The sequence below is a fragment of the Dermacentor silvarum genome, chromosome 4 (assembly GCF_013339745.2).
Source record: "Dermacentor silvarum isolate Dsil-2018 chromosome 4, BIME_Dsil_1.4, whole genome shotgun sequence".
Taxonomy (NCBI): domain Eukaryota; kingdom Metazoa; phylum Arthropoda; class Arachnida; order Ixodida; family Ixodidae; genus Dermacentor; species Dermacentor silvarum.
The window spans coordinates 107,345,614-107,417,702 of record NC_051157.2 but is presented as its reverse complement, the minus strand read 5'-3'; the positions used below and the strand labels follow the sequence as shown (position 1 = coordinate 107,417,702).

Below are 72,089 nucleotides of genomic sequence, written 5' to 3'. Positions count from 1 at the left end.
GCCCACGTTCGTGTCTATAGGACGACGCCACGCTTTATGAACTAGCAGCGGCATCGGCATGCCTGTCGGCGCTGTTCTTCCGAATAACCACGCCGGAGACCGGTAGATCGGTAGGTCTGCCCCAATTTTACGTTTCTCGGATGATTCCTTTTTGTCATTCGCCGGAAGATACGGAGGTCCTTTTCCGGAAACCGGGATTCGGTAACCGTTTCCTTTTCCTTCAGCTGTCGGGAACATGATTTACGCGCGGAGGTCGACACCAGCAAGCCGGTTGCCGCAACAACTACCGCTTTTGGAGCTGAATTCACGAAGGTTTTTGTTCGTAAGAACTTTTTCTGGTTGGTCTGCGGCCTTCGCTAATGATATATGTTTGCTGTCCCTATTGGACTGTTCTTGTTCTTACGAAGTTTACTAGCGTAAGAACCTTTTGTGGATACGGGTCCTGGATTCCTTCCGGCATCGTGGCGCGACCGACTTTTATGCGCACGCAACCCAACCGGTCACTCGAACAGAGCCAACTAGTGCATAAACTCCAAGCACTGACTAGTGTGCCATCGTGGTTCCTGTGAATGAGCTACTGACGCCGTACGCTGCGCATGCTCTGTTAGTCGTTCTGGGCGCGAAAGTTAAGGTAATGTAAGTTTGTAAGTTTCTTTCTTTTCTTTCATTCACGGCGTTAGAAACAAAAATACATCTTGAAATAGCAGTTTCTTCTGGACTTCTCAGGTACAACAATTGTTCGAACATTTTTCAGCTATGACCACATTCATTCATGTTTACCTATCCTGGTGTAAACGACGACTTGAATAAGGCAATCACGCCATTGTAATCTACTGAAGGTTTCAGATGAACGAACTTCCAAGGAACTGCAAAGCTCAGTAATGCAAACCTTGATTGCCGACACTGCCCTCCAAACGCTGACTCATTTCACTTTTCTGTCCTCTGTCGTTTACGTTAAGAAATGTCCGTTCTATCTTCGCAGAGACAAGACGCACATGAGCTTTTAGTGGCCCTCGTTCTGTGAACCGCGTGCTGGCTCTGAATTGTGATGGTGTTGACTCGCTTTCTAGCCGCCGCTGTAGATAAACCTTATACGAGTTATTAACTTCGTGTCCTGTTTGTCCCTGTGGAAACAAATGGTGATGAGGATGTTCGTCATCTACGCATCGATCGCCCAATTAAGACACGCTGTACATAGAGAGCAGTTGGAGCAATCATTACACACGCAAATGATCCCCGCATATTGTTCACACTCGTAAAAGTGTTCGGCCTCCACCATCGAAAGCAGCGCAGCAAAAAGCATTGAACGCACTTGGATAATTTTTTTTCACCTACACACATACTTAACTGGTAATACGTGCTGCGCTAGGCTATAGAGGTGTGTAACTGCAACCCGCTTAATTATTTTTTTTCTGCGCTTGTTTATTATATGTGTCATATTCATCTTTGTGCGTCTTGCGTGACGACTCCCGCTTTTGACTGTTTGCCTGCGTGTACGTTATGTGTATGACTCGGTTTCGCGCACTTTCCATACAAACATTTTTAAGAGGGTACGAATCACCAATAAGACGTCGCCAAACAGTGTTCATTACTAAGCCTAGTATGTTTTTCGATGTACATTGGCCTCGATTTCATATACCTCACGTTATTTTTGTTCAAGGTCTTCTTGATCCGGTAAAGGTTAGAATCGGAGAGGTAAAACCCATTTAATTGCGACGGGAAAAATTCTCTTCAGGTACAACTTGACGATATTTTTTCAAGTAATGCAAAACACCGGCCTTACGGAATGTTAAGAGGCGCTCTACAGGATTATTTAGTGAAATCACAAACAAATGTGGTCATAGCGACTGATGCCACGCAGAATGAATAAATATGTGGTGTTGGTATATTCAGCCCTATTCTCGACTGGTCATTTTCCCTGCAGCTTCCAGGCTTTGTAACAATCATTTATGCTGAATTTTTATCGGTAATACTGGCACAGCATAAATTAAGCCCATGAATAGATTGTGTAATCGTTGTAACAGATTATTTGTCCTTGTGTACTTCCCTTACAGCACCTAATGAATCTCGGGTGTTGCGAGTGTTTAAACCATTAGTACCTCAACACTTGACCAATATCCATTTAGTCTGGGTACCTGCATGGGTATACAGGCCTATTTCTAAATGAAACGAGACATGCATTGGCGAAGGCGTCGACAGCTGGCCCAGCCATTCAGCTCCTCCATACATCACCCCTGATCATAGATGCAATATTTCGGGGGCTAATGATGCTGCGAGAATTATCTGTACCATCTTTAACAAATTCCGCGGATTTTAAACACTTATTGCACCCCCTGGAAAAGTAATCTATTTCAATCGAGAAAAAATGAAGTAACTATTAGTTTGTATTTGTTTGTATAAAATTTGTATTTACACAGAGCTGGTCTGGCACCCTCACCGATTTGTCATATGTGTAGAGAAAATGAGACCATAAAATTTTTTTTTCATTTCTTGTCGACGATTTACTAGCCTAAGAAAACGAACCCTAGAAACACCATTACGCCTACTTGTATTAGATTTAACTGTTCCAAATATCCTATCTTTGGGTGCCTCTACACTTGGGCACAGCGAAGGGAAGGTGGCGCTGCCTTTCAAGACTTTCTTTTAGGTTCCATGAGATCTAAACTCTGAATACAAAATTCTTAAGCCTCCTTTTCTTTTACCCAAATATAAATTGAATTTATCTATTTTTATGGTTATGGTAAAATTTTCATAATTACAAAATCACGCTAGTTTCAATCTCTATCTTACGATTCTAACTTAGCCAGTATAAAATTTTGCGCTATATTGCGCATTTTATTTCGACCTACCGGTCCTTATATGTGCCATTATATATATATATATATATATATATATATATATATATATATTATATGTGCCAGTATATACCAAGGATCTACATCTACATCTCCCTCACCGATCTGTGCGCCTTTTCATTTCGGACTGCATAGTGGTTTCGTGTACGTGTTCGAAACTCAGTATGTACGCGTATGCGTCCGAACTCAGTTTAGTGTGTGGTGAAACTAGTTCTCGCCTTTTGTATTTTTATGTTCGGGTGAGTGTATATAGGACTATATGCGGACTTGATTTATTCTCTTTAGAAACGTCCACCATTTAGTTTGCGAACTTGTGACTTTTCTTCTCATAAATGGCAAAGGAGTACCCTTTATCTCTTTTTTTTTATGTCTACATATCTTTCATTTTTATTTCAGTAAAAAAACACTACCACCAGAAAACGATCACGTGCATTGCAGGCTAATCGTGTAGGTTGATGCAGAGCAGCGTGGCGGCAAATCGGGCCTGCGGCTTTTCCGTCCATTGTCGTTCGCGCTGTTACCATGATTAAAAATATACGAGGAATACGAAATAAGTTCATTCCGTCTGCAAGTATGATGTACACAATGCGCAAATGAAGCAAAATTAATATCTCCATACAATCGTACCTTTCCACTAGGCTGACATATGTCTGGAAGTAGCTAGAAGCCGGCGCGCTTCTCAGCCAAGACACGTAAATGTCTTCCAGTGCTCGTTAATTCATTATTTTTTCCTTCCTTGGTCATAGCAAGCAGAATCAGGGGCCATATTCACAGTACCTCTCCTTCGTACGTACTGCGCGCGATTGGCCATGTCCACTGCGAGCTTCTCGTTATAGCGGTGATCGTTATCGTGACTGGCAGGCGTCCGAACGCCACCCGCCAGTCAGGAAATGAGCTTATAGAGGAGACGTTCTGCGAATGCGGACTCTCAAGCTCCTCGTAGGGCGGGACATTTACGATGTTCGTGTCAGCTAGGGTACTCCCCTTCCTTTCCTATCAAACAATACACCAACCACAGCTCTCCAAAGGAGCACAAGTTGCTCTCGTGTGCACTCTCTATAAACATTTTACTCCCTTTTGCACTAATCTTTTTTCCCCAATGATAACTGTCATCAGTCTTGCGTGTACTTCGTCTATTTAACACTCTGCGCTCGATGCCTGCATGTCAGAAACACTATAGAACGGGCATTCAACTCTCTCTCTTTCTCTATCTCCCTCTCTCTATCTCTCAGAAGGACAGAGTATAAGGAACATTTCACTCTCTCGTCCCTTACAAAGTGAACAATGCATTTTACTCCATTCGACGTTTCGTGAGAGTAAAACAATGCTTTTAAGAGTAACTCGGCTACTTAACTCCTGAGATACTCCCCCCTCCCCATATAATTTTTAGAGTGTATGTCGCACTGATGGTATGTACATGTTGTTCGTTTCGTGAAAGTTCCGGCGTCATATAAGTATATGAAATACACGCAACAGGACGATTATTGTATGGGAGCAAGATATACCCCAAAAGTTGACAGTTTTACTTAGAGTGCATGCGCTATCTTCTGGTGCATAAAGGGTGTAACGGCTTTCCGACTATGCACTGGTACACGTTCCACTTCTGCTCGGCGGTCGCGTGCGCGGCGATACCGCACACAACTGAAAGCGTCAAATGCAAACAGCCACCGACAAGTGGTCGAAAATAACCTTGCCCAAGCTGCCACGTCACGCGGATTGCTCTTGGCAAAGTCCGCGTACGAGGTCGGGGCGATGTTATCTTCCTTCTCTGTCCTTTCTCATCATACACATGCACTGTCCGTAACGGTATAGCGGTTCGAGCGTGCGTGCGTGCGTACGTACAACAGCGCTCTCCTACGCTTCTATCCATACACGCTTGATATCGTTTGCACACAAGTTCCATTACGTAAGCGGACTACATTTGAAAAGATGTTTCATTTAGTGAGTCGAGCCTATGAGGGAGAAACTTCCTTGAGCGTCGCCTCTCATCCTGTATATCCCTCTTAAAGACTGTGACACATTAAACAGACTCCATCAATACAGACTGTGACAGTGTCGTTCAACGTGTTTCATTAAATGGAACATCTTAATCTTGTTCCACAGAGGCTCCATTTAGTGTAACTTATATGCAACGAGATTAGGAGCGTATAGACGACGTGATGTGCTAGAGCTTAGTTTGACGAAGGCTGATTTAGTGAAGCGCATGCGATAACTGTGCGTGTGCCAGCAAGTGGATATATTCTGCACAGCTAGTCTGCAAGACGTAATACGGATAAAATGCATTCTTTCGCGCCGACGTGGCTATTTTAATGAGAAGGCAAGCTTCTCGGTGGTGCCCGTCTGGCAACCCTTAGCACTGGATCAATACAATTAATCGAACAATTACTTTACTCCTCTCTCACAGCCGCTAAACCAAAAACGTTGAAAAAGTCAGTATCGAGTATTAATCGCTGTCATTGGCATTTTCGCTACCAATCACTGCCTGCATTAATGGCACAAATATACCGATTCGTTTTATTCGTTTAAAGTTTAAACAAGCAGACACGCAAGGAAAGAGCCAGAAGTATAATACCGAAAATCTTTATTTCAGAAGGATTCTTAAAGATATATATTTTGGGGAAAAACAATAACTGGTAGTTTGCTTAACCGCAGTACTGATCAAAAATTCACTGCAATAATTCAAAATTTTAAGTTTAAGAGGTGTGTGGTTCGTTCTTAACTACAGAGATACTATCACTTTAATGCACCCCCCCCCCCCCCCCCCCGGATAACTCGGTTCCTACCATTTTCAACTTTGTCCTCTGTGTGATACACTTCAAAGCAAGGAATAGAGCAGTAATCCACGCCGAAGTTGTTGCACCAGGTCCTGGTTTCCTTTCGAGTGCTTCTCTTCCGATTTCCCGAGGATTATTTTTGAGCACACAAAGCGTCTCCTTCTTGGCTTCTGACTTTTAGCAGTTGGCGGAATGCACTCGGGAACGCAGATGAGGATTTGCATTTCTTTCTGTGAGGTTCAGGTCAGGAGTTCTCATCATCAGAGCGTCTACAAGACAATGATGTCACGTTGTAAATATGGTTGCCAGTACGAAAACGCGCTGCTCAGTCGAGTCGCCTGTCGCGCAGCATGGGAAAGAACAGATACAGAAAAATCATCCGAACATATGCGCGGTGAAGCCGAACTTCTATTTGCAGGTTTTTGTTCGGAAGGGCCCAGCTTGTCCTCGGTAGGAGTGATACAAATTTCAACGACGAGCCTGGCTTGTGATTGGTAGTGTAAGTGTTAGAGCTCACAAAAGGTAGGTAGTGTAAGTGATTGGTAGGGTAAGTGTTAGAGCTCACAAAATTAGAACACACTTAAATGCACTCAGTGAAGTGCGCAGCACAACCACTCACTACAGCTCTTTCATTTCGAGGAAAAAAAAAAAAGGAAACATATACAGGCCCAAGTACATAGCACCTGCCCGAGGGGACCATTTCGTGCGCTCTGATTACAATTCATATACACTCAACCAAGTAATCCATCAGAAAGTCCTTCAGACTCTAGTGTCCATGCTGATAAGATTACTGCGTTAGTATCATTTGCCGGAACAAAAGAAGCCATAGTGGGGAAAACGTAGCGATTTTCACTTTTACCCAAAGCTCCATTTAGGCATCACAGTGGAGGAAAATAAGAGGGCGGGGGATTACGCACAGCAATGCGAACTATAAGTATAGGAGCCCATACAGAACCCTATGTACAACAAAACACATGATGATGATGATGATGATGATGATGATGATGATGATGATGATGATGATGATGATGATGTGTTTTGTCGCACAAGGGCCAAGTACGGCCAAATAGCGCCAAACAGCAATACAGAAAAAAGGAAAGGCACAGCTAAAGTTAGTAGTAATAAACAATAGTAATATATATTTTTCCGTGTAGGAGGAGGAGGAGGAGGAAAATAAAAAGTGAAGGAAGCGGTTAGGAGCTTTTGAAAACGAAAATGGCATCGCGCAACAGTACAAAGACGCTGTTCCAATGTACACAGCAGTCGCTACGCTATATCGAAAGAAAAACATCAGCCACAGTCGGAGCCAAAAATAAAACAAAAAAAAAATACAAGCATAAACAGCTACTTCAAAAGCCTCATTATCAAGTATGCATATTGTAGCGGGCAGTCAACTCAACTTCTCCTTTTCTCGCGCTTCGTCAGTGGCCCGAGCGACGGTCCGCATATATGTTTGCTCTTCTTTAAGATAATTTCGGTGTGGTCTCAAGCTATCGGGCTTTTAGAAGTGCCCGTATCAAATTTCCGCTCCCGGAACCATCGGCACCATGGATCACCGATTCCTAAAAAAAGGACAGATATGGCCTAGTTGGTACTGCGTTCGTTACATTACGTAAAGCGGAAGCAGGACACGCAAGATGGCAGGCAAGCGCCGTGTCTTCCTCGTCTTGCCTGTCGTGTTTCGCGCCCCGTTTGCGCTACACATCACGTATAATGGTCCAAATAAATCATGGCCTCAGCGGGTATACCTCTTCGCGCCGCCTCCACAGGTTGTTACGCAAGGGGACAGGGAGGAGCGGCATCCAGACTAGCTTATAGGATGCAATAGCGTATTACTGTATGGATAAAATATATTTTGTACTATGTATTTGTATATGCTAAATTAAGATAAGAAGTATTAAAATGCTCGTGTGATAAGGCTGACAAATTACGATGTATCGGTTATCTTACAGAAAACAACGTCTTATTGCCATGTTCACATATCCAAGCGTTGAAGATATTCAAGAAGTCAGCCATTATTTATAAAATACTGCGCAAAAAAAGAACGACTGGACACAATCCATTCAACTGCAACGATCATCACATACTATCACTTCCTTTGTCTTCCTGCTAAGATTATATGTGCATAATTCGGAATCCGGAGCGTAAAAATGTTTGTCATCCTTGCGGCTGTCAAACTCTATGTATAAAAACGGGGAAAATTTCAACATTGATAAAACATTTATTGCTCAGGATCATTTTAATCATTCAAAGGTAAATGCAAGAGGCACTTGGTGCAAAATATGATTGCATTTGCACTCGCATAATGCACGGGCACATAGGGGACCCATATGTAGCATTTCTAATCTCTCCAGCGTTTCCCGCACAGTGGAGTATACACTTGTCGTTTGCGCATCCTTTTCGATATGTGGGCTCATGAGATATGTATAAAGTATGCGTCACCATGTAACAATTCTGTATCTCTTTAAGCCCATTTCTGTCACTTTTCTTTGCTGTGAATTACATTGATTCGCTCGATTTATGTAATGACATGCGAAACGTTGGCACCTTTCGTCCCCGGCTTTTTCACAACATTTGATTGTCCGATGAACATAGAGATATGACATGAAGAAATGAGCCAACGAGAGCATGGCAAGCCCTTTGCCTTCGCGCCCCTGAATCGATAAGCACTGAGGCACATTATTATAATTGTGTCGTGTACCTAGTCGTTTTAAGTACTTCAAAATATTCTGTAGATAGCTCCTGCTACTATATTACAACTTATTTCGTTCCCCCTGAACTGTTATCAGCTATTCCAAAACTGCATACTCGCGTTTTCACTCTGTATGTACGGAATCTCTCCCGGAGTGTTAATTGCTAAATTCTCCGGCATTTCTGTAAACGGGGGCCCGAGACTCCGTCAGGTCATTGCTTGATTTCGCGTCCCGACATTTTTTATCATGCCTGCGTAAAGAAGTAAATAAATGCTGTGCACACTGCAGCCGCGGTTTTTTCAGCGAGGAGGCAAAATTTACGCGCAATTTCCCTCCATGTAAACCGAGCACCACTGTTGCATTGTCTTGTCGCAGACCTCTTTCTGAAGGAAAGTGCACTCAGGCTATCGAGTGGACAACATTGCCATGTTGAACAAGGTGGTCATGATAGTCGCGCCCATACACCACTTTCTCTCTCTCTCTCTCTTTTTCTGGAAGGAAAACTTGCCGGTGTGAAGAGTGGAAAAACTCCAGGACAGTTGCGACGAGCGTTCATTGTATAACATGTGTCTCAAGTGTCGGCGCTATCTTATATGTCGCATTCGAAACAAATGATGAGATAATGCGTAACGGCTGTGGCTGTCAGGGAATGTTGCTTTGATTAACATGATCTGCGCATCTTGAGAACAGAGCCGCGCGCAATTAGAGGCAGCGCTTTCGTTTATGCTGAAGCGTACAACACCGCCACACAATATGTACCTTCCTAGATACTTACGTGCATCTATATTTGTACCTCGTACCTCGGGAATGTTAGCCATCGCCTCTCATAGGCATGGCGGAGGAGTCGAACAACCGCTAACGTAACTTTAAGGATGTACACTAAGTTGCGCGGATTAGTAAAACACTCTTCTGAAATAGCAAAGCAGCCACTGTCACAGTATATGCTTCGTAGACTGGAAAGGACAACACAAAACGGGCGGCGATGCCGCCCCGAAGTTCTCGAACCAGTTCGTCATGACTCCAGGGATTTCGACAGCGTCTGGTCTGTCTAGCTGATAATTTATCGATAAATAGGGATCGCGTTGCATTCCGAATGAGCCAGAGGTTCAACCTATGGCAAATTTCTAGCACCCGTATTCACGCAAAACATATTACGCTATAGAACTGTCTGTAAGAGAATATTTCAGCCAATTCTGGTGCTGGACATGTCATTAGCGAAGGCAAGCCACCCAGTGGCAACGAGCTCTTACGAAAGAAAAGTTTTTGTGAATCCGGTCGCTCAACTTTACCAGCTCAAAAATGGCCCGAATTCGAAAAAGTACTTTGAAATCCACGACGTCACGTACATACCGGTGTTCAGGTTATTGATATGAATAGTTTATCGTGAGTCTAACCCTCAGCCATAACCATCTCGGCGATTCAGATCGAAAGCACTTAATTTCACCCTGCGAGCAATGCCATTTGCTAGCTGCTGCGCTCGCGCACTGCGACACGTTCTAACATAGATATCATTATTGAGTGAAGTCTGCACGCCACGGCCAACAATGTGACAAAGTAAACATTAGGCACGCGCCTTGGAGTTGTCAGCGTCCCGTTTGCCAGGCGATAAGCAGTGAGAAAGCAACGGTAGTTCATAGCAGTCGACGCCAACATTGGAAAAATACTGACCAGTCCGCTGGACTTTAAGTTTGTCGCCTGCCAAATCATGGGCCTCTCGACGCGAGTGCCAAGATAGGCACCGCCTACCCGAAGGATCGAGTTGCTTGTGCAAGGCACACTGGTCTCTGGAATATCACAACTCTTTCAAGCAATCGGAACATCTGGAGTGCTCTCCGTTGATTAGGTTGCTGTCTCGTTGCTTCGAGCCAGTGTTTGCGTAAGCGTCGCAAAGAGGCTCAGTTGGCGCACGTGGCGACAACGTCGAGAAACCAGCGGACAGGTTACGTCCGCAAGAACTACACGCGAAAGTTGAAAGTACTGCGATGTGCCATCCGCCTCTCGCGAACACGTCCACTGTTCGCCGACTTCTCGGTTCCGTTATCACTGTTAGCCTGTTTGCTTTAACTGTTGGTCCGCGTGCGAGCGTCCGCTCATTTCGCCTAGTGGATCACTCATGCCGATAACACGAACAGTTATCTATTAAATTTATTTTTATCCCATGCAAAAAAGAGACGTCTTTATGAGGCACTAGCTATGTGTTCCTGGCCACGGTGTCACACATCTGTGCTGGGTGTTTCATTTTAGCTGCACCAAATTTTAAAAAATTGCATGTGGCAGATAGCACAATTATAATCTTTGATCTAAACTACTCGATGAGGCGGCCATTACTTTCATGAGAAATCAAAACGCTTAGCGTAATTAACATAATTACCCTAGTTGACTTTTTAATTAATTATTTTACGGCACATCTTTCAATCTAAGAATTATAGCCGCTGCGTTCGCAAGGCGTATCCACTTATAACGAATTCTCAGGACTGAACCAGTTTCGAGATATTAATTTTCAAAGTGTCCGACGAAATGCATGGGTGTTCCAGTTAACTGTTTGAGGAAAACGCCATTTTGTGCATTGAATCACAATAGGGGACCCGTACAACAGGACGCGCCCAATGTTTGTTCTATCACAGCTTTCGGTTCGCATCTTAGCTACAGCACGCAGTTCAGGCGAACTGCGGTCACCGGAACTGTCACCGTCACAAGTGAAATGTCACCGGAAGGGTAGAAGTTCACTAGAGCTGCCGCACTTCAGCTTAGTGTGGACAGCTGGGCTAGTTGGTTGTGATTAGCATAATGAAACATCATTTCAGCGCACAATTAAACATGGACGAGAAGAGAAAGACAACAGGAACGCCGGTCTTCGAGGAAGGGTTTGCACACATAAAAGGAGGGGAGACAGGGCCCAATGTATTAGAAAGTATATCGATAAGTGTGGACTGCTGGGCAACTTAAATGCGTGGGAAATCCTGGCAACGGAATTTCGAATATCCTCTATTTTTCTGCACTGTATGCATGGCACATCATTGGGACGGTAGAAAATTTGTTCTCGCATGGTAAAGCCGCGTTGAAACTTTGTATAAGTAGTGGCACTGCTGTAGATTTATTGGTACAGTCGTCTGTATAGTGCGCGTACTTACTCGCGGGATCCATCAGTGCTTAGCGCTATGTATTACTCAAAATTAAATTCTGTCGTTTTACTTGCCAGAAGCGGGATCTCGTTACGGGGCTCACGCCGTAGTGGGTGACTCCGAATCAATTTTGACCACCTGGGCTTCTTTAACGTGCGCCCAATGTACGGTACACGATCGTTTTTTTTTTTTCGTTTTTTTTTTTTTTTTTTTTTTTTTTTTTTGCATTCGCCTCCCATCGGAATGCGGCCGCCGCCGCCACTACCGGGGTCAAACCGCTACCGGGCGACTTCGAGCTCTGCAGCACAACGCCATGCCACTAAGCTGCCGCGGCGGGCTATGTATTATTGAAGAAGAAATAACTGAACGAAAAGCCGTCATGCATTGCGCATGTATGCAACCACCCAAAGCGTTGTCTTTTTTTTTTTTTTTTATGCCCAGTGCGAGACCAAAGCAGGAAGCGAGATAGACCGGAGATAAAGGGCGCTGATAAAGGACATTGGGCACGCGTGAGTTCGAGCGGCGCCGATTAAAGCTATCGGGGTACGCGAAACGACACGCGGCACGCGCCACGACGCGAGCCCGTAATCGCGTCCCGAGTACAGAGGGAGAGGAGGACGTCCGGTGGTGAGAGAAAGAGGGAAATGCAACGACGGCACGCGACCGCCGGCGCACCCGCGACCGATAGCATTGTTTCTATCGAGCAGCTGTCACCTCGTCATTAGCTGAGGGAAGAATACAAGAACGGAACCAAGTGCGTGCGCGCACACATACGCACGCACGTACGCACGCACATACACACACGCACGCACTTGTAGAACAAGGGGAAAACGAGGTAGTCGAAGTTGTTCGGACAAGAAGGCTGGAAGGAAAGGGTCAGAGAAAGGGGATAAAGCATACGGACGCAACAACGTGTCAATAATGAAAGGGAAACAATCTGTCGCTGCAGTTGCGTGCTGCGCAACAGGATCTGTGGACGCCACCCACAGCAGTCGGGCAAGTGGGAAACTAAAAACGCTGCGTCACCCAACCACCAAACGTGTTCCTCCTTGGGATTCACTGAGGTGACTGTTTGGGCATGTTGGTGAGACATGAAAGAACTTTATGCGCACAAGACGAGAACAGAGAAGAGGTGCGTGTGTCTTAGCCTCTTCTCTGTCATCGTCTTGTGCGCGTAAAGTCCTTTCCTCCTTGGAGGCAGGGCTCGAATCCTGAGGCAACGACGACAAAACTTGTCGTTCGTACGTGTCTTTTGCCATTGATCGGCCGCATTCGTTAATAACGTGTCTGACGTCGTCAATGGCTAAAATTTTCTCTTACGAATATATCTGGCCTGAGAGTTTTTCTGAATACGCGCCCAGTTTCGGTGTTGCCCACGCATGTTTTGGTCACACCCGGTAGTGCTTAGCGCATTATCGCTAACGCTCACGCAGTGAGCAACTTGCCGACGAGCAGACGTTAAGTTTTGCCGTCGAAACGACATTTTTATTTAATGTAGTATAGTATGTCGCAGTTACTGCATTTTATAGCAATTATATGGACACTCCAAGCGCATTCCTGAGGTCGCCGTCGTCGTCGCCATGAGGTTCCGTATATAAAGTCCAACGGCGATAAACTTGTCGCCTCGCGCCGTATGCTGCACGTGCGAGCGAAAGCGCGCGAGGGGCGCGCGCTTTCACGGAACGCGAACGCACGGCGAAGAGCAAACGACGACGTCTCCGGTCGTGCGAAAGGCCGTGGGGGGATAGGAAGGAGGGAGGTGAGGCGATGTTTAGCTGCGGCACTAAATGCGTATCTTGCGACCGGGCGCAAGGGCAACTGCCGACTGAATCTCCCACGCGAATGAGGGAAAGCGGAAAGGCAGCACGGGAGGGAGGGTACTCGGCTTCTACTCCGCCAGGAACTGCGTACTTTGTGCGGCTGCGGGCTGTGGCGCGCACCGTATCTTGAAAGCGATCTCCACACGGCTCTTACCTTTGTATGGGCTGTGATTTCACCGCTCAGTGTCCGTTGAAGCGATAGACCACACGAACCTTCGGTCACTGCTCCAGCCGCGCTTGCTCACGCCAGCGTTTTGACAGCGCTTGTCTGCGGTCATCGAGTGTGATATAATCATGTTTGCTTGTGCGCGCTGACACCATGCATGCTTGTTAATTCAGTTATAAGCGAATGTATCCAAGTTTATGCAGCCCATAAAACTATACTATCCTTACTCCGTATAATCTACTAGTAAATTTGCTATCGCAAATGATGCTTCGCCTTTCGGGCGAAACTGCGACTTTTTTCTAAGAAGTCGTTTCCTAACTGATAAACGCATAAGATCGGCATTTGTTCAACTTCATGGATTACATTAGATTGCATTCGGATGTTTACGTTCCAAAACCACGATTTGATTATGAGGCACGCCGCAGTGGGAGACTCCGGCTTAATTTTGACCACCTGGGGTTCTTTAATGTGCACCGTATGCACGGGCGTTCTTGCATTTCACCACCCATCGAAATGCGGCCGCCGCGGCCGGGATTCGATCCCGCGCCCTCATGGCTTAGTAGCACCACGCCAAAGCCACTACACCACCAAGGCGGATTGCCCCATGGATGCTGGCACTGTAAAATCTACAACCCGGCGTAATAGGCCGTCGTTGTAAACGTAATTAAGAGAAAAAAAAAAGTCGATCTGGGAAGGCCATGTAATGTGTAGGGCAGATAACCAATGGACCATTATAGTTACAAAATGGGTGCCAAGACAAGGGAAGCGCAGTCGAGGACGCCACAAAACTAGGTGGGGTGATGAAATAGAAATTTGCAGGCAGAAATTGGAATCAGCTAGCGCAAGACCGGGGTAACTGGAGATCGCAGGGAGAGGCCTTCGCACTGCAGTGGACATAAAAATAGACAATGGTGATGATGATGTAAACGTAATCAGCAGATATTTGAAAACCTTCAATGCAAACGGAACTTCAGCGATATGACGCAGCGTTACAAAGCCACCTGATGATACGAACCAATGGCAAAATACGACAAAGGTACGCGTATTTTGGTTACGATTGAGTAACACAAGGGCTATATGATGGATCCGGATAAAATTTCATCACTTGAGATTCTTGAAACTGCGCCAAAAGGTTGGCACGTATGTTTTGCCATTCCACCCAATACAATTGAGGCCGCCTCGGCCAGGAGTCAAACGCGCGCACTGAGTAGCATAATGCAACAGCCACTGAGCTACCGTGGCATTAGGAATTTCGAACCAACGGCACCAGTTAGTTATCTGAAACGTTATAATTACACGCATCCATCACACAGTTCAATTCAACCTGCCATTATTACGTAAAAGAAAAGTATTTCTTCGTGAATTGCCAGAAGCACTGAACGCAACGTATTATTTGTGCCAATGTTTGTGCGGCATTGCCATTCGAATGGGTAGCTTATATTCATAAGCGCTCTGGCATCACTATCGTCGAGCATGAGGCCGCGAGTTTGTTTGCATGCTTTATCGGCACGCACCGGACAGCGTGCAACTTGCACGCCGCCATTAGTCCTTGGTCTGTGTTCCACAGCAAGGTCGCAGAACGGGCGGACAGGTGTCATGAACTGCCGTGTTTTTCGGCGTGCATTCCGCAGTCTATACATGCGTACATTGAAGTCCACTGGTTCATACCATAGATGACATCATCTGTCATAACATAATCTGTGTACGTGTGTATGTGCGTGCGTGCGTGCGTGCGTGCGTGCGTGCGTGCGTGCGTGCGTGCGTGCGTGCGTGCGTGCGTGCGTGCGTGCGTGCGTGCGTGCGTGCTGTGTGTGTGCTGTGTGGTGTGTGTGGTGTGTGTGTGTGTGTGTGTGTGTGTGTGTGTGTGTGTGTGTGCGTGTGTGTGTGTGTGTGTGTGTGTGTGTGTGTGTGTGTGTGTGTGTGTGTGTGTGTGTGTGTGTGTGTGTGTGTGTGTGTGTGTGTGTGTGTGTGTGTGTGTGTGATTATGTAGTCACACTGACTGGCTCTGTGGTTGCAATGATGCGTGGTGCTTGTAGACGAGCCAACCGTGACTCGCACGAGTCAACATCGAAACGAGGAAGGAATTGCTTCCGAAGAGATGTATCCGTCGCGAGCCGTTTCAGTTGCTCGAGAATCTTTACAGCACATATAAAACAGTTTTTTTTTTTTTCTTGGAGGGGGGGGGGGGGGTGGGGAGGGTTGCACGGCTATCACGCTAGCCATGGTGGCGTGGTTCATTTCCTCGTTACAGAGCAATGGCCTCCGAACTAAAGTCACAACTCACTGGTTGGGCGAGTCGGCTGCGACATTCACAGAACTGTAAACGTCGCGCTCCTGGACTTTGTACATGACACCGACTTACAGCCGGTGTTTTAATCCCTATTTCCCTTTCTCTAGGCTTGCGGGTCCTTCCTATTAGAAACAAACAACAAAAACAACAACAACGTAGTGTTACTCGTAACTTCTAATTCGCAGATGCACAAAGATACGAAAATGTGCACCTTAAATACAAACTCTGTGCACGGTAAGTTTTTAGTTCGTTTTTTTTTTTTTTTTTACTTTTTCCGGCATTAGCTGGCACTGTTTCCTTAGATACCGAAAACCATTACGCTTATTTTTGACGGTCTGTAGTTCTTCTTGGTCGCCTTTACTCCCATCAATGTAACATCTATCGCAGTAAAGTTCACGGAAGAAATTTATAGGTAACTTTGGCATCAGGAATATGCATAACATGTATAGAATAAATAACACAAAGCATGACCCACATTTAAGCACTAATATTTCAGTTCAGTTGGATTTTGTTTGTTTCCTTAAAGGCTCCCAGCAGAGATTATCACATAATCGGTGTGGAACAGGGTTGTCTTATACGTAAAAGTGATACATAACAATGTTTAGTGATACACAACTAATGGTAGCAAAAGCTTTAGTTATATATAGTATTCATACATAATATTGACTCATTGTTAAGTTAAAAGTGTTAATCAAGACAATGCAAACATTTTTATGGTCCAGTGATGGCAACAATGTCCGGGAGAACGCTGTTCCAGAAAGTAGTAGCTCGAAAAAAAGAAAGAATGATGCTATACGACGGTATCAATAAAGTTGTTACCACAATAAAGTTGTTACCAACCAAAACCAATACGACGGTATCTGCGCGCAAACTACGAGAGAGGGAGAGAGCGAAATAAACTTTCATTTTCTGAAGCGGTGATCCGAGTCAAGACCCGGTTCACCCTAGGTGGGAGGATTCCTTATTCCAGGCTTGGGCTGCCTCCTTGTCCCGGGCGACAAGACTGCGTCGGTCGTCCAGGTCGTCAGAGAGAAGCTTCGCCTCCCACGTTTCAGGGGTGGTATTGAAGTGCGCTGAGTTGGGGTGCTCTTCTTCAGCCTCTATGGGGCGTCCTTGTTTGGAGTCGTCTTGTTGAGCTTGTGAGCTGGGGTCTGGGGACGTGTCACGCAGTGGGCAGTCCAGGACCATGTGTTGCAGGGTGTCTGGGACGTCACAGTGGGTGCATGTGTACGAGTACTGCGTAGGATAGAGTCTGTGCATGATTATTTCATGTACATAGGTGTTTGTCCGTAGACGGCAGAGGATGACTCCTTCCTCTTTGCTCAGCTTCTTGAGTGGTGATGGGTACGTTCTTCTGCTGAGTCGATGGTATTGCAGAAGCTCCGAGTACTTGAGGGCGATGTCATCAACGTTGGTGGCCGGCCTGGTGTGGGATGGCAAGAAAGCCCGGCTGGCATGCTCGCGGGCGGCGGCGTGTGCCGCCTCATTTCCTGTCATGCCCTGATGGCCTAGAATCCAGTTGATGTGGCTGTCGGTGAGCGGGGCGCGTGCGATATCATTTGGAAGTATCTTGAGTGCGGTTTCTGATATGCGTCCTTTTCGATTGTTGCGAGCTGCTGCTTGGAAATGAGTGAGGATTACGGCTACTTCAGGGCAAGTTGTTATCGTCTCAGCGATTTCCGTTTTCTCTGCAGTCTTTGCGGCTCTTGCCCGGGTGGTGACAGCTGCGAGTTCTTTGCCTAGCGATCTGTGAGGCTTAGGGCAAAGGCGTTTCGTTTAATATACCGGGCAGCATCAGTGTACCTCGTATCAGGGTTTGTCGCGTATTTCTTGCTGAGTGCGCGGATTCTGCTTTTCCGACGCTCCTTATGGTAAGTCGGATGCATATTGTGCGGTATGCGCGCAACGCTGATACACTCCCGGAGGGCGGGTGGGACTCTTGCTTTCTGGTCTGTTTCGGCAATGTAGCTTTCGCTGTAGTTGAGGTAGCGCAAAACTTTACGTCCGGTGGGTGTGAGCTTGAGCCGCTCTATAGTTGGATAATTTTATGAGCCTCGGAGAGCTCTTCCCACGTATTGTGAATGCTGAGCTTGAGGAGATATTCCGTTGATGCCGTGGGTAGGAGGGTCAAGGCTACTTTGATTGCCTTTCGAATAATGACATTCAGTTTCGTCATTTCAGCCGGCTTGAATGTCAGGTAGGGAGCTGTTCAAGTTGGGCTGTCGATGATTCCGGGGTGATCTTGCGCAAAACGTGGCCGAGTCTCAAAGCATAACCTCGCAAGAACTTGCCCAAACCGAGATAAAGCTAGGTAGCATCTCCAGCTTCGCTGTTTGCCCAGTCTTCGCACCACTAGTGTGAAGCTGCCCCTAATTTTTTTTTCTTGAATTCATATTGCTATCGATGCTTGCTTAAAGAAAGTGTAAAAACTAGCGTTGTCGTCATCGCGTTATCTACATGTTAATCGCCCCGTTCTTGCCTTTAGACTAGAAGATTCTTCAACTATATAAAAACGCCCTTACGTATTCATGAACTGTACGGATTTAGTTTGCTCTATATACAAAACCTTTGAGGGACATTTTCTCGTGCTTGCAGAACATAGAATCTTTCTAGCAGCTAGTTTAGGATAGGAATAAACTTTATATGTCCAACGGTTATGGCTGTTCGTGCCCGGGACTAGGCTGCCGGGGGTCCATCGCCGTTTAGATGCCTGGTATGTTTCCATCGTTGTCTCTTTATACATTTAAAACGGTTATTACATACTTGCATATGTGCTTCGTTAATACTGTGGATTGAAAGGTTTACCGCCTTCGATTACGCTCTACGTTCTATCCAACTATAAACGTTGGTTCTTTCGTACTGTATATTATGATTGTATATCTATTTCTTAATATGCAGATCCGTAATGCATGTTGGAATCTACGGGAAGAAATCTCAGCGTTCAGTGTATAGTGTTTTGTATCCCACCCACCTTATCCATTGCCCTGAGAGTATACTGGAGTACGGGTTGTCGTGGTGACCAGAGTGTGGGTTCTTCAATACTGCATGTTACTAGCGCAAACATTGAGCGAGAGAGAGACGAAAGGGAGAGGCGGGAGGGTCAGAGTGTGTGTGTGTGTGTGTGTGTGTGTGGGGGGGGGGGGGGGGGTATTGCCTGCCCCCGGGCCGCTCGTCCGGTGCATCCGCGTACACGCGGACTCGATTGTTTTCGTTGCGTACTCTCGGGGAGGCCACAAGCGTCGAGTGGGCGCGCCGTATACAGGGGGTCTGCAATCACCCGCTGATGATGCGGCCGCCTTGTGTGCTGACAGATGGGGAAAAGTGATAGCGAGTCGCGCGCCGAGGATGATATTGTGAGACGAGCGATAGCGGCGCACCTATATTAACCGGTTTACCACGCTCCGCCGACACATCGAGAACATTCAATGTGAGAAGCTCGGCGTCGGACAACATAAAACCTAGTCCGCCAATTCTTCAGTTTTATGTTTCGCCCAGCTACCTTCATCGAAAGCGGCTGCAGCATTAACTTGATCAGTTAACGTCGTGTGAAACCGTTGAATCTTTGTTTATTCTTCGAGAAGTTCTTGCTGTCTTTGAGTGTGAGTCGAGAAGTAACGGCAAGCGGAAATAGCATCGCAGGCAGTAGGAGAGTACTTTGTTGCTGGGCGAGTAGTTCGTAGGAAAAGTGAAGTGCAGTGCGACGTGCAGTGGCTGGAAGTGAAAAGTGCCTTTCGTTAAACTCTGGTAAGTGAGCGACCGAATTTGCATCTCTCGTTTGTTTAGTTCAATTTAGTTGTTAGGCTCACATGGGGGTTGCGGCGACGCAGCCGTCATCAAATAATTTTCCGAGTGATCGTAACACAGACTACCCTTTTTTTAAGAACCCGGAACGCTATCTCCTTACCTGAGTGACCATATTTACAGGTCAAACACGCGTCGTAAATCTCAGTGACTGTACCCCTGCTAATATTTATTTCCGGGTCTCCAGCGAAGGCGGAAGTGCTCAGAAATTGCACTCCGCGTAGCGGATGTGGAACGCTGACTCCTTGTTTTACCTTAATTAAGCTTTCTCTTCTCGTCATAGTTAGCGGTATTCTCAACTGAGACAATGTTTTCGCAGAAATAATGCCTAGTGGAGTTTCCAGTTCAACTCAATACAAGGATTATGCTGATGACGAAAGAAGTGGGGTCATTGCATCATATCGTAAACTGTTAGCGATGAGCAGTAACTCACGTACGTATCTCTCCACTACCTGCTTTTCGTCGCCACACGTGTCCTCGGCGACTATAGAACCTAAAAGAGTATATTAATGTATGAAACTCTCAGCATACAAAAATATTAGGATAACTGCATCAGTTGTTTTTTTGTTTTTGTTTTTTTTTTTTTCATTTGGTATCTGGAAGAGGACAGCATATTATCTTAGTTAAGGGTGCGCTTTTTTTTTTTTTTTTTGTCCACAGTTCCATTGCTTCAGTAACCCTCAGTTGTAATCCTGACCTCTTTCCAATCGCTATTATTTATTATGTAAACATTTTACCACTGAAATAAATTATGCAATCATTACTCATTTCTCTCAGAGTCATTTGCCATCTTAAAACATGCAGCCCGTGCTGCTAGCATACGTTGGAGCTCATCGCTAAGTGTCATTTGCAAAGCACTCTGACGCGGCGTCACGTCTGCATCTAGGCCCTCAAGCACTATATCTCATCCTACTTAAACTCGGTGTTTGCCCAGCGCACACGGCATTCGGCTTCTGAATACGGACGGAGTCGTAGGTCCAATTACCAACCGTAGCGATAGCGTTGCGATGGAGGCGTGGTGCAAGAGCACGCCCTGGTCTGCGGTTTTGTTGGATGTTAAATAATTCCGATTGGTCTACATTAAACTATAGCCTCTGTAGGCCAGGTGCAATTCTGAAATATCAACCCCGTCATCCAGCCAATTCCTTATTACCTAAAGCACAAAAGTGGGGGAGGAAAATGCTTCTATAGTACGCCAAGCGTTTTTCAGTACTTGAGCCGTACTTGTTCAGCAGGTTCATACTAGATTTCGGTAAATAATTTTCTTTATCTAAGCCAAGAAATGTCAGCTGTTTTACCTAAGCCTGCGGCGATCACGGTAACCTTGCGGTTGTCAAGAAAACAACACCGAGAGGCTGGTCTGTCTGCGACGTTGTCTTCACCGCACTCACAACGGCACGGAGGCGAAGCAAAGGTGCAGACGACTTCGAGAGACCGTCGGATTATACGGCCGTCAACGGAACGCTCGCACGAGCGTTCTCTAACTGCAGCGATCAATGCAGGGTGTCACGGCCAATCTATAAATATCATGTATTATATTTACACCCCCTGCGTATCACAAGCTCTATTACTTGACGCCACTACACGCCAAAAACCGCATTATGTCCGTGTCACAGTCAATGCTGGCGACGCCCATGGACCGAAATCCGCGCTTGCGATCCCCACTTGCCGCTTTTTCACCTCTGATTCCCTCTTTATTCATTTCCGCGACAGCTTTTACAGCGTCGGTAGTATATGGGGTTTGTTGGACGGAGTTTCCAAAGAGAGTTCACCGTGAAACATAACCACTCTTTCTGGAACTTCATGCTGGAGAAGATAGGGTTTAGGGGGGGGGGGGGGGGGGGGGGGGGGGGGGTGATCATGTGTAACTCATTTTTCTATGTCATAGGAAAAGCTAACTCCAAAAAAATTATAAGAGATACCTGCACATGATCTGCACTGGGATGCTGCAGTCACGCGCGAAGCTTAAGCAATCTGTCTACATCTGCAGTAATCAAACAGAGGAAACATAACCAGAAGCTGTAGCGAGTGGAACCGGGGTGATATTGTGAACATTGTCAAATTCCCCCATATCATGAACACTTCGGCAACGGCGGCATTTTCAGCCAACCAGAGGCGTCGTAACAGCCCTGCGGGCCAATCAGATCTGGCAAGATGGCGAATTCGCCAATTAGGCGGAAGCTGGCAATGTCCTGAACGTCCTGAACAGCACCCCCGGAGGCGCGGTACCGGATAGACATTGCGAAGAAAAGCAAAGCGGCTCAAGTACTTACGACAATGGTGAAACGCATACTGTCGAATTCGTAAGCATCTGCATAGTGGCTCCATCATGATCAATTTCAAGCACTATGGGTCTTATTACTGCCGCAGACGCAGTGCGAAACTCGTAAACATTGTGCGAGAAACTAACAGGCGAGCTTTGTTTAAAACGCCGGACAGGCGGTTTAAAGATTACTTTCGGAGGCACGGAAATTCCGACGAGACGGCAACGCGAAAGACGTAGACACCCGGAAGATTCTTCAGGAAACGTGAGCAACAAACCATTACCAAACATCGCCCGAGTGCTCCTGCTTCTAGCGGTTTCGTCGATGCAACCGCGCGACAAATATAGCGCGTGCATTTTCTCAGTTGTATACGCGTAAGGTGCGCCTTTGTACAGCACTGTCTATCCTTGATCGGAACGCCTGACTAACAAAAAAGTCAATTTTTTAACCTAATCGACTCTTGAACAGCCGTAAGAGATTGAGTGACATGAAACATTAAACAAGCAACCTTGCACAAGGAATGAGTCCGCACACGTTCACGCCACATCTCAGCTATAAATGACAGTGGAATACTAAGTGTGTATTGTATTTAAGAGTGGACCACATTGTACGTTGAGCTTCCGCTTCAACATCGAGTGACCAGCTTAGACTGAACTGAGAGGAAGGTGGCATATTCACTGAACCGCAAGCAACTGCATCTGCGGCTGATGCAATCGCATTGTACTAGCGCGGCATTGCGGAGAAACCTCGCACTTTTTTTTTTTTTTTTGAGCTTAAACAAAAGCACACAGTTCACCGTGCACCGCCTGGAGTGAGTTCGAGGCCGCGGGACACTGCACTCGTCCCCATTACATCTGACGTGCACCTCGAAAAAAAAACAAAAGCCTTGCCGATTGCACTCTGTTCCGACGCAGCGATTGCCCTGAGTAAAGAGCTTATCGCGATGCACTGGGCTCACACCTTTGAACGAACCAGGCAGTTCATTTGCGCATATCCGCCTATCTCCAATGAAAACAAGGACATCGCGCTCTGAAAAAAATATATATATATATATATATATATATATATATATATATATATATATATATATATATATATATACGCGCGCATTTTTTTTTCCTCCGGTGTTTTCTTATACTGCACGCAAGCGTATCGCCAGCGGCGCGTGACTGTGTATTCGCTCTCAAAAGCTTGGTTCTGCAGATAACCGCCGCGTCCGTCATCTATTGATCGCTCATCGATCACAACGTGCTACTCTCAGGTGAGCAGATCAGGCGACTTGATCACGCGAACGGACCAGAGTAAGTGTGGCAGTAAACTCTAGTCCCATTTTAAAGCGGAGCTTTCTTTGTGCACCCTGCAAGACTTTCCTGACGTTGGCTGCTGGGTGCTGCTGCCGTCTTGCCCAATGGCTTATACTTGAAAAACAAAAAGTTTGATTACGTGCCCAGTGGTGGTATCGAACCTCTGTGCCCCAGCAAGGCAGTCCGATGCTCTAACCATTAGGCCACATACATTCGTTTCTTCAATGTACCATTTTTCCAGTACATCCAGTATTAATCCAGTACATTAGTAATCCAGTACAGTAGCACGTATACTTCTATCGTGCCAACGCCGACTATAGTTCTTCGAGATGATCGCCGCATGTGTCACATGACGTATATAGGACGGTTGCGTGAGAGCGCATGCGCGCGCTATAGCTACCTTTGCGCCAAAGAAGCAGAAATGAAATGAGCAAATTCCTAGCATTTGATTAACCACTTCTCATGCATTCGAGCATGTCTATTTGATCTGCATAATGTCTTTAATTTATGCATTACTGGCACATTCGTCGACGAAAACGAAGGTAGACGGGATCGGAACTGTTTCTGATACATGGCTCAATTAATAATGGTTAAGCTATTTCCTCAGCTAAATGAGTACCCAAGATAGGTCAGTACATGGAACGCTAACCCCAAAGTCATTTTACAAATACAAAAAAGGACTATACAGCAGTTCTTAAATGTCTGTAATGACATATGCCTCTCCTGGAGATGTCGTTTCGTCGCAACATAAAAGCATGCGCCGTCTCGTCTGAAATTACTGTATGTTTTCATCTAGTGTTTTTTATTATTATTATTATTATTATTATTATTATTATTATTATTATTATTATTATTATTATTATTATTATTATTATTATTATTATTATTATTATTATTATTATTATTATTTAAATGATAATCAAGGCGGGGAATTTCTAAGGGTCTGTCCTGGCTTTACTTTTTTTTTGCCTTCAGATATCTTGAGTTTCTGACGCTGTTGTCTCGCAAGATAGGGGCCTGTATTGCCTACTGGGCTACGGCCCTCCTATAAGGAGTAATGCTGCCCTCTAACACTAGCGCCCGAGAGAGTGTTGTATGCTGGTTGTTATGTTTGATTGTCCTCGAAAGTTGTTTCATGGCCACTATGGGGAATGTGTCAAATTAAGCTGAATTACAAAGCGAATTACAAAGTGAATTACAAAGTGAAGTGATCAGAGTGCACCTGACTATTCATAAGCGCGGTTAGAGGCCCGTTGTACGTGAAACTGATTCAATTGCCCTGGCTTCTTGCAGAGCAAGAGGGTTCCTGCGGCGCCATGGACCTCGCGCATGCGCTGTGGCAGCTGGTCGCTGCTTCCATCCTGCTTTTCCTGGTTCACTGGTACATGTGAGTAACATGCGTCGACACTCACTAATAACAGCTCGCCGTCTTATCCCCAGGAAAACCGAAGGAGGACGAAAATGGGTTGGAGCGTGTTTAGCGGACACTCTCGAACCAGTAACTGCTAGTTACCGATCATTTTAAAAGAAAGAAAAAAAACGTGGTCGGTGTTTTTACCAGTGTTCCTAGGCTATAGTCACAAAGACGTTTGTTGCACAGTGTTTGATTTTTTAACTGAAACAAGACGATTACCCTGCTAATTATTGTAGATTTATTCTACCTATCAGATCAGTATTCATTTCACTGAAGTTGGTTTCTCCAAATTCTTTATTCACACTTTATTTATTCTCTCCTTGATTGTAACCTCATTTAATATCCAGCCTTCAGTTAGACTGACTAGTCGCTAGCATACTAGTCTAGTTATTCCAAAATCTTTGGTTTTTCGTTTTTTGTTTTCTTTTACTCTGCGTTTGTCATTTTCAAACAAGAATTTTCTTTAGCTACCCACTGCCGCCTGATTCTTGGCCTATCCTCCTTAGTAGGTACGAGTCATGATAGAGGTTTATCATCATCATCATCATCATCATCATCATCATCATCATCAGAATTAACATACAGGGCCGAAACCCGGAGGCTAACGAGGACATTTAAAAGGAAGCTGAGAATCGTGCAAAAACTGACAGAAAGCATAATGCTAGACGTAACGGTAAGAGATAAAAGGGTGGCAGTATAAATAAAGGGCCGAACACGAGGCTAGCTGATAATTCGATTCAGAAGTAGGAGTAGTGGTGTTGGGCAGCACACGTTATGCATACAGTATAGATAAACGGTAGTCTATCTAGAGTGACAGAACAATGCCAAGGGAAAGTGAAGCGCAGTCGAGGTCGTGAAGGGATATTAGGCGATGTGTTAAGATCGGAAAATTCGTGGACACAGCTTGTTGTCGACTGACGCAATACGGGCGAAATGGCTCTCAAAGAGCTCTTCGTCCTTCGGTGATTACAACCGTGACAATGACGGTCATCATCACCATAACGAAGTAGTACTTCACCGCATGTGACATACACCGCTGCAACTGATTCACCCAAAACTTCTCGTCCCTGCTCTGACACAGGAAGAGGAAACAGCACTTCTGCTACTTCAAGGACCTCGGCATTCCGGGACCAGAGCCAAGCATCATCACCGGCAACATGAGCGAACTGCAAAAAAAGGTAGGCATACGAATAGGCGCCTCGTCCACACGTGGCGTGTATCTCGTTGTGTATGAACGTGCCTTTGATTACAACCAGCAGCTCAAGCATGGAAACATAAATTAGAGCAGTGAAGATTCCAATGAGATTGAAGGTAGAGTTAATTAACAATGACCGAGCCAAGGAAGCCTCAGGCTGAAGTCAACGCTTCGACAAGAGCGCTTGTCTCAATAAAGGCGGCAACAATCTTTCTTGACAGCGTTAACGCAGCGCTTACTCTCCAAGGGGCGAGAATGATAACCGGCTACTCAAATCGCACTAACTAACCGGCCGCACTGCTTACTAAGCCGATGTAGTAACATGCCGCAGTAACATACATAACCAGGTAACTCAAGCAGGCTAGGTGACCATTTGTCACCGCCCCGTTTCAAAGGGTATGCCAATAAATCATCATCATCATCATCTACAAAAGAGTATAAGTGGGTGATATAGCTGGCAGTGTTGAAAAGGAGAGATTAGTTATGATAGTGAAGGGGGCGAAGAGGGCGCTGCAGCTTTTTCATGACGCAGTCGAGATGAATGAAAAGAAAGGATGAACTCTAACGTGTAACCAGGACGTGTCAATCTGGTGAGTTCAGGTTTCCCAAAAATGCAGAGGTGGGTCTCGGACAGCGGAAAAACGAGTTACTAAAAAATTGTTGCATTAGTATTTTATTGTTGAGTGAGCCCCCTTCTAATCGCCACTCACTTAGGCATAGGCTACGGAGCCGTCTCTCCCTAAACAGAATTCATTCATTCATTCCTTTCATTTCATTCATTCATTCATTTTAAAGAAAATTGAAGGAAGTGGAGGCGGCGGTCGTAAGTGTTTCGTCTTTACACGTACACGGACACCTTAGCTGTCCTGCGGCAGTAAGAGCAGAAAGCAATGAAAGGGGGGGGGGGGGGGGGGGGGTAGCAGTAGTAGTAGTAGTAGTAGTAGTAGTAGTAGTAGTAGTAGTAGTAGTAGTAGTAGTAGTAGTAGTAGTAGTAGTAGTAGTAGTAAACAACAATATTTCACAAAAGTGTCGGTTTCCTACGAGTAGATGGCTGTCAGGCCGTGCCTGGTCGCCACCTCCTCAGCGCTTTTGACGGCCCAAAGCTGGGCGTCCAGGCTTGTAGTCATTAGGGGAGGGTCCTTGCTGCATCCCCAGATGATGTGGTCTAGAGTGGCGGTCTGTGTCTTGCGGAGGGGGTGGGGGGTTGATGAGAAAACAAGGATTCGTACAAGTTCTTACAGAACTGTGCCGAAATGTTCCGCGAGTCGTTTCTTTTTTCAACGATCCGAGTACGCGATGTTCGCGGCTTGTGCGGAAAATGCTGACTCTACCCTGGCTTGTACACTGCGACATTGCCTTCGTGAAATTGCACGAAGTACCCTCATTCACCGTTGCTCTCTATTCACACCAAAACGTTTTGTCGCCACTATTGCAGACACCTACAGTGGCCTACAGGGAATGGATAGAGAAGTACGGTAAAGTAGTAGGGTGAGTACACGGTCGCTTTTTACCCTTAAGAATGTTTGATAACGTTTTGCTGTTCTTTATGAGCAGACATAAATCGCTTCGTATCTATCTAACCATAAATTTAACATTTATGCCACGACGATATCTTTGATCAAACATTGTTTCTTCGGGCAGGTACTTCAATGGCTACCGTCCTGTTCTGCTCGTCGCTGACCTCGACTTGCTCAAGATGATTCAAGTGAAGGACTTTCAAGATTTCATTGACAGAAGTGTATGTATTAGGTTATTTTTTTTTTAGGTACCTGGATGTGCTCGCCTACAGTAATCCTTAGTTCCCATCGAAGAAAGGCCCCTTCTAGATGCTCTTCGACGTTCGACATCTTTGAAATGCGCTGCGTCTTCTCCAGCTTTCAACTCACTGAAGTAGCCTAATTATGTTCCCGTTTTTCTTGCCATCAATGCGAAACGGTTTATAACGAGCAACAAGACGACTTGTCGAACGTATATGCGCACGTAAGTGAAAAGTAGAAGCTAGCTTCACTGCTGCTAATTACACATAATTAAGGTGTAGCTGACACATGTTACGTTAAAGTCACGCATAATGTCACGCAAAAGCCACAGTGCATAGATAACAAACCAGGCAGAATAATTGGTGAATGCGTATAATCAAATTGTACACCAGTGTCAAATCGGCGTCATATTTAATAAATTCTGACGGCGAGGCTATGATTAAACCACTGCTACATAGTACAGGATGTATCTGACTTTATACCCAGCCGGGATGAACGTTTTTCGTAATAACTTCCGAGTTAATTTTGAAAGGGTTTGAAAGCGATGCCGCATCATAATGCACAACAGCGGTTTCACGAGAAACAGTTTCTTCCATATCTCGTAATTTGACGCTTATCCGTTTTTTTTTTTTTCTCCTTCTCCCGTCAGCTTCTCTTCCAATCCAAGAGGCCCCCGAGTCCCCACAACAAGTCTCTGATCCAACTAACGGGCAAGCGCTGGAAGGAAGTCCGCAGCATACTCACCCCCTCTTTCACCACCAACAAGCTCAAGATGGTGAGCCAAAGTGCACGTACGCTCCGGGCATGCTCACGGTAGCCACCAACACGTATAATTTTAACTACCCTGATACAAATTAGCCTGATTTAATTACCAGTCAAGCGTGGCGCGACCGACGAGTAAGAAGAAGGAAGATATGAATCGAGCTTAGTCGCAACTTAAATTTGATTCGAGCAAACACGTGCAGTGAAATAAAGGCAACACTGACTGTGCAGGTTCTAAAGATGCAGCCAAAGTGGACAGGTCCGTACTGGTAAATGTCGACAAAATCAAAACAAAAATAAAGCTGCACAAAAATACGTTACAAACAGGACACGCTGTATCCTTAATTCGTAATAGATCAGCACCAACTCGGCCGAATGTCAACTGTATACAGCAGCCTAATTTACTCTCATTTACTGACGCGTCAACCATAATAGTTGTCGAGTGTAGTAAAACGTTGAAATAATTGCGCAGTGCCTTTATATATATATTTTTTTTTCGGACCGGGAATGTAAGTCTTTGAAATCTTCTGCCCACGGCGTCCAATTAACTCGTAAGGGCTAACAATAAAAAAATAAACTACACAAGAACAAGCTCATCAAAAACATTTTTGCAGAGTGCAAACCTTCGTATAACCTTTTTTTTTTTTCAAAAATGAGCCCGGCTTCACTGATGAGTTCGTTCAACTGAAATATTCGCTATGCGGAAATTCATTTAACTGAAATCTATAGGATCCATAGGAAAACCGCCGGGCATTTTCTAAAAGTTCGTTATTTTGAAATATTCGTTAAATCGACGTTTCTACAACTGAGAATTTACTGTATTCGGCTCCCTCCTACAGCTGCCGTGCATGTTTCGAATTTACGCCGTGATCACCAAGTGTTCAAATAAATATTTGCTAATAAGAGTTGCACAACAAGATTGCAGAAGTAAAAACGTCGATGCTGAACTGCATACCTTCATAAACACCTTCCGTCAAAGCCACCTTCTTTGCAATAAATAAACTCGTGGAGAGTAGCCCACTCCATTAGTTCGCTTCATTTCAGAGTCAACAGTTATTATATATTATTAAAAGTAATAATGATACTTCGGAATGGTTACCAGCAGGGCTACAGGACAACATAAATGATGCTCAGCCGGCTTTACACCAAGTACAGTCTATCGATCCATACGTGGTTGCACCGGCTGAGCCTTGATCAGTGAGGACGGTGCAGGAGCTTGTAGACCCTTTTCACGGTGATCCCGTGGGCGCCGCCATGTTTTATCACGTGGTGAAGCCTCCATTGCTTGCCTCAGCTGCCTCCGTTTCCTCCGTGTTTACAATGGATGGGCATTACGCTGGTGTGGCAAAGTAAACCTCTGTTTTAGATGATATCGTAGACGGTGACTGTGTGGACGACACGTACGAAGCTTTGGCCACAGTTTGAGAGGACATGCAAGCCTTTCGGAGCTCATTGCGTCTTGTCCAAACGGTGCGAGCAGCGTATACGGTGCTTGTACTAGAATCGGGGCTAGAAACGTATTCCAAGTTGTCCAAACTTTCCGCTTGTGAATTGAATCAGGATCAGTAGTGTTTCGCTCTTTGTTCTTTATTTGGCTAACACTTTGAAGCACCGGCTTGTCATGTTTCTGACACAGTAAAATTCTTCGGAACGGTAACTACCTGATTGTTTATTTTCAACCTAATCGATTACGGGTGTGCTCAGTTGCGATAGAATTCTTCTTGCTGTATTTTTTAATAGCTTGTAGCTCAGACGTATTATCAATGGTCACTCGCTTACACTCTGGACCGTCACTAAACGTTAAGCTTCAAATATTCATGTGTTGTCGGTGTAGTCCCCGTCACCCATGTTTCGGCACATGATTCAAGTGTGCACCCATTCACTTATTCTTGATACGTTGGCTATACAGTAGGCGTAAGTTTGCGTGTGAGTTGTGGTATAACGTGCGAAAAGCTTACTATGCTACTCCCTATGTTGTGTAACGAGCGGGACTCACTCTTGCCGACGTTCCGTGGTTGAAGTTATTTCTTTGGAGGTTAGCAATACAACGCTGGCGGATGAGTGAATTTTTATCCCCGAGGAAAGCCGTGCATCGCGAAGGACAGGCAAAACAGGCAGTCCTTATGCAGCAGCAGTCCGTGGACTTGGTCACACATATTTATTCCATTCTTAATATGCAAGTCACTATTTTTGCAGTCAACCACTGCACACGTCTTCACTCTACCATTCCACATTTTGCAGCAGAAATGGAGCACAGTGCGTTAGCGAAAACAGAGTTGCATTTCCGACAGCTGACCACACAGTAGCAAGGCAGAAGCGATGATGGTTTCGTATTCGCTCGCTTTCCGCTGAGGCAACGTCAGGCGTGCCGCCGAAGCGCCATCTCGTTCCTCTAGAGCAAACTTCTCCGCGAAAGGGCTATATACTACGCGTTTATGAGCGCTATGTTGATGCGCCCAAAGGAACAAATCCAACTAGTGTCTAATGTTGTACCACTTATGTGATAAATACATGTGCCTCGCACATGAAGGGGACCGACAGCAAGAAATTCGAGCAACAGAGCAGTAGTGTCGAAGTTCCTCAGAACGCCTGCCTGGTTATCCTATAGAACACATAAACGTGATTAAGCATTCCACAATGTTCTCAGCGGACGATGGCCATGTGCTTCTCGCAGCGAAACACTCGTGTTCGTGCAGCAAACACATGTTTTCAGCACTCCCTACAACTGTAAACAGCCAATATTAAAAGTGACTCTGAGTGACACGTACTTATTTGCGCTTTGCAGTTGGCTCCTGGCGTGGTGTGCAGCGTACGGGAGTTCGAGGACAAGATCGCGGAGTACGCACGCTCCGGCGAGGAGTTCGAGATCGGCGACCTGTACCAGGCGATGACGTTGGACGTGATCTGCCGCAGCGCCATGGGTATCGAGTACAACATCCAGAAGAACCCCAAGCACAGCCTGCTGGTCTGCAGCCGCATGCTCTTCAACTGCACCTTCTCCTGGGTCGCCGTGCTGCTCGGTGAGCACGATTTGGCACGTACAGGCCAGCAGAGCTGACGAACTAGGCGGAGCTAGCCAAGCTGTGATGATGCTTTACGTGCTCGCCGTTGTGAAATCTCACTAGCGGAGACATCGTACAGGAAGAAAACTAGGCCAAGTTGTTACAGATACACGAGGCATATGGAAACACAGGAAAAGATAAAGCAGTGACAAGGGCGATTAACTCTAGACCCCGTCTCTATGGTACTCATGGAGTCAACGTAACGCGCCAAACGTATTTGGAAGCTCTCCTGTGCTACCGTGGCGGAAGAGACGTCTATGTAGGTATAAAATGCCACTGTGTTTTCAAAATTGCTCTTCCCGCCCCTAGATACGTCCGCTGACGCTGCTGATTACGTATGCGTTGGGATTCTAAGCGGTTGTAAGCATTGTAAGCATTAACCAGTCAGGCAGTCAGACAGTCAAGATAAGCAAGAGACGTTTAGAGAATTGGTGAACAAAAAAGCAAGGAAGAAATTGAGAGGACCGGATCCGTTACACGCTTAGGTAACTTACAAGTTAAACATAGATATTTTAAGGAAGTGACAAAATATTAAGATGATGTAGGCAAATGACTAGATTTATAAAACAATTAAATTAAGTTATGGGGTTTTACGTGCCAAAACCACGATCTGATTATGAGGCACGCTGTAGTGGGGGACTCCGGAAATTTCGACCACCTGGGGTTCTTTAACGTGCACCTAAATCTAAGTACACGGGTGTTTTCGCATTTCGCCCCCATCGAAATGCGGCCGCCGTGGCCGGGATTCGATCCCGCGACCTCGTGCTTGTATAGTTATCTGATTAGTTCAAGCAGGCTAAGTGACTGTTTCTCACCACCCATTTCAAAGAGGATGCCGATAGGTCATCGCCGTCTTCGGCATTCCGCTATTACAGTAAAGATTTGGCGAGCATAAGTTCGGGTAAAGATATCAATGTTTTGCTGTTGTTGAGAGCGGTAGGGTTATGTTAGCATGCTCCGTTCTACAATCACATAGTTTTCCTGTTAACACGGCTATGTCCAAGCGTTTGGCTGAAGTAGTCTGCAAATCTGAATGTTCTGCGGACATGTGTGTACAAATGCACTCCCGTTGTTTACGCCTGTTGCTTACCGACTTAGATTTGTAATGTGTGATCATCATACTAAAGAAACCAAATGAACAGGTGTGGCGGCAAACGGGCTTGACGCCTCGTGCGGAACTGATGGCACGAACGGATCCTTCTGAGATAAAGTGACACCTTATGGCTTTTGTTTGTCTGTGTCAACGCCCAACAGAGTACCAGCGCAATTACATAGAATTCAGCTAATCGTTATTCCGTTCTTTTGTGCACCATTCAGCCTCCTTTCCCGAGCTGGACTTCATACTGAACTACCTCAACAATTGGAGGCTCGCCAGCATCAACAACGGCGTTCACCCCTTCGAGGAAGTGCAGGAGAAGTGCGGAAACATCGTCAGGCAGCGCCAGGTCGACAACTCGGTAAACACTCTCCCATAAATTTGTGACCACTGGGAATATTTCCGTTCACTCCTGCACAGTTCTCACGTGTCATTCACTTACATTTACGGGCAGGTCCTTACCATGCAGCTCCAGGGTGTACTTGAACACGTTGCACCGTTTATGCACCCCTATAATAACGGAACAGGACAGGACTTATACGTATAGTTCGATGCATTGACCTCCATCTAAGTTTCCACGCTGCTTCGCTGACATGCCTGGTGGCAACAAATTTGTAGCACATCTCAGTTTGTACCATCCCGTGCTAAGCAACAAAATACAAGCGCCGCATACATGTATCCCGAAGTGTTGACTGAATCCCGGCTCGGCTGTCCGCGGTTCCGCTGTCGTAGGGTAGGGAATCGATTGACCATTATTATTCTGTTTCCTCTCTCGGCTTGATATGAGTCTATCGTGACGCGACTTCAATCAGTGGTTCATCCGGTCGCTTCGGTGCAGGCCCCGCAAAAGGACCTGCTGCAGCTGATGATCGAAGCCAAGTCATCCAACGTGGACGTCGGAAGCGTCACCTCAGACCAGCTCACGGCCGCCGACGACAACGAACACGAACTCAAGCAGAGCGCACGTAAGTCGCTATAGTGACTTCAATGAGTTGTCAGTTCGCGCTTGTTCACGTGTCGTGTGTGTCCTCTCCGTGAGTTCCTGGCGAGTCAGTAGCGCGTTTCGATTCAGCGTGTACAAAGAACAAGCCCCTCTCTACCTGAGCCGACAAAACAACATGATAACTGAAAAGAATCGCATCGACATAACCAAATCGTCAGTGGCAGGTTACCCTACAAAGAAAGTTGACGCAAGACACGAAAAATGCCTTTGAGCTGTCGACTCCGTTACAGTCTGGTGCCGTCCCGTCCTTTAGTAGACAAGAAAGGAAAGGCTCCACTGTCAACAACGAGGAAAGGCCTTCAAGTTACACATACGCTTCGGCATCTCCCCATGCCGAAAGACCGCCGATCCGAGTCGCAGGGCGCCGCAACAATCTCCAGCAATGATTGCCCTGTATCTTACGTGGGGGAGACTCAAAACCTACCCGAACGACGTGCGGCTGCACAGAAACGATTTCCGTAGCGTGGACAGCCAGCGCCGTGCCGTCGCCGAACACTGCCAGACGTTGGATCACAGTATCGATACTGACGGCGCCGTCGTCCTTAAGAATGACAGGAGCCTACGGAAGCGCATGTACACTTTTAGTCGTGGTACCTCCAAGCCGTCACCGGGGCAATGAACCGCCCTGTAGAAGCTTTGCCCCCAGCCTACATGCAGGGACTACGCCGGGGCCACAAATTGCTGCAAATCGGGCTAGTCCGGATTGGATTCATAGTAACAAACCAAACTCAGCGCTAAGACAACGAATTGAGTGCACGACACGAGCACCGCGTGTCGCGCACTCCTTTCTTTCTCATTTGTCTTATCGCTGAGCTTTGGTAGTTACCACGAGTACAAAACGGTACGGCAGCTTCCTGACGCCACCCCTGAAGAAGGAGTCGGAGTGACTCCGAAACGTTGGGTTAATTTCTAATAAACCTTCTTTAGTTTGGTGATTGCTTAGTTTGTCGAATTTTAAGTGTTCCCCTATACCATAATGATTCTAGACGAATGTTCACACCGTCGTCCGTCACTCCTGTTAGAATTTATTGACCTACGCAGGCAACAGCGTAGGAGTTCTTCCATTCATTTATTTTCCAATAATCACTTAACTGATGAGATGACAGAGTGGTACAGAGTCGGGTTGGTTCTCTTTCTCGTGTGCAGCGCCCTCGCCGAACGGCACCTCGTACACGAGCAAGACGGTACTGGACGACGACGACATCACGCAGAACGCCTTCATCGTCCTCATCGCAGGGTGAGTGAGTCTCGCAGAGGTTGCGTATTTTATCCAACGTCTACTCCCGACGTCTACTCTAGGTTACTGCATTGTTAATAATGCGAAGCGTTCTTTGCCTCATATTTTTTGGCACATTGCGGTAGGTAGGTTTCTGTCTCGTCCCCGCTTTCATAAAAAGCCAAAAAAAAACCGTAAGCGACCTCCCTAATCTTTGACTTAGGTGTCTCTTAGTGGCCCTCGTACCTCGGCGTTGGTGTTCTGTGCATTGGTGTACGGTAATCAGTGATTTCTAATTAATTATAACTATTCCAGACACTTCAGTAACTCAACTTGTAACTAACCTTATGCTCTGATATCATATCTATAATAAAACCCATGAATTTTGTACTGTACTATTTGTTTTCTTTTTTTTTCTTAATTTCGTCCCCGGTCGTCTCAGGAGGGGAACCGGAAGTACTGCGCAAGAACCAAGAGTGTCACTCAATGCTCGTGTTACTAATAATGCGTAATCGATGGTTAAATCGAGCCTCTGCCATCGAGCACGACAGCCCAGTTCTCTAACCACTAGGCCACGATCGCACGCATACTTCTCTCGTTCCAAAGGCGGCTGGCTCTTTGAAACACTCGGCGCGTGCGGTACGCGCCACTTTCTCGTCTTTCCCTGTGACAACTGGCGCTTTGAGCCACCGTGTTAGACTGCACTATATCCGGGACCGGCCCACTGTCATCCGTACTTTCCTCGCAGTAGTTTACTCTACGTACAAACTGTCCGACGTTGTACCAACTTCATGGTGGGCCAAGTTAACCATGTTTTATCAATTATGCGCTGGAGTACAAATGCCATCGTCGTTTTAACATGCACCACGTGACATAGTCAGAGGTACGTAAGATTGTATAACACGCAGTTGCTGATGACGTCACCATCCGTGTTTCTCTCGCTAAACGCCCGTGCACTAACCACGTACAATCCAACAGTCGTCATGTCGTAACCTCCCGTCGGACGGCCGGCGTAGAAATGCCCTTGCTGCCATACGAACGTCTTCGACGTGGTCGGTGTCGTGCTGCTGTCCACAAGCACATGTAGGCTCCCGATGCCACCTACTCAACTACTAAATTTACGCAAGCACGTTGGTTCACCTGGTAACGGTTTTCGGTACCCCCAAACGATGGTGGATAGCCAGGAACCTGCAAAATGCTTCGCATAACATCGATCCCAACAGTGCGTGGAACCGGCAGAATTTTGTACCAGCATTACAGTCAAACACCTTTATAACGAAGTGTTTGGGGCTTTCAAAATCACTCGTTATACAGGTCACTTCGTTGTAATGGTTGCGCACCACACCAGCCGGGACAGAGCCGAGACACAATTATTACTTCGTTATATAGGTCATTTCGGTGTAGAGGTGTTCGTTGTAGAGGCATGAAATTTTGACATGGATATTTGACGTGGGAAGTTTGATCGCCGGCGATACAACAACGTGACAGATTGTTAACAGGAAATACGAAACATAGGCGATTCTGGAATACAGTCACTTGGAGTATTGTGATTTACTGGCGCTGTGGGTTTGGTTGAGCCAGTGTGTTTGCCGCAGTTGAAGACATGGAAGTAAACGCGCCGCTCTATAGTAGGGAGGGATTACTCCGTTTTGCGGCGATTACGGTGAGCCCCGCCGCTACGATAAGCTGGCTGGTTGCGCGTATAAGACCAAGTACAGTAGCGCAATTGATTGTCTTTATCACTTTCCCTGCTTCTTATCAGGTACGAGACAACGAGCAACACGCTCACGCTCGTCTCCCACATGCTGGTCAACTACCCCGAGGTGCAAGAGAAGGTGCGACAGGAACTGCTCGCTGCGCTGGGACCGGACGTGAGTCATTTGCGCACGCTTGCACTGCGACTTGCGATATAGCATACATTGCCGACTGGGTGTGGTTCGCGTGAAATACTACGGCATTTCCCAACTGTTGGCCAGCTTTTGTCGATGCGACTGACCTTGCATCGCCGATAAGCGGTGCGGAGAAACCACGAATAACAGTCTTGCACGTTCAGGCTATAGCGATAAGATAGTGATCCGTCTTTCGTTTTATGTGTCTGTCCGCGTGCGAATGTAGTAGCCCTTCCCGAATTCTCCTCGTTCTTGTAAAGAGCTTAACAAACCATTGTGCAAATAACGTGTACATTGTAAGCGAGTACAGTCATACCACAGACGGGAAGAAGCATTTGCTTCTTTTTTCGCTGGGTCCAAACTTGTGACCAAACCGTCGCATGGTCACCGTGTTCATCTATTGCCACTTATTATCGTGACCACAATTAAACGCTAGCGTTGCGTCACGCCGGCTAGCAGCAATATTATAGGACGCACTTGCTATTTGGCGGCCAAGATGAAGAGAAAGGGTGCGCAAAAAATCAGGGAGGTAAACCAGGAGTATAGTTCTGGTTGGCTAACCTGTGCCGAGTGAGGAAGGGGTACTGGGATATGTAGATAGCGGAGAGGAGAGGCCTACAAAGAACGTAGAAGGCGCGCGCAATCCGGGCGCGTTCTCAAAGTCAGCCAGGCAGGCTCGTATAGACTTCAGGAACTGAAGGAAACGGGTCGTGCACCGTCTTGCGACGCGATGGCAGGACGCATCTTGGCCGCCGTCACCTTCGAAGTGCGATGTTCTCCGTTTTCGAACTTTAGAAAAGGTGGCTGATCATTAGCGTCGGGTGCAAATCAATATCAGATTATTTCGTGAAGTCGCGCGGACTGCGCTAAATCGAAAGCGCTTAAAACAGGCCATGAGAATAACATCACGTTTATTAATTGTCTTGGCAAACTGAGGAAGAGCAGCTGGTACAACCACCTGACGAAGGCCCACCCTCCCATGCATGTCCAGCCTCCGGTATGCCAAGATAATGTGCTGGCAAACTGAAATTAACCGATCAATATTTATTCAAGATCGAAATTTAAAAAGGTAGTGGTCTCAGAATAGCATAATTTTTAACGCAATCGATTACGAATATTCGAGAAAATACGATCTTAGAATATCGTATAGCCGACCCGAGAAGCTGATCGCATCGTGTACGCTGCGTTCTCACGCGCCTGGTTCGCGTTGAAGTGAGGTTCAGCGGTTCGCGTTGAAGCGAGAGGCAGCAATTCTTGTTGAAACGAGAGACAGCACGAAGAGGAATTCGATAGCCGCAGCTGCCGCTCTTCATCACGCCAGCGTTTGCAGTGGGGGCGCATTAAAGATCCCCAGGTGGTCGAAATTAATCCGCAGTCCCCCACTACATGGCGTGCCTCATAATCAAATCGTGGTTTTGGCACGTAAAACCCCCAGAGTTCAATTCAATCACGCCAGCGATCTGACAGCAAGTGTCCGCGGTCATGGAGTGAGATGTGTCTGGGTATTTGTCAGTGCGCGCGTGACACCGTGCTTGTTAAATTAGTTTGTAAGCGAATGTTTACAGCAGTTTATACGGCTAGTAAAACTACTAAACCTTACAGCGTATAGGGTGTGCTCCGATAAGTTCGGCAGGCCATGTCCGGTGACCATTTTTAATTCTGATCAAAAAATAAACTTTGCTGCCTGAGTGCCACGAAAGCCGAAATATTTGGTACATGATATTTGATATGCAGTCAAACGTTGATTTAACGAAATTCGTGATGTAACGAACAATTTTTATTTCCATATCTTAGTTCTATTGAATTAAAGAAACCTCTAATTAACGAAATTTGCGATATAACGAAGTTTTTTGCTGCAAGTACAACTTCAATATATCGAGGTTCAACTGTATAAGATTTGCTGCGACGATGAGCTCGCCCCAATGTGGTGTTTGCTCACGACAAGTTCGGCTGCTCATTGACCCAGTTGTACTGCCCTGTGTACACCTGAAAGCATTGTTCTCACACCCTCTCCATTCTCTTTCTAATGAACTGCACGCAGGGCCTACTCTTAAGGGAAGAGGGAAGGCCCTATACCTCCCATGTATTTTAGCGTATGTATGTGACCCTTTTTCTGAGGATCTACTAAGCTTATATAGTTTAGTTGTTTTTTGCTTTCGTTTTTAGTGGAACTCCCTAATTTTCAAGCCAAAATGGACAACAAACAGCTTGTGAGACAAAATTGGCTGAACTATTTTCCCCAATTCTAGTTCAGTAGACCCACCTTTGTGTTGTCTTGGTAGTGGCAAAAAATAATGCTTCTAGCTTTTGTGGTTCCAGAGAGAAAGGGTCAACCGTCGCAAAAAAAAAAATTATGTTTTGAGATAATTGGCCTTGAAGTGATGCCGGCAGCGTCTTAGATTTGGCTAAATATAGAAAGCTAGACAGCTTTTTGATGTCGCCAGACGAGCAATAACCATTCCGCTGAACCTAGACAAAGCTATTCCGCTAAACCTAGACAAAGCCTGCGTTTTACAGCGGAGCTGTTAAGGATTCGATATCAAGAACAAGCGCTCCAAACCATGTGGAGCGCTTCAAACTAATCGTTCTCTCGCTGCGCCCATGCATAGATTTTGCGATTCCTGTCCAAGAACGCGCCAAGTGTTTTCACCTCAAAAATGTTCTGTTTTTGTCAATACTCGCTTACCGAACCATCCTGAAGCATTCTCGTGCCGCCAAAGAAGGGAATCGTGGAACCACGAGCACGTGCGGGCTCCGTATGTCGCAGCGGCGGTACCGTTTATTCGGTCACTTTTCTACAACATATTTTTCCCGATTACATTTGTTCAAGTCAATAGACAATCGAGGATAGCCTTTTTAAAAAATTTATAAGTACCACTAGTTTAACAATGGGATTAAGCTTGAGCGCTTCCCGTGAATTTTCGGTGCCGCCTAGGACAAAGGTATTTCCCTCAATCTTCAACGACTTCCGTGGCAAGCAGGCTGACAGAATGTTAAAACCGTACTCTTCACGGATACGGAAAAAAAATCTTGGCTTTGACGAATATTGTGGAATTTTTCGATTAACGTGTTTTTTCCCCCATGAAAGCGATAATACTCTGTAACAATTAGTTAGAATCGATGGTACTGACCCGTACTTTATCACTAAATATGTTTAGAGCCGTAGCCACCACACTTTTTCTTTGGGAGCTAACCAAAATGCGGATTCGGCAAAATTTGCGAAAAGCGCTTCTGATTGACCGGGCGCTTCCATGGTTTTTTTTTTTTTTTCGTTAAGACATATTTCTTTTTTCCGCAATTCTAACATTGATTTCGTCCTTCTTGGCACTCAGGCAGCAAAATATATGTTCTGATCGAAATTAAAAATGGTCACCAGACATGGCTGACCGATAGATAGAGAGAGAGAGAGAAACGAAGAGGGAAAGGTAGGGAGATTAACCAAGGACGTGCCCGGTTGGCTCCCCCACACTTGGGGAGGGGGAAAGGGGAAGAATAGATAAGGAGAACTTATCAGTTCTAATAATGTGCTATCGCACTCAATCTCGCTATCGATGTCCCTCAATGCGCTATCGGATTTTCGCGCTTCGGGCGAAAGTGCAATTTTTCGTTAATTCATTCATTCATTCATTCATTCATTCATTCATTCATTCAGTTAGTTAGTTAGTTAGTTAGTTAGTTAGTTAGTTAGTTAGTTAGTTAGTTAGTTAGTTAGTTAGTTAGTTAGTTAGTTAGTTAGTTAGTTAGTTAGTTAGTTAGTTAGTTAGTTAGTTAGTTAGTTAGTTAGTTAGTTAGTTAGTTAGTTAGTTAGTTAGTTAGTTAGTTAGTTAGTTAGTTAGTTAGTTAGTTAGTTAGTTAGTTAGTTAGTTAGTTAGTTTTCCTGCACGCTGTTTCTCACGTGTCCGCGGTTTGTCTTTTGTTTTCCCCGAACAGGAGGAGATCACTTACAACACAATCCAGAAGCTGACCTACCTCAACTGCGTCATCCAGGAAACCATGCGCCTCTACCCGCCCATATTCGCGTGAGTGTGTGTATACATTCGCCGGCTTCCGCGTGCTGTAAAAGCGCGCGTCCTGGCTATAGTAAGTCGATTTCGAAAAAAAAAATGAAGTGCACGGAACGTCGCTTAGGCTTTAAAATAGCACTCAAACTATAGCTTCTTTAACAAGACACCGTGAGAAAATAATGACAGCACAGCTGCTCAAAGCATTGTAAGATTGCGTGCGCTTGTTGTCAAGCGTTCTGCCTGCTGTACTTTCTTTTGTGGTGCCCCCGCGTTAACCTATAAATAAAAAAAGACCACCCGTAGAGCAAATCCGCAAAGTAAGTTAACAAGTTGTACCTTTAGGCGAGTTAAAAGTTCATCGCAGAAAAAAAAAAGAGGAGGCGTGGAAAAAAAAAGAAAAAAGAGGACACGCGCCTTGACTTTGTCATCTTTTTCTTATTTTTTTTTCCTGCCCTACAGGTTTTTTTTTTTCTTGTTTAATGCGTAAATTAAGCCGTGCCTAAAACCAACCAATCGCTTGATCAGATAAACAGATGTGTGTCGATAGAAACAAGAGCAATGCCCGTATTCTCAAAAAGTTGTCTCGCTAGAATTGTTCATGAGAGAAAATTGCAACCGATCCTAGCTGTTACTGTACCTGTTATTAGCGAAGGCGAACAGCCAGTTTCAAAGTGTACTTACGGACGAAAAGCGTTCAAGCGGTGAAAGAAAGGTTATCGGAATGCAGAAACTACAGAAGCTAGCATTCGAAGTGGAACATCTGCATATTGCACCTATACATCCTTCGAGACGGATGTTTAAATGGGCACTACAGAGCAAGACTAAGTTAGTTTAATCTGGTAAAGTTTTCTTTAAGAGTGTATTTGTATTTGTGGAAGTTTTTCACGGTTTCCGAGCGTTTCTTTTTTTATTTCTTGTTCGTTTTTGATCATCTATTTTCTCTTTTCGTCAAAGAAACCCAGTAATTCTACGCAGTCCCCAGCCATTTTCGCTTAGCCAAATTATGGATCCATTTGGGTCCACGCCTTAGGTCCACGCCTGTTGCAGCCCTGGCGGATCGAGAGAGGGGACCTTGTTCTGCCCTACTTCCCTCTCCCCCCACTATGGTAGCTACCTGGATCCGCCCCTTATCTGTCGCCATTAAAATAAAATTACCCAAAAGTCATTACCACCCCTGACTAGCACAGGACAGCGTTCTAAGCGATGCTGAAGGCTCCGTTTTTACCCAGATTTTCCCTCGGTGTTTTCAATGAAATTCAGCCTTCTTCCAAAAAAAGCATATCTTGGGAACGAGACGGATATTAAGATACGTTATTCTGATGAACTATTTCACTCGCTTAGAGCGATTTTCTAACGATACTCACAGCCAATGTGCGCGTGTTTCGAAAAATACTATCCTCTTTGTTAGGCCTACAGCGTCTAGACGCTCAGCCTCGCCGTATAGGGGCAGTAAGAGTAGAGGCGCGCTGTGGGGATGCAGGCAGACGGAGGAATCCGGCGAGAGAAAGGCGACACGATGAGAACATGATCGGTATCAGATCACTGCAGTGTCGGTGCAAGAGACGAGGCCATAGACAGCGATATGTTCCGATCGACACCTCAGCGAACACTTGTTCATCGAGTAGGAGGTGACGCGCCGGAGTCCGCACTGCTACTATGTTAGAGGCATTCGACCAGTGTTCTGCGCAGCGAAGGAATCAGTGTTTGAACTTATTAGTTGTTAATATTAGTTGTAACGCAGAAACAGTAAAGATCATGTAATAGTAGTAGTAGTAGTAGTAGTAGTAGTAGTAGTAGTAGTAGTAGTAGTAGTAGTAGTAGTAGTAGTAGTAGTAGTAGTAGTAGTAGTAGTAGTAGTAGCAGTAGTAGCAGTAGCAGCAGCAGCAGCAGCCTGTAGTAGCCCCTCGTGTTAGTGGCAGATAGTCACTGTGGGGGGATTTCGTCTGTCGTCTGTCTCGTCACTCTTCTTTCTTAAAAATGATGAAAATATTCGATAATGTTGAGCTTAGTCGCTATCGCTACTCCTTCAAAATGAAGGTGTACGCCATGCAGGTTAGCGGTACTAAACTTAACGGGGGCTGATACGCGTAGCGGAGTCACGCAATCTGTAAATCAATGCCGACGTCTGCGCAATTCCAACGAAGTGCAGCTTCGTGACGTGTTTCCTGATAAACAATACGCCAACAGGGTGTTTTCGCTTTTTTATTATTATTATTTAACGCGAAATGCTGTAGGTCTCCTCCCACACCTCATGTCACCTCATTACAGAATCTCATCTTGATTGATTGATTGATCTCATCTTCCCAAAGCAACACTGGGACTGTGAGAGACGCCTGGTGGAGGGCTCAGTAATAATTGTGACTGTATTATTATTATTATTATTATTATTATTATTATTATTATTATTATTATTATTATTATTATTATTATTGTTGTTGTTGTGTTGTTGTTGTTGTTGTTGTTGTCGTCGTCGTCGTCGTCGTCGTCGTCGTCGTTAGTTGTGTGTTGTTGTTGTGTGTTGTGTTGTGTGTTGTTGTTGTGTGTTGTTGTTGTTGTTGTTGTTGTTGTTGTTCGTTGTTGTGTTGTTGTTGTTGTTGTTGTTGTTGTTGTTGTTGTTGTTGTTGTTGTTGTTGTTGTTGTTGTTGTTGTTGTTGTTGTGTTGTTGTTGTTGTTGTTGTTGTTGTTGTTGTACATTCTGGCATTACCCTCCTCGAAATGAACACCTCCCTACGTTCGCACTCGCAGGTTTGTCACGAGAGAGGCGGTGGTCGACAAGCAGTACGGGAAGCTGAAGATTCCTGCCGGCACGGCGGTGATGGCCGCTATGGAGTATATCCACCGTGACCCCTGCAACTGGGAGAAGCCGAACACGTTCGACCCAGACAGGTGATCACCACTGATGCTCCCTGTGATTGTGAGTAGTTGGGTATGCGTGGATTCGCGGATTTAGCCGGCCAACAGACAGCTTAACGTATACCGACGCCCGTCTGCACATGTGGGAAAATGCACCACGGTAATCTTTCAACAGGAACACTGATGCATTTCGCGAGACGTCTCCACTCCGCATTTCCCGAAATGGGTGCAAGGCTCAAGTTTACGGCAAAAGGTTAAACTTCGAGTACTGGCCATGTTCAATTCTGCAATAACAATATATGGCCTCTTCATTCATTAGAAACAGTTAATTGGTCAAACTTTGTCAATTAAGAATCGTGCTTGCGATCATCGCGCTAATCTGGCGTGAGTAAAAAAAAGAATCACATTTTGTCTCTAATCTGCTACTTGTTTGATAATCAGAGAGTCGCGTCGTCGCAAGGGTACGCAGTATCTAAAGTCGCGAATGCAACTTAAGTCTGCAGTGAAGCCTCACCCGCGCCCTCATAGCCGCCAGTCACTGTTCCTCTGCGAGGCTGCAAATAGTTCCTACTTCAAACTTTCCCTGTTACCTAAATAAGGCAGTAACCAGAAAAATAAAATTATAAGCGCGCAATTTTATACGTTTTCACTCGTATATTATAGTGGAACGTACAAGTACGACAAGTACAGTCGTATCAAGTACGACGCCATTTTGAAAAGGTCGCATGACGATGATCTTGTTTGCTTCTGTGATTGGCTGGCAGAGTAACACTAGCCCGCGCGATCCATGTGCCCTTGTTGCCAACTACTGCATTTTTTTTTCTAGGTTGTATTTCAATATGCCACTGAAACGCCACGCGTGTATTTTACACGCAGAGGTCGCCTTTGTCTGGCACAATAAAGTCAGGCCCTGCTTCCTAGAACAAACCGCGACTGGCCAAATCCTATTATTAACAGGCTGACTTTGCCGACTGCGCAGGTTCCTTCCCGAGCGGCGCATGGGCCAGAACCCGCTCGCTTTCCAGCCGTTCGGCGCGGGGCCGCGCAACTGCATCGGCATGCGGTTCGCGCACATGGAGATGCGCTTCACGCTCGCCCACGTTCTGCGCAAGTACCGACTCGAGGCCACGCCCAACAGCGACAAGGTATGACATCGACATCTGACATCTCGCAAGCTTTAGGAAACACCAAGAGCGACACAGACAATGACAAGCACGAACTCGCAACTGTACGTTTTATTCGGCAACCAACAGAACCACATGGCGCACACACACACACAAAGAAAACAAAACATTCATTAACCATCAAAACACTTGTCTAACCAAAAAGCGAAAAAAAAAATAGGGGAACCGAAACATTCGGCTTGTTGTTAAAGACCACGTGAAACGAACAGACAATGAAGCCAGGGAAAGCATATGAGCTGAAGTTAACTGTGTTTCTTTTATTACCGATATTTAAATGTACAATTAATAAAGTCAAGGGAACTGAAAGTGGGAGAAAAGGCAATGTGCCCCCGTTGGGACCCTAACGCAGTACCTCCGCTTGCGTGTACCATGCTCCACTAATTGAGCTACGGCGACGGCTCTTCGCCCGTGCACTTTCTCGGGAATTTGAGTATCTGTGTCTACTGGAACTGTAGCCCGGGGAGTGTCAACCAGCACCTCTCGCGTCTATGACTGCGATTGTTGGATATTCTTCCAACCGCAGGCGAAATACCAATGGTATTACGTGAAGTTAAGAGATGCCTCGTCAATGAACTCTCCGATGCTACCTAAAGGCATCAAGACTACCAGAATCGAAACTCTTGCTATGAAGTGAGCGAGAAGACTAAGGTACACCAAGGGGCTCGATTTTTAACACGAAAGTGTTTTATGCCGGGGTCCACCAAGACTTCACTGACGTATTTCCGTCACGGAAATACGTCACACGAACATACACGAACATAATACAAAGAAAGAAACCAGAAGAAAAAGTTCCACAAACATGCAAAATATGGAAATACGTATTTCCGTCACGGAAATACGTCACACGAACATACACGAACATAATACAAAGAAAGAAACCAGAAGAAAAAGTTCCACAAACATGCAAAATTTGGAAATCGAACTCACGACCTCTCGGTCCGCGACGATAGATCGCCGAGCGTTTAACCCATTGCGCCACAAACGCCTTTGCAGAGAGCTACACAGACGCGCCTTATATATCTAACACTCCTCCGTGTACCCGCGCTCTTGCTCGGGGCGGTGCCGCCGCCTACGAGTAGAAAAGAGAAGTACTGCACTATGACACTAACGCGCACCGACAGTGAACGCTTCGGTGGTCTCAGCACTACGACGCCTCGATGCCAGCATTCGAAGGGACGCTGGCATCAAGAAGCACTACCAACGCCACCTAGGTGGCGTTCACCGTACTCAGCACAGCGGAGCGTGGCCTCCGCAATTAGCTCTGAAAATGTTTCTGAAGTTGATCGCGGAGGCTGCAATTACGACGCGCTGTACGCGCTGATTTGACTCGGTGACGATTCAGTTACGTGCTTTGTCTTGCGCGTTGTATTAGTGTGTCAGTTACGTGCTTCGTCTATCGCGTTGTGCTAGCGTGTGCAGCGTAGTGCAGCTTCCATATGCACGACGGTTGCTCATGGTCATCGACGTTGGTAGTCGTGATGGAGGAGACGTGCCACCAGGCGTCAGCGTGGGTGCATCAACGCCTAAGGGCACTTTAGCCACAAAACACCAATAGACATTATATATCAATGTGCAATAAACATTACACTACTTCTGTGAAGACACGTTTCACTTTCGTGTTCTATACCGATTCCTATATAAGAGGGATCAACCACATTTTTTTAATCATTTGCAACCAAACGAAGCCAACGGATAATGAAGCAAGGGAAAGCATAGGGGGAATTAGCTGCGTGTAATTAGGAGATCAACCGGAGATAGCCGATATTCTCGTTGATATTAAGAGGAGAAAATGGAGCTGGGCAGCCCATGTAATGCATCATCGGGTAAGTAACCGGTAGAGCATTAGACTTATATAATAGGTGCCAAGGGAAGGGAAGTACAGTCGATGACGGCAGAAAATTAGGATGGGGTGGTGAAATATGCAAATGTGCAGGCGCAAGTTGTAGTCACATAGCGCAAGACAGGAGTAATTGGAGATCGCTAGCAGAGGCCCTCGTCCTACAGAGAACATAAAGATAGGCTGATGATGATGATGATTTAATGTCGAAAAGGGAATTGCCGCCCGTGGGAGCCCAACCTGCACATGACTCGAGTGAAAATCAGGGCTGTCTTCCGGTCTTCCTAACTGCGAAACAAATTACGCGGTTTAGCGGCCCAAAGCAAGACACCGTAGCGTATGGTTTGCGACTAATTTCGATAACCTGGCGTTCTCTATCGTGCACACAAATAAAAGTAGTCAAGCGATTAATTTTTTTTCCGCCCCGTCGTAATGCGGCCTTCAAGGTCGGGAATCAAACCCACGACCTTGCGCTCAGCAGCAGGACGCCATGGCCGCTTAGAATAGGGCGGGCAGCGCAACGCATCCCATCAGTCATGTTTTAATCACACAGTCTCAATATGCGAGAAGCTCATGAGGTTGACGTCCGCGGGGTCGACGTCCGCTGGGGCGGGTGGCAAAGTCATTTGCCGTGTCCTCGATTAAACGCACTCTGAGAATGGGCGTTGCGACGAGGTCTGCTTCCCATTTGGCTCTTATAGGCTCTGGAGGCATTAGAGAGGTTTAGTTTGTCCGCAATCTTCTTAAAGTTTATAAATTACAGGAGCCGTGGATGGCAGTGGCAAACCTGGCAGCGGCATTGTGTATAATTACAATGTTCGAGAAATTTTTTGTCGCGTCCGTGTTATTGTTGCAAAAAGAATCATAAAAGTATGGCACGTTAACGTTTATGTCATTATGCAACGCTTTACCCCAGCAGTGAAGGAGAATATTTAGGTAACTGGAGTATTTGGTTTGCGTGCTCCCTCGTTAGACACTGCGTCACCAGATGTCACTAATAGCGTTGTTCCTGTTTCTGCCATGCACCTCTCCTGGAGCGCGGTATTCCTCACAAGGTAATATGTTGCGCACATGCTGAAACTCTCTGTTAGTCAGTTTTTTTTTTTTCCATAAGGTTAGCGTCATTTGCAGAATACCGGGTTACGTAAACGCGAGCGCCAGGGATGGTGGCGCCACCTGGTGGTGCAGAGTTTAACGAGAGAGGACACAGAGCTATTATTGGGGCAAATGTAAATTTTCGGCAGCGACATATTAGTTAACGTGCGGCCTTTGTTGTTTCTTCCACAAGAACACCTATGTAACAGGAACATGTGCCTAACACGTTGTGGTTGGATAAAATGTCACAGCAAGCGTTGTTGCTACAATTAATGTATTTGGTAACCGCGGCAGGTTTCCTAACTTCGCAACAAAAACTTCGCAACAAAAATGCAACGATCGATGCATATAAGCTTGGAAACTTCGCAAGGGCACATCCTCCAATGAACGTCCTCTCGTGAACTCTTCCCGCAGGACCCTGCAGAGATCGAGATGAACCCTCTGGTGTTGCGGATCAAGAGAGGAGTGAACGTCAAGGCAGTGCCCATCTAGAAATGCATGCAGCTGCCTTCGTCCCGTCGTGTAAATAGATATCGAACAGCTCAATTCGCTCGTGTGCTCATGAACTCATCTGTACATATACCACGTCCATGTACGAGTGTTTGTTTCTCATTACGTGCCAATAAACTGGGTGTTCTCACCAATGTTGTTCCTACTCCGTGAATGCGTTCACAGTCGTGGAATTCACCACAAATAATTAAGCTAAGTTTGTTCTCCCACGCTATCTTTGCTACTGTGTGGCGAAAGACCAATCTCGTTGGAAGCGAAATTTGCCGAAAATGAAGCTTAACATCGAGGTAACAGCATACGATTTGTGTATATTCACCTTGCACTGGCCAGTGGATGCTACGGCAATTACATTTATTAATCCAGCATCGCCGACAGCGGCCGGTCAGGATGCGATGTAAATGAGATGCCATTGCTAACGACAACGACCCACACTTCGTCGCTCGTCCGAATGTTAGGCACTGGACTTTTCGAAGCTCAAGCGCATGCATTTTTCACGGTTATAGCAAACATGTCCAGTCAGGCATATGCAGAGCGTTCAAACTTCCGACATTTTCGCATCTCGAACACCCTTGCTTCGAGATAAGCGATCAGTGTAGTCACGGCAAATGTTTATCGCGTCACTCCCATTTTTTGCTGCCACCTCTCGTTAGGCTGTGTGTTCTGGCACTGCTGTAAACACTGTAAGGTGTAACAACGCAACTGTAACAACGCAAGGTGCCTGTACTGACATGGGAATGTCTTCTCTACAGTCAGAGTCAGATTGGCAAAATTGCAACACGTAACGGCCACAACTTAAAACACTTTTCAGAAACATTAAAACCATATAGTAGCAATTGTTATTGTCCGATCGTAGGTTCACGTGAAAAGCATAACACTTAGTGTTGCATATAGTATGCGAGATAAGCTTGAAGTATCGACTGGATGTCGCACGAATACAGATGCACGTGTACACATGCAAACAAGCACATTGAATTTTCATCCCTTTAAAAACGCTACTGACGCCAGCGTAAGTCCCTCAAAAGTTTATGTGCAAAGCCTGCGAAAACAGAGGACCTCGCGTTGCCATTCACACCGCTTTACTAATGTCGCTCGTCCTCGGAGGCTACGTAGGTGTGTGTGATGGCGTGCATGTACTATAATGCGCCATGCTGCACACAACACGTCATATCGTCCTCTATCCACGGGCCCCTGGCCACGTGAAGCACAAGTAAGTGGGCTATACACATATCGCCGTATGCTATATCATAACACCATCCGATTTTTATTTGAAAGGTAAGGTGGCCCGTACGTTACCTACTTACTATATAATCATAACCCAATCTGGTATTTATTTAAAATGGAAGGTAGCCTGCACGTTACCTACTGCATTAGGCAGGCAATTCATGCGCTGGTGGACCAACCTCCAGCTCTCGCCACAGCAGCCGTACAGTCGACCCAGAATACAGCTTCTGTGCATGGCTTCTACGAGTGTTTTTTTTTTTTTTTTTTTTTTTTCTTTTTTTTTTGCTTGCGGTAGTCATCACTTCATTTCAGCTCCGGAGAAAAAAAATTACAAGATTGGATCTTCTCTTTTCCCTGTTATATATGCTACTATACTCTACGTGTCATGCCCTGTCCACCTCAATTTATTCTTATCTGCCCACTACGCATCTCCAGACTCTCATAGATAGATAGATAAACTTTAATCCAAAGATAGTCCAGACTCTCATAGCTCCTCGGTGGCGCCATCCTGGAAAATGTAACCACCACCTATGTAAGAGACTTCATAAGTGCGCGTGACTGTAGCGCATCCAAGATGCCTGCCGGGGGGGGGGGGGGGGGGGGGGAAGAGCAAGCACTTTGCATAATATGCAATTTCCTTGTTGCTTTAGCCAGAGGAATCCAACAGCAAATAAAATGCCGCATGATTATAATAATGATGACACCGAGGATGATGTCGATCTTTATTTCTTCAGCGTTTTACTCAAAGTGCTTGATAGGGCCAAGAAGCCGTTCTGCAGAGCAGTGTACGTGGCCATCCGTTGAAGCCTTTACCAAAAACGTCGAGGCAGTATAGTGAGTGGTGGCAGAGTCTGAGGAGGTCACTTATGACTGATGGAACGGGAGAACTCAGGAATGTCAGTAATGGGGTGCTTAACACGACCTCAAGGGGGGGGGGGGGGGGGGCGGACAGGTTAGAAGCCCCGAAACTCCCCCCCCCCCCCCCCCCCCCCGGTCGGTGCGCCACTGGCACGTGACGACACGATATGTCTGCCATGCACTTCACCTCCTCTCACAATGGAGATCTTTTAGCTCACGTACAGGTCGTCCAGAAGGCCCACGACACGGCGGTAAGGTAAAACCTTACTGTCCCGACGTGGGAGCCGCCTGCGTCAACCTAAAGGTTGATCTGCAGGACCTGAATAAAGTTCATCATACCATACCATACCTCAGCTCCTACCACGGCGGCCGCATTTCGATGGGGGCGAAATGCGAAAACACCCGTGTACTTAGATTTAGGTGCACGTTAAAGAACCCCAGGTGGTCTAAATTTCCGGAGTCCCCCACTACGGCGTGCCTCATAATCAGAACTGGTTTTGGCATGTAAAACCCCATAATTTAATTTTTTTTTTTACACACGCCTTTTCTTCCTTTAGAGCAACTCACCAAGAACGTTTTACTGACAGTTACAACTCTTATATGGTGCAGTCATAAAATTCTTGCATGAAACCATTTTCCGACACTGTCTAAGCGATGCACAATAATCACAAATAAAATTGGCTGCGGCTTAACTCAGTTATGCCTAGGTGTGCGCAGCGAGAGGTACGGTTAATCTTATTGTTTAGCTTGGTTCTCTCTACGGTTACATCTTTATCGTTTAGCTTCGTACGTCTGAGTGTTTAGGTTTGGTTGTTACCTCTCCTTAAGTTATGGTTACATTAAAGACTGGACATTTTTAAAGTGTAACGCATTTATTTTGAAAGTCTTCGTCTTGTTCTTTCTCAATTGCCAGAAAGACGGCCCGATGGTCGGTGGAGCGGGATGATGAGGGGTTGTGGTCCAGTGACTTGAACACGTTTCGGGTGCTATCCTCATCTGAATCCACTCGCCTGGCCGCTTCGTACTTACGACGCTTCTCGGGGCGTGCGACTCGTTCTTCCTCCGTCTCCTCGCCTCGCTTCCTCCTCTTGGTTTCGTTCCGACGACGAAGCCTGGCTTCTTTCAGTCTCTCCGACTCACTTTCCATATCTACCGACGAATCCCACCGATCCGCCCCTTCTATATATACGATGCAACACCAGCTCCTCCTCTGTTGTTGCAACGCGGTTTCACCGGCTCCTCCTTTGACGTCATGCCAGATTGCGCGGCGAGCGGCGCTGCCAGCTGCTGCGGTTGCTAGGCAACGGCTCAGCTCGCGGTGCGGCCACCGGCCACAGCGAAACGGCGAGAATACGGCCCCCAATGTAGCTCTCGCTACAATAACGAAAATTGGAGGACGCTTAAGCTTCGCCTTTAATAGTGGAACGCCATAGCATTCAAAGATCCCTGGTTGCTTTTTGTCAGACTTCCCGGCAACTACAGCTTTCTTTTTCTCCAACTTCGCCTCCGCATGCAGCTGCCGTAGGGAGCCTTCATGCAACACTGTTGTAAGCTGCCGAGGAGGCGAGCTCCATCTGGATGGTATTTTTGCAAGGAGGAAACCGCTGCGCGCCGCTGTATGAGTGGTAGATATGCTGGAAAAGGGGCTTGTGTTTGAGTTTCCGCGTAAGAAAATTAAGTTTTCTCGTATATTCAAAATTACAATCCGACGCTACCACGTCTGTAGGTTGTGGTTACGTCATACTCTCCGATTTTTCTGACGCATTTCACTTTGAGAAATTCGATTAGTTCACCAGCACCTCTGCACTACGCGGAGGGCCCGCGTGGTCGACGTGGTTCGGGATTATTTTCTTGACCGGGCAACTCCCCCGACGCCGACACGGGATTTTCTGCGACACGGGACCCTTAATGCTGTCGCGTTAAAAATGATTTCGGGAACCCTTCAAGGCTCACTAATACTGCGACGCTTGTTGCAATCGGCGTCGCGTTAAAAATGATTTCGGGAACCCTTCAAGGCTCACTAATACTGCGACGCTTGTTGCAATCGGCGTCAGTATGATGCAGGGGATATCTGGCAGGTGACAAAGCACAGCGCCTACATCTGACAAGTTTTGAACATGCACGTCATGCATTCCAACTGTTAGCCCATTCTTCTAACACAGAGTACAGCCTAGTTGCAATGAGTATGTCAAATGCATTGCTGCTTTTCTGGGCACCCAACTTTATTGCGTCACATCATTGCCGATGACAACCAATTGTAGCCGCCAATGCCAGGGCACACCATTGCGTAGACAAGCCCATACTCCCCATAGATTTATATCAAGCCATCGTGCCAAGCGCAATCACTCACGACTATAGATCTAGGAAAATCTGGACAAGAACATGACTAAAATCTGGAAAAAAAGTTTAGACATTAAACACCAAGAAATCGGGACATGTTTCAGGAGAGCGCCTTAATTGCACCAACAAACGTTTGTTTGTTTATACTAGCATCAAAATTTTTATCGTGCTCTGGCCAGCCAAACACATGTTACTTTATTCTCAACCATTCTAATAAATTTTATGGGCGAAGCACCTTAGGGCTAAGCCTTTTCCCTCCCTCGTCGTCGTCCATAGCTCTGGTTTGCATGGAGTCCGCTAGGGGCGCTGCGGTGTACAAGGGCGTTCGTTCCCGACGCGCGCTCTCTCTCTCTCCAGCCATTAATGATAACTAGAGGCCGGATCTTTAGGCATTAAAAAAGCGCGTTTTAGGCGCCAAAAATAGGCAGGAAAAACAGGAGGAGGAGGAAAAAGAAAGGAAAGGCTAGGGAGGTCAACCAGACGCACGTCCGGTTTGCTACCCTACACGGGGGAAGGGGATTAAAGGGATAAAAAGAAGGGAGAGAGAGGGAAGAAAATACTCGCAGTATGAACACGTACGGTTGTCCAACACTTCACAGTCGGTCACTGAGGCCAGTCGACTTAATGAATTTTAACAATGCCCGCGTCGCTTTGTGAGCCTGCAACGCGTGGGGCAGGAAAAACAACATTTTAGGCCTCCAAGGTCGTAAATATAGGCACAATAAATTTTTACATAAATGCATATAATTTCAAACGAAGACGTGCACGACCTGTATCTACGACAGGAAAATAAGAAATGTTATTGCTTATTGTGGCACAAATATGCCAACAGTTGAACATAGCCGTGTAATTGCCCCATAAAACTGCTGGACTAATGACGATCAATTGGCTTAGTTCAACAAGCACACTGCTCATATTCATGTTCAATGGCCACTGTACTCGAGCATCTCGTATAGTGTAACAGGCATGAAAAAGAATACTTGAGAGCTGGGACTACTGGTTAAAAAAGCGCTACTTTATGTCCGCCTTACGCAATAAAATTAAGATACACCAAAAACAGACAAATAATAAATGCAAGAGAGACTACGATATTAAGAAATTAACATGTCTTACATTAGGACTCTTAGGTACAACTCTTGCAATTTTGTCATATACAATGACATTATCCGAATTGTACAGGCAACACGTCCCAACACTGCCAAATACACTTGCGCCCATTTGAAGTGCACATGTTTGAAGAAAGCTTTTTGGAGAGCACTCGGAACGTAGTCTAAGAATCACTGTGAAGATTGTGGAAACAACAGCAAACTACCACCATCTCCAGATTTTTGGATTCAAAATTGTGTCTCTTGTCACTTGGCACCTTGTACGCTGAGAAGGAACGCTCCATGGCGGTGAACACCTTACAAAGTAAATTACAAACAAAACAAAAGCCGCGTGCACATCACATTTTTCTTTCTTCGTTTGCTCTTCACTCTCCTTTCCTCTGACGGCCCTCCGCGGTTTAGCATTCGCCAACCGCACGCGCCATGTCAGCGCGGCGGCGTATACTGGTTGGCGCGTCCCATTTCACTGCTGCTAGCGGTTGTTTTCCGGGAATTGGTTGAACTAGGGGACGCAGGTTGAACCCCATAGAGTTCCGAACAATGTTGCCCGGCAACATGAATAACGATCTCTAACTGCACTCGAAAGCGAAACTTGAGGCTCAGTTTGAGGCTTGTTCATATAAGCGCCGATATTTAAAATAGGCATTTATAGGCGTTTATAGGCATTTAGGCACGAACGCCAAAATAGGAATTTATAGGCACTATAAAAACACTATAAAGGCCCTCCTTAACCTCTAATTCATGCTCATATATCAAATTGGGGTGATAGGAGTGCAAGGAACAAAAAAGGCATTTGCCTAAAATCCGGTCTCTAATGATAACGGTCGGTGCACAAGGGCGTTCGTTCCCGACGCGCGCTCTCTTTTTCTCTTCAGCCATGGATGATAACGGTCGCTTGTGATTGCGGCGCGCCCGCTATGGATGAAAAGGCGAGAGTGGCGGCTCAACTGCAAGCGGAGTCGAGGGCTCGCAAAGCTGCTGCAGCACGGCGACGCAGACAACAAGCGGACCCGGAGTCTAGGGCGCGAGAAGCTGCAGCAAAACGGCAACGCCGGAATGCGGACCCGGAGCTGAAGGCTGCAGCAGTACGGCAACGCCGGCAAGCGGACCCGGAGCTGAGGGCTCGCGAAGCTCGCGCTTGAACCGAGCATCGGCGCCACCAACCTCAGGTAGAGAGCGCTTCCGGCGTTTTGCCGCCGCTTCCCGCGCTCTCGCCGCCTCTGGGTCCGCTTGCCGGCGTCGGGGGATTCACGGTTAACCGAATTATCCCCCGGTGCTTCGCCCACTCATCATCATTCACTTCGTGGATATGCGATGTTTTTATTGCGATAGCAATTATATGGACACTTCAACCGGATTTCTGCCGTCGGCGTCGCCGTCGCCGTCACCGTGAGGTTCCGTATAGATAAAATCTTCACCGCGCGCCGTATGCCCGAGCGGAAGCGTGCGGGGACGCGCGCTATCACGGAGAGCGAACGCACTCAATCTCCCACGCGCCAGCAACGAAGCGGGAAGCCAGCGCCGGAGGGAGCGGGAGGGGGGGGGGGGGGGGGGGGCACTTCCACTTTGCCAACAACCGCGCTCGTCGCTCCTACCGCTCTCTTATCTCTCCCACGCGCAAGCAAGGAAGCGGGAAGCCAGCGCCGTAGGGAGCGGGGGGGGGGGGGGGGGGGGGGGGCATTTCTACTCTGCCAACAACCGCGCTCGTCGCTCGCCGCACCGTCTCTTATCTCCACACGGCTCTGACCTTTATGCACTGTGCATTCGCCGCTCAGTTTCTGTTGAAGCGATAGACCGCACGTACCTTCGCCCGCTGCAGCGTATGGGCTTGCTGCCAGCGTTTTGACAGTCGTTGTCTGCAGTCCTTCAGTGTGATCTATTCATGTTTGTTTGTGCGCGCTCACACCACGCTTGTTCATTCAGTTAGTGATAGTCGGGCCACATTTTCCAACGCACGCAACACATGTAATGCTCCCCGGATCGGCAGTGCAGCGCTACAGGTGTGTCCCTTCGCACGCGCGCTGCCCACGGGAAGCGCTTCTCATCAACACCACCGTTTCACACGCGCCTTCTCGTGGTCATCGAGTCTCTCTTCATGTCGGTCTACTTACGCCGCAGCACACCTTCTTACTTAATCAGCTCATGTTTACTACAATTCATATTGCTACCAAAGCCGCTCACCTTACTTCGTATGACATTGCTGTGTTGCTATCGCATTCATTGCTTCGCCCTTAGGGCGAAACTTATCAATGGTTCTCAGCCGCATTAATTTGTCCGCACATGTCAAGCGAACATAATGCTTGGAGGGAAAGAGTAACTGAGGGGCCCAATAAAGTTCTGCTTTTGTTTCTCACAAGTGCTCAGCGTATGCCGAGTTACAGGACTTGATAGCCAGCCCCATCAATAACTCTTGAATGACTTCACACGCTACGAGCAAAATGCAATAGTCGGATGGGTCTACATCAAACCTGACGTTTTCAGCGACAGCCTGGAATCAAAATGAAACTGTGTAGTTGCAATAAGGTACACCTTTCCTTTTAACAGTTGTTCTGAATGCGGACGCATAGCCGTCCTGAAGCACTGTGGCAAGTACCACATAACAAGCAATGCGCATGAAAAAAAAAAATGTGGAACCTTCACAGCTGCATTTTAAAGGAATGAAAGACAGTTTACAGATCGTGATTCGGACACCGTGGTCATAGGCACAGAAAACCACTACTAGTCTCCCACAAGGCTAAATTATTACCTGCAGTTTAATGACGTGAGTATAAGCGTGTCTATGAAAGGGTCCCTGAAACGGTTCGGAGAAATTTTGTAGACGCGTAGCGCACAGCTACAGTAAAATATTCGCGCCACAATTTGTGTGTAGCGTCTCATAATATTAATGGCATCTTCGGCTGGCTAGGGAGCCTACATGCAAGCTTGCATGTAGGCTCCCTACGGCTGGCCGTTTCGGAGCGCTCTAGACCGCTCTCGCGAGCGGCGTTGTCTTCGGCTGGTTGAAAGAGGGTGCGCGCCTTGCGTTCGGCTGGTTTTTTTTCGATCGCTCTCCTCCATCTTCGAGCGCTCTGAGGCGCTCCGCGCCCTGTCGTCGGAGCAGTCGTCAGGATGAGAGCGTTTCTAGCAACGTCATCACAGCACAGCGTCGCCGCTCTTGGCGAGGGTCCACCGTAGCCTAGGCAACATAGGTCACTGCATGCTGGCGTCTCAACAAACGGTCGTCCCACCGGCACGCCCGCCGGTTTAGCTTTGGATAGGCGAAACATCGGACGTTAGCAGTAGTCACGTGCACGGTGTATACTTCTAACCATAGAGTTTCTCACTATAACACCTAGAGGGTAAACTGGCGCCACCGTCTATGCGAGTTTCTTAAAGGGCACCATGCCCTCATGGGAATGACGGGATATGTGTCTGCGAGGCTTGTGTTGGCTGGTGTTGTACGAGGCTTCGTCTAAAACGTGGCTATGGCTACACAAATAAAGCCTTCTTAAAATAAAATTTACATAAAAGGCTTTCATTCACCCATATTACATCTCTCAATAAAGTTTACTCGCCTACAATGCAAGCATCAAGCGAAGAAAAGCAAGAACAGACGACAAGTTGTTCCAAAGCGAGCGAGAATCTTGTCGTCTGTCCTCCAACTTTAGCGGCCAGCTGATACTTTTTACGTTTCATATAATTTTGCATCCAATAGTATGTCCTCAAAATTAAACAAAACATGTTTTTGTGTAATTATAAAGCTAAAGTTTTTTACGTGCTGTTTTAGCAGGAAATGAATCATTGTGACAGACGGAACGGTGCTAGCCAGGCGCGTCTTCAAGGCGTTCTGGCTCTCCATGAACGATGCGAATCCGAATCCACAATATACCGGCATTCCCATGCATACCACAGCGCAGCAGCGTCACATTTCCCTCTAGGTTTTATAGTGTGAAACTCTATGCTTCTAACACGGTGGTCACGTGGTTTCGCATCTTCCATTTCCTCCTCCGAGAGCAAGTCACACGTTCGGCTTGCGCGCTTGTCCTCTACCTCTGAGTTCGGGGAACGCCGGATCTGCACGACTCTGCCTCGGGGGATGGATGCGACCAGTCGAAGATACCATAAGAGAACTACGGGCGATTGTTATCCTCCTCCATAGCCATGCCTTTATTGCGATAGCAATTATATTGTCACGAGCCTCTAGAAGTAGACTTGAAGGTTTAATAACCCGTAGAGCAGCTGGCTCTCGGAAGACGCGACCGTCGGGGCTGGCTCGAGCAGAGAAGGGGGCGCGCGGTCTTCTTTCTTCTCTTGGGCTCGACCCACTCTTGCCCTCGACCCACTACCTACGGGTGGCAATATCCCCCCTTCCGAACAAAAGCATCGCCTCGATGCTAAAAAAAAAAAAAAATAGGCGTAGAAGACAACGAAGAAGAAGGCAGGCAAAGCGAAAGTACAGAAAAAAAAGGTAGCCGTCACGCCGGCACAGTCAATGAACGAAGAAGCAATCTCCCAAAGATAAATGAAAAGTAGAAACAAAGAAGGGAATGAGAGAACAAAAAACGAAAACAAAAAAAGTTACGGACGCGCAATGTACGGCTTCATGCGCACAACATGAACTATGTCTGAGCTCGGTTGTCTTTGTGTCCTACTCCGTGTCTGCGATGATGTGTCCGGAACAACTTCGTAGTTTACGTCACTGACGCGGCGGAGCACTTTATACGGACCGAAATACCGGCTCAGCAGTTTTTCACAGAGACCACGACGGCGAACGGGGGTCCACACCCAAACTTGGTCCCCGGGGTTGTAGGACACGTCCCTGTGGCGGATGTTGTAGCGTCGTGCGTCTGCCTGCTGCTGCTGGCCGATATGCAGCCGCGCGAGCTGCCGGGCTTCCTCAGCACGCTCTGCAAATTCCTCGGCGTCAGTTGTCAATAGGTCAGCGTCTTGACACGGCAGCATAGCGTCCAGCATCGTCTGGACTTCGCGACCGTAGAGAAGGCGAAAGGGCGTGAAGCGCGTCGTCTCTTGCACGGCGGTGTTATACGCGAAGGTCACGTAAGGCAAGATCCGATCCCATGTTTTGTGTTGAACGTCGATGTACATTGCGAGCATGTCTGTGACCGTCTTAATCAGTCGCTCGGTAAGCCCGTTGGTCTGCGGATGGTACGCGGTCGTCTTGCGATGTCTGGTGTTGCTCAATTCAAAAATCCTCGTCCATAAGCTGCGCTGTGAATGCTGTCCCTCTGTCAGTTATTACAGTGGAGGGAGCACCGTGACGCAAGACGATGTGGCGCATGAAGAAGTGCGCTACCTCTGAGGCCGTGGCTCGTGGGATCGCCTGCGTCTCAGCATAGCGTGTTAAATAATCAGTCGCGACGATCACCCATTTGTTGCCGTCGGCAGAAAGAGGAAACGGTCCGAGAATGTCCATGCCGACTTGGTCGAAAGGCGTGTGAGGTGCTTCAATTGGCTGAAGTAAGCCAGCCGGTTTAATGGATGGTGTCTTGCGGCGCTGGCATTCACGACAGCCTTTAACGTACTGTTTGACGCTTGCCGAAAGCCCGGGCCAATAGTACATTTCGCTTACTCTAGCGAGTGTTCGTGAAAAGCCTAAATGACCAGATGTCGGTTCGTCATGGCAAGCGAAGAGGACGTCGTCGCGCATGTCCCTTGGAACCACCAGGAGGTAAGCACGGCTGGTCGAACGAGCATTCTTCTTATACAGCACGTTATCTCGCAGACAGAAGGACGTCAGCGAGCGGGACAGATGGCGTGGTATGGTTGTGTCGCGACCCTCTAAATGATCGATGATCGGTCGAATTTCAGCGTCGTCACGCTGCCGTCTGCTCAAGTCCGACGAACTAATGGCGCCCAGGAAGCCGTCATCATCCTCTGTTTCCTGACTGGCAGGATCAATGGGTGCGCGGGACAGCGTTTCAGCGTCTTCATGCTTACGGCCAGACTTACAAACGATGGTGATGTCAAATTCCTGTAGCCGCAAGCTCCACCGTGCCAGTCGTCCTGAAGGGTCGCGCATGCTTGCCAACCAGCAGAGGGCATGGTGGTCCGTCACTACTTTGAAGGGACGACCATAGAGATAGGGGCGAAACTTGATGATCGCCCACACGACCGCGAGGCACTCCTTCTCCGTAGTCGAATAATTCGCCTCGGCACGGGACAGGGAGCGGCTGGCATACGCTATAACTCTTTCCACTCCATCTTGAAGCTGGACGAGCACTGCGCCAAGGCCAATGCTACTGGCGTCGGTATGCACCTCAGTATCAGCATCATCGTCAAAATGTGCAAGAACGGGTGCTGACTGAAGGCGCTGTCGTAATTCAGCAAAAGCCGCCTGTTGCTCATTATGCCACACAAATGGCGTATCGTCTCTTGTAAGGCGTGTCAGGGGTTCCGCTATCTTCGAAAAGCCTTTAATAAACCGACGATAGTAGGCGCACAAACCCAGGAAGCGCCGGATGGCCTTCTTATCGGCCGGAGCTGGAAACGTGGCCACAGCGGCAAGCTTGTCTGGATCGAGTCGGACCCCTTTGTCGCTTACTACAGACCGAGGAACTTGAGCTCTTCGTAACCAAAGTGGCACTTTTCGGGCTTAACTGTGAGGTCTGCCGATCGGATGGCTTCTAGCACACTCCGTAGGCGGTGAAGATGCTGCTCGAACGTTTCAGAGAAGATGACCACATCATCCAGGTACACAAGACAGGCCTGCCACTTCAGTCCAGTAAGGACAGTGTCCATCATTCGCTGGAAAGTAGCCGGGGCTGAACACAAGCCAAAAGGAAGCACTCGAAATTCATAGAGCCCATCTGGAGTCACAAAGGCTGTTTTCTCGCGGTCGCGTTCGTCTACCTCGATTTGCCAGTACCCGCTTTTTAAATCGAGAGAAGAAAAGTACTGGGCGCGCCGTAGTCGATCTAACGAGTCGTCGATACGCGGCAGCGGGTACACGTCCTTTTTAGTCACGTTGTTGAGCTTGCGGTAGTCGACACAGAAGCGTAGCGTTCCGTCTTTCTTTTTGACAAGAACGACCGGAGATGACCACGGGCTGTTGGAAGGTTCGATGACGCCATCGTCAAGCATCTCCTGGACTTGCGTACGTATGGCTTGGCGTTCTCTTGCCGACACGCGGTAAGGCTGCTGGTGTATCGGGCGTGCGTCTTCGTACGTGATGATCCTGGGTTTAGTAATGGAAGTCTGGCGTACCTTGGAAGAATGTGCGAAGCAGGTCCTGAATTCAAGCAAGAGCTTGCGCAGTGCTGTCTGGCTATCGGTGGACAGTTCAGAATTGATGTCAAGATGGCCCAGAGACGTGTCTGCTGTCCCCACTACTTCTGACGTGAAACAGTTGTTAACGTCTGCTATTGCGTCGGCAAACGCTAACGAAGTGCCGCGAAACAGGTGTCGGTGCTCGTAGCTAAAGTTGGTAACAAGCAAATGCGAATGACCAGCACGAATCTGTATAACACTGCGAGCCACACAAACACCTTGCTTCAGTAGGTGTTCCAAGTTACTTTCGGCCACCGCTTCGCCATCGCGTAAGCCACAGCATGTGACGTCGACGAGGACACTGGCACGTGGAGGAAGCGTTACACTGTCAGCAGAAACACGAAGTACGTCGTCGCGCCGTCGGCCGTCTTGCACGTCGATTGCTCGTTCGGCAGAGAAAGTGATACGACGCTCTTGCAGATTGATAATCGCGCCGTACTCCTGCAGGAAGTCAACCCCAAGGATAACGTCGCGGGAGCATTCGCGTAAGACAAGGCAGCTCGCTACGAATGTAGATCCTTGAATCTCAACTCTAGTCGTGCAGGCGCCCAGCGGAGTAACTATGTGGCCGCCAGCCGTCTGAATCTGCGAGTTATGCCAGGGCGTGATCACTCTCTTCAGCTGCGTTGCTATTTTGCCGCTTAGTATCGTGTAGTCTGCGCCGGTGTCCACTAAAGCACTAACGGCATAACCGTCAACAGTAACTGGTATATCGAGCGAAAGCCGGTCGTCCCGTTCAGTTGCAGGTGGTGTCGGATCGGTATCTTTCCGTAACTGCATCCGTCGGAGGTCTTCAGCGTTTCGACCGTCAGCGACCTCGCCCCCAAAGATCGCCTCAGTTAGTTTTCCCGGCGGGGACTGGTTGACCGCTCGGGAGAATACCGCTGGGGCGGAGGTGAAAATCGTCTCGGAGACGGCGAACGCGACTGCCGCCTGGCAGGCGGTGGCAAGCGCTGCTGGGACAGGTATTCCTAAATGTCCCGGGGTCGTTGGCCATATCGGGGCGGCGGCGAGTATGCGGAAAAGCCGCGAATCCCAAGGCGCCGGTATGGGCACTGGCGGTACAAGTGGTCAGCTTCACCGCAGTGGAAGCACAGAGGCCGATGATCGGGTGTGCGCCAAACATCCGACTTCCGAGGGGGCGGGCGTCTATCGTCGACGTAGTGAACCGCTTGCTCCGTACGATGGGCAAATGGAGCGGCATGAACAACGGGCGGCGGCGTGTACCCAGCGTCGTAGTACGGTATCGGCTGCACCGACTTAACTGACACCGTAGGAGGAGCACGAACGAATAGCGGCGGAGAGGAAGCAGGGCGCTTCAGGGCTTCCGCGTAGGTCGCACGGGAGTATTCAGGAGGTTCTGCCGCAACGTTAGCAGGAGGCAAGGTATCACGGCGCGCCTGGTGCAGTTCGTACTTGATAATGCTCGCTATGGAGCTTACCGTAGGTTGCGGTGTTACAGCGGCCTTTTGCAACTCTTCACGCACTACAGAGCGGATGAGTTCTCGCAGTGAGTCGCCGTTGCTTCCTATGGCCGTGAAAATGTCAGCAGCAGACATGCTGTTCGCTTGCCGCTCATACAAGTTCGAGCGATGCAGAAGCATCTTTTCCATGGTTACGGCCTCGGACAAGAACTCCGCGACCATCTTCGGAGGGCTCCGTATGAGGCCAGCGAAGAGTTGCTCCTTGACCCCGCGCATCAGATGACGTAACTTCTTCTCCTCCGTCATTCTTGGACCCGCTCGTCGGAAGAGGTGCGTCATGTCTTCGACGAATCGCTCGTTCCGCTCGTTCGTGGCGATCAGAACTGGTGTAAGGTCCCCAGGAGCTGACGACAAAACTCGCGCCACGACGGCAGTTGCCCCTCGCGGTTCTGAAACCACGTACGCGCGCCATCCTCGAGGTAGAAGTAGACGTGTCTGAGTTTTTCCGTGTCGTTCCATTCGTTCACGGAGGCCACGCGCTCGTATTCGACCATCCAGTCTTCGACGTCTTCGAACACTGTGCCATGAAACGTCTTTGGGATCCGTGGGCTCTCAAGCGTGTAACGGTTCGACATCGTGCTTCCCGTACCGGTTGGGGCGGTTTGAAGGGAGGCGCGGGTCATACCGGTCGATGTGGTGGGAACCGTAGCGTCGACGACTTCTGGGGACAGTCCCCTGATCCTGCGGCTGGCCCGATGCACGGGAGTGTCGACAGGCACTGGATTCGTAGCGCGGATCCTTGGAGGGGTCTGCAACATCCGTGAGGACGCTTACCCCGCACCTCCACCAGTTTGCCACGAGCCTCTAGAAGTAGACTTGAAGGTTTAATAACCCGTAGAGCAGCTGGCTCTCTGAAGACGCGACCGTCGGGGCTGGCTCGAGCAGAGAAGGGGGCGCGCGGTCTTCTTTCTTCTCTTGGGCTCGACCCACTCTTGCCCTCGGCCCACTACCTACCGGTGGCAATATGGACACTTCAACCGGATTTCTGCCGTCGGCGTCGCCGTCGCCGTGAGGTTCCCTATAGATAAAATCTTCGCCGCGCGCCGTATGCCCGAGCGGAAGCGTGTGGGGACGCGCGCTGTCACCGAGAGCGAACGCACTCAATCTCCCACGCGCAAGCAAGGAAGCGGGAAGCCAGCGCCGGAGGGAGCGAGGGGGGGGGGGGGGGGCGCACTTATACTCTGCCAACAACCGCGCTCGTCTCTCCGCCCGCACCGTGTCTTATCTCCCCACGGCTCTGACCTTTATGCGCCGTGCATTCGCCGCTCAGTTTCCGTTGAAGCGATAGACCGCACGTACCTTCGCCGCTGCGGCGTTTGCGCTTGCTGCCAGCGTTTTGACAGTCGTTGTCTGCAGTCATTCAGTGTGATCTATTCATGTTTGTTTGTGCGCGCTCACACCACGCTTGTTCATTCAGTTAGTACTAGTCGGGCCACATTTTCCAACGCACGCTACACATGCAATGCTACCCGGATCGGCAGTGCAGCGCTACAGGTGTGTCCCTTTAGGGCGAAACTGTGAAATTTTTTCTCCTCAACTCGTTCGCCGAGTGATGGGGGCTAAGCTCCGCCTTCACTGGCTCTGCGTCATGATGGGACGCCGTGTCGTCTACTCCCGGTTGTCTCGGAGCCAGCGCGCGTAGCCTCTCCAACCTCTCCGCCAGCCGCCTGGCAGTCGATTCCAAGCGAGAGTGTACCGAGAGCTATCGAAGCAGCGTGAGTTGCTCCGATGTTGGCCCCGATAGCAACGCCGATAGCAGCGCCGAGCGTGTCCGGTATTCCGGTAACTCAGGCGAGCTGGGCGTTTTGACGCATAGGCGGAGAAGCAAACTAAAGCCCCTGCATACTACTAGCGCTGTGGTGAACGGGCTTTAGCGTATAACATGAGCGACCTAATCGGTCTTAAGTCCCTTGATAATTTACAAGTACTGCCACGCGACCTCCTAGCTCCTGGCGCGTCCCCTCCGCGGGAACCGGTTTTTCACCCGTTTTCCTGCACGACGATTGGTCTTCCTGCGGTTGCCCTTGGAAACGCGCGTATCTTGCGTTTTGCTTGTGTTTTTCTTTCTCCTTAGCGCGGCTGGCTCGGCGTAGTGAACGTTGCACGCTGCGTTACTTGCGCTGTTGTGCTACAGCTATGCTGTGCTGTAGCGCATATTGACCCTTTTCGCGGAGCAGTTTGTTTTAGAGAAACGAGATGGCGCTCACGGCGGCGCGCCATACCTCTCCTCAGCGGCCGCGCACGAATACGAAACCATTACCGCTTCTACCTTGCTTCTGTGCGATCAGCTGTCGGAAATGCAACTGAGTTTTCGCTAACACACTGTGCTCCAATCATGCTAGATTGAATCATGTGGATTGAAGACGTGTGCAGTAGTTGACTACAAAAATAGTGACTGGCATGTTAAGGAATAGAATGAATCTGTGTGGCAAAGTTCGCGGACCGCTGCTGCAACTGTCCGAACGTGTTACCGGCACTTCGTGATGTACGGCTTTCCTCGAGGATACAGCAATTTGTTCATCCACCAGCCTTGTATCGCTAACCTTCAAAGAAAGGGCTTCATCCCCAGAACGTCGGCAAGAGTGAGTACCACTCGTTAAACAATGACAAAAGGAGTAGCGCCGCTTCCTGTCATAGTAAGTTTCGCACACATTATCTATACACATCTGTCCCAAATGGCAGGAAAACGTACGCCCACTCTATCGCCGACGTATTAAGAATAAGTGAATGGGCGCACACTTGAATACATGCACACTGTATACGCGCAATAAATGACGGACTACACCTATGGCGCACGCATGGTCGAAGCTGAATGTTTCGTGACGGACCACAAGAGTAAGCGAGTTACTAGCTGTAATATATATATATATATATATATATATATATATATATATATATATATATATATATATATATGCTACAAGGTATTACAATCTACAAAACAGCTGCTACGTTTCAAGCTTTGTGCACAGCAAGAACAAATATATCGGAACTGAGCACACCCGCGTGCGATTCGACAGAAAATAATCAGACAGTGCGCACCGAGGAACTTCACTGAGTCAGAAACTCACAAGCCGCTGCTTCAAAATACTTGCCAAATAAAGAACAAAGAGCAAAACATGATTCACTTCATGAGCGGAATGTTTGGATAGCTTGGAATACATATTTAGCCCCACTTTTAGACCAAGCACCATATAGACCTACACCATGTTTGTAAACAGCGGTAGGCGCCGTCGATATATTTTAGGCCTTATAGCGACGTCGCGTAGGCTCCGCCCAACGTTTGGCTCCGCCCACGTTCGCCGCCACCGCTTGCACGCGTGGTTGGCGCAGCTAAAACCACGATTTCATTATGAAGCACACAGTAATGGGGGCGCCGGATTAAGTTTGACTACTTGAGATTCTTTAATGTGCACCCAGTGCACGTTCTTGCATTTCGCCCCCATCGGGATACGGCCGAACGAGACGCTAGGCCTAGCTCGTTGACCGCCGCAGTGACGGCCGACAGCGCTTGCGACCTGGCCTGCTGCTCATCATTGTGCGCTCATTTTTGACAACACGATTAACGTGGGCTTAAATGAATCGGTTTTGTCGGTGTCGTTGGTGCGAATAACAAACGAAACGTAGTACTTGCAAGCCAGCCGAACCGCCTCGCTGAGACGGCCGGTGCTTCGGTTTCCGTCTGCGAGACGAAATGCCGTCGGGTCGTTGCTCCTGATGGCGCCAGTGGTTTAGTACTGGGCGCTGCTTTATGAAACACGCGCAAATTCGAGATAGCTTTTCTATTAAGAACTATTTTATGTTAAAAACAAGCTGTAGCCGATTTCTACGTCGCCGTGAGCGGCGATAGAAGTGATCGCCTCGGTGATGGGACCGGCAAGGTACCGGCCCTACGGCGACGTCGCCTGTGTAGGACCGCGCAATGTGAGCTAGCTGTTGTACGCGGCCGTCCGATCGCTCCGACTCTGTACTAACACTGTACATTTTGTTTCGCGCTCGAAATTTAACTGACACGTTTAGGCGCGCTTATGACTTCCACACTGCAATAAACGCAGTTGTGACCCTGCTGCTTGCGTATGTGAACGTGTGACAGGATATTTACACTGCTGGTGGCTCAATTCTTTGAGATGAAAACAAATTCGAATGTGACGTGTTTTGTGGGGCATCTGCTCGCTCGACCTACATTCAAGGTTAATCCTAATCTAGCTTTCCCACAGTGCGGCAAGCAATTATAATGGCACGCTAATAACGATCCTAAGATCTTATATGATCCTAAGATCGTATTGATCGTAAGATCGGCTAATGCACGCCAATCAAAATAAAAGAGAAGCTTAACGGTTACGAAATGTTTTGCGCATAATGGATGATCTGGTATCATAATCCAACTTTCGCTTTTTACTGCGGCGGCCCATTGCTTGCGACGGTTTTCATCAACAGGAAACCTATGAAAACTTTAGTCTCTTGCGTATTTCGACGCAACTCAGCTCATCCACATACTGCGTTTCTTTTATTGTAAAATCATAAAATAAAGACCTCACAGATGGAACCGCACAACCACCTGCGAAACCCAGCGGCTGCTGTGGTAGGCGCGACACGGGCGGCGGCTCGGCGGCGGAGTGCCTACCAAGCGAAACTAAATTCCGACGACGGCGCCACCGCATTTTCGTGACGTAGCGCCGTGGTGTAGGTCTATACGCTGCTTGCGCCCTTTGGACGTAGCTTAATCAGCTCGGAAAGTGCTTTTGCATGTTCTCTGAAGCTGTGATCAAAGCTTGGTGTCGTCCACCTAGTCAGCGTCGACGATATCTCCAAAAACAGAGGTTTTCTAAGCCGCGCCGGCATCATACACTTCCATTGTAAACAAGGAGGCAACGGGGGCAGTTGAGGCAAGCAATGGACGCGTCACCACGTGATCAAACATGGCAGCGCCCACGGGATCGCCGCGAAAAGGGTCAATAGCTGCAGCAAGAAGCCTGGAGATGGTTACGCCGTTTTTATGGTACCACAAGGGAAGCGTGACGACTTGCGCAAGAAGCAGTGGCTGCACAAAATTGGCCGAAAGAACTTTGTTCCGACAAAGAACATTGTTTGCAAGGTAAGGCGCCTTTCGTATAATATTGCTCGTATCAAAACATCCCCTAATGCTGCATTTTTAAAGGGTCCCTGAAACAGTTCGAGTAAATTTTGTAGACGCGTAGGGTACAGCTACAGTAAAACATTCGCGTCACAATTTAAGTGAAGCGTCTCATATTAAGAGAGCTACGGACAATTACAAGTTACCCTCCTCCCTAGCCACGCATTTCCTCCTCAACTCGTTCGCCGAGTGATCGGGGCTAAGCTCCGCCTTCGCTGGCTCTACGTCATGTTGTGACGTGCTGTCGTCTACTTCCGGTTGTCTTGGAAGCAGCGCGCGAAGGCTCTCCAACCTCTCGCTAGCCGCCCGGCCGTCGATCCTAGCGGTCCTCGATCCTCGATCGATCCTCGATCCCTAGCGAGAACGATCAAGCAGCGTGCGTTGCGAGCGTTCTGTCGCAGCGCCGAGCGCGTCCGGTATTCCGGTAACCACAGGCGAGCTGGGTATTTTGACGGATAGGCAGAGGCGTAAACTAAAGCCCCTCCATACCACTGTGATGAAGGAGCTTCGTAGACGTACGTGATCGGCCTGATCGGCATGCACGGTCCAGCCATCTGGTGGCGCAGAGCTTAACCAGTCAAATACAGTGCTAATATTCCTGTAACGAAGCGTAAAACATTTTAAACATATAAAAGGACGTGTTCAAGATTACACACCAGCCGAAAATTTGAGGCAATAGCAAAGTAGAAAAAACTTGGTTACTGCTATATTAGCTGTGTGTTTGGTGGAGCTTTGTGCCGCCAGGTGGCTGCACCGTGCAAGCAGGTCACGTTTGCGCCTCCGTTCATCACGTAAAGCGCGGTAAAACGGCCAGTACACTTGCGCTTGCGTTTACCTGAATACCGGACACGCTAAACTCTATTGTGGCAATCCTTCGACGTGAAGTGACGGCCGCAAACGCAAAGATGCTGGCACCGTTTGGATATCCTGTCTCCTCTTGGTTTTCCTTCTTCTTTTCACCGCGCCACAATTCATTTGTTTAGCTATGCACCAACTCGCCCAACGCACTACCTTGCTAAAGGATATTACAGTCCGATGCGCTGCAGCCACTCCACCCGTCTGCTGCCTTGCAGCGGGGCATGATGTCGCAGCTTGACATGTCGCCGATCGCTACGTTTGCAGCCCACAACGCAACAAGGACGAACCATGGTGCTCGCGAAAAGAAAGAACAAGACCGACACTGACCGCGCAGCACTCGTCAACTCGGAGCACGTTTTAACACAAGCAGACGACACTTGCTGTAGGCTGGAAGTGCTTTTAGTGTAGTGATACATGTCCTTGTGAATTCTCTTTCCGTTACTTTCTTTTTGTAGAAACAAATTAACTAACATCTAAACTATTACGAACAACATTTGCTCACCTCATAATGACGTGCCCTGGGCAGTCGGATAGTTGGCCCTACTGACGTGATATGGTCAAATCGCTTCACTTGGTCACAAAACTCAGCCGATTGGCGTGCTGCGGTCGTTAGCGATGTACCTTTTTAAAACCTCATAATAAATTACACGCTTTGCGTGGAGCACTCAGATGTGTCAATTAATGATCAGAAGGACCTACTCTAACGACTCAGTACGCTTGTACAAAATCGCCAAAATCGTTTCAGGGTTTCCCACTTCAGGAGCCCGGCCTGGCGGCGTCGCGTGTGATCTGTCGTGATCACGCTCAAAAACCAAGTGATCAAAACAGCACTTGCCGCTCCCGTGAAGAACACGCGAAGGGTTCGTGCGCCAACTGTGGTTTGTCTGTGGTGTTCCCGCGGGAAACATCGGCGCATCACTGCTTCAGACTTCCCCAGGATTCACGTTAGTGGAGCTGCATTAGCGCTGGATTTCAACTACACAAGCACAGGATTCGAGCAGAATTGAAGCTACATTAAGCGCTGGATTTGAGCAGGATTTGAGCTGGATTAGAACCGCATTTGATTTGGGCAGCAGAATGATCTTCAAGTCGTTCCGAGGTAACGGCGGCAGCCGGGGACGCGGCCAGCACGTCTCTCGGGGCGAGCTCTTGCAGTTCGCTGCCGTTGGCGCGGGAGGAGGCGTTTTTTTTTTTTCTTCCGGCCTACTCATCAGCGTTTTTGCAGCGATAATTTGTACGTTGCATAAAAATGCGGTTGTCCTCAGTATGCTGAATATTCTCCTGGGGCTCTATCGCCTCGCACGTCGTCAACCGACTCAAATGCAGCACTATAGGTTATGTTTTCCGCTATGAACATTAGACTGTTTTAAAATAGCGTTACTGGCTTACGTACGTTAAACTTGCGTAGGTTTGCGGGACGTTACGGTGCGTGTTCTTTCAAGACTCTTAGTTTACCGTACGGGAACGCAAACGGGGTAAGGAAGACGTTACAAAACGGGGCGCCGTCAGGTGCCCCGTACCAAAGGTATCCAAGCCAAGATAATCCATTAGCAGCCATCCTGTTGTTGCTATGGGGACGCGTCTCGTTAGGCCTACGCGTCGGAATCGCCGAACGGTCTCGGAAATTGGACGCGCTATGCGCTCATAACTAACGTTTCAGGTGAGTTTAGAGAAAGCGAAAGCCCATTTCAATAGTTCCTGGTCCTGAACATAAGTGAGAGGGTAGCCATCACGCGAATTCACGCTGAAGCGGGACCTGTTGGTGCCGCCATGTTCGACAATGCTAGTCTTTTGCATTCCGGAATCGGATGGGCCGATGACGCCTCGTGTGATGATTGTGGTAGCGAGGAGACTCTTCAGCACCTTCTCTGTGAATATCCTCGCTAAAATTTACAGGGACGATCGCTCGTACACGCGATAGCGCGTTTTGACCAAAGACCTCTAACAGAGGAACTCATTTTAGAATGCCGACATGACAAGCCATCGCAGCGGAGGGCGACGAGGGCACTGTTGCAGTTTTTAAGGCCAACAGACTTGGACAAGCGGCTGTAGCCGTAGCCCGGACAGATGTTTATAGTGCTGCAAGTGCTACTGTGCTGTGCCACCTGTGACCGATCGTGATTGTGTCTGTGCTTCTTGCTTTCTTTATCTCTACTTTGATGTCACTTTACCTCCTCCTCCCCTCCCTCCCCAGCGTAGGGTAGCAAACCGGATCTTCCCATCTGGTTAACCTCCCTGCCTTTCCCCTTTCTTCTGTGTCTCATCTCTCGCATGCTCTTTGTGGGGTCTCACACATGTGCTCTTGGGACAAAGGAACGACAACACAGTAGTGCAAACAATCAAAAGGGCATTTACTTCACCTTTCATACACTAATGCACACTAGCCGAATTACAACCAATTGAACATTCACACGGGCGCGCGACAAATCAAGGAAGTCCGACTCACCGCGACCCGATAGCGAGCGAATACGTTCGCCCCATGCTATGACACCATCGCCTAGTCGTTCACGTGTACAGTCACGCGAACGGTAGCGCGCTCGAACAATCCGTGTTCGTCCATACCGGTGTCCTGCTCTTAGCCTCGCGCGACGGTCGCGCGAAGCGGGCCGGCGCACGCGCGAAGCGTTCGCGCGTGTTGGTCGCCGATCCCCAGCCAAAGAGAGAGCGCCTCCGACCCTTTTCTCCCAAGTGCCTTGAGCCTTTCGGTGGCGTTAGCATCGCGACACTAGCGCCATCTCTCGCAACGCGCCGCAACTGACTTTTCATGCGGACTTTTCTCTCTCGCGCGCACGTTCAAAAAAAGTCGTGCTCGTCGCGGGATTAATGAGCGCTGTTTCTGCGTCGATCCGCGTCAATGTGCTGATCCAGACTGGCGGTTGGACCCCGGGAGTGACTACTGTTTCACTCGAAACAGAGCTTCGACTCGTGAATTGGTGCCAGCGACGCTGTCCGACAACCACGCAGGCCTAACCCTCCACGTCGGCTACGGAGCGTAACGGCCCTCGGGAGAGAGCCGAACAAGTGCAAATAAGCAAGATGGGTAGGCCCCACTGCGGCACGTCTAAGAAGACAACCACGGACGATGAGCCAATGGTCCAATGTGGCAGCTGCGACAGCTGGTTCTACCTGGAGGACTCCCCGTTCTCCTCCATCGAGGAGGCCCAGGGTAAGAGTTTCACATGCCAGTTCTGCACGAAGATTTCTGCACTACATGCGCTAATAGCACACCAAGAAAGAAAAATGAGCGCCGAGAGCAGTCTCGACATCGAAACATTGAGAACACAATGGGAAAAATCGGAGATCGAGGGCAAGGCAGAAATACAAAGACTACAACAGTCGCTGAATGCCGAGCGCGAACAACGGGAACGGCTGTCAGAGGAGGTGACAGCGCTCCAAGGCAAAATTGAAGAGCTTGGCAAGAGAGAAGGCACCTCATTGGTGCAGAAATGCCAAACAATAGACGACACAAAGGAAAACAAAACGACACCGGAAAGACAGGAACCCCCACCCAGTCAAACGAGAGGCAGCCCAACACAGAATGAGGACCAGGAAAACGCAGAACAGAGCGAGGAAACAGAGACAAGCGCAGGCCCATGGATCAAAGTGGGCAAGAAAAACATTGGAAAAAAACAGAGGGAATACAACCCAATAGCACCCCCTCACAACCAAAGGACTAATCAAAAGGCCCAAAGCCAGTCAGGGCAACGGCCCAGCAACAACCCACCCCAGCAGCGCTACCAGACAGTGGTGCTAGGCGACTCAAATGCTCATAGACTAAAAAAAAAAAATGTCACAGTTTCGCCCTAAGGGCGAAGCGATGAATGCGATAGCAACACAGCAATGTCATACGAAGTAA

The 72,089-nt window shown here is 47.7% G+C and overlaps 1 protein-coding gene across 2 annotated transcripts; it reads left to right on the top strand.

Annotated features, from left to right (window-relative positions):
• Window positions 1-19,131: 19,131 nt before the first annotated feature.
• Window positions 19,132-48,120, top strand: LOC119450491 (thromboxane-A synthase-like). 2 transcript variants are annotated; one of them, XM_037713966.2, is made up of 15 exons: window positions 19,132-19,464; window positions 24,383-24,476; window positions 25,585-25,681; window positions 27,134-27,186; window positions 27,340-27,436; window positions 28,105-28,230; window positions 31,003-31,237; window positions 32,597-32,736; window positions 33,214-33,340; window positions 34,525-34,615; window positions 36,357-36,465; window positions 40,414-40,502; window positions 43,233-43,373; window positions 44,320-44,485; window positions 47,871-48,120. In XM_037713966.2, the coding sequence occupies exons 2-15, from the start codon at window positions 24,406-24,408 to the stop codon at window positions 47,946-47,948; spliced, it is 1,620 nt and encodes a 539-aa protein (XP_037569894.1). In that variant the 5' UTR covers window positions 19,132-19,464; window positions 24,383-24,405; the 3' UTR covers window positions 47,949-48,120. The 2 variants fall into 2 exon arrangements, with proteins under 2 accessions (XP_037569894.1, XP_049521876.1); XM_049665919.1 differs by lacking the exon at window positions 19,132-19,464 and adding an exon at window positions 23,056-23,086.
• Window positions 48,121-72,089: the final 23,969 nt, after the last annotated feature.

Excerpts from the sequence above, each read along its gene's own strand:
- LOC119450491 (XM_037713966.2), top strand. The coding sequence starts at position 24,406 with ATGGACCTCGCGCATGCGCTGTGGCAGCTGGTCGCTGCTTCCATCCTG. Across the intron at positions 24,477-25,584 it reads TTCCTGGTTCACTGGTACAT|GAAGAGGAAACAGCACTTCT; the intron begins GTGAGTAACATG and ends GCTCTGACACAG. Across the intron at positions 32,737-33,213 it reads AGCGCCAGGTCGACAACTCG|GCCCCGCAAAAGGACCTGCT; the intron begins GTAAACACTCTC and ends GCTTCGGTGCAG.